The 70,016-nt window shown below is 49.3% G+C and overlaps 2 protein-coding genes across 6 annotated transcripts; both read left to right on the forward strand.

Moving 5' to 3' along the window:
- Positions 1–807: 807 nt before the first annotated feature.
- On the forward strand, positions 808–24,073 carry SCAMP5 (secretory carrier membrane protein 5). The gene is made up of 7 exons (XM_033109020.1): positions 808–954; positions 15,197–15,250; positions 16,033–16,161; positions 19,131–19,287; positions 20,374–20,475; positions 20,938–21,055; positions 21,321–24,073. The coding sequence occupies exons 2-7, from the start codon at positions 15,244–15,246 to the stop codon at positions 21,513–21,515; spliced, it is 708 nt and encodes a 235-aa protein (XP_032964911.1). The 5' UTR covers positions 808–954; positions 15,197–15,243; the 3' UTR covers positions 21,516–24,073.
- A 915-nt stretch (positions 24,074–24,988) lies between these two features.
- On the forward strand, positions 24,989–46,099 carry PPCDC (phosphopantothenoylcysteine decarboxylase). 5 transcript variants are annotated; one of them, XM_033109153.1, is made up of 6 exons: positions 24,991–25,090; positions 28,940–29,147; positions 40,575–40,670; positions 41,527–41,655; positions 44,951–45,119; positions 45,497–46,099. In XM_033109153.1, the coding sequence occupies exons 2-6, from the start codon at positions 29,013–29,015 to the stop codon at positions 45,580–45,582; spliced, it is 615 nt and encodes a 204-aa protein (XP_032965044.1). In that variant the 5' UTR covers positions 24,991–25,090; positions 28,940–29,012; the 3' UTR covers positions 45,583–46,099. The 5 variants fall into 5 exon arrangements, with proteins under 5 accessions (XP_032965047.1, XP_032965044.1, XP_032965045.1 ...); XM_033109157.1 differs by lacking the exon at positions 24,991–25,090 and adding an exon at positions 37,350–37,547 and having other exon boundaries at positions 29,020–29,147; XM_033109156.1 differs by lacking the exon at positions 28,940–29,147 and having other exon boundaries at positions 24,989–25,090.
- The last annotated feature ends 23,917 nt before the right edge of the window (positions 46,100–70,016 follow it).

Raw genomic sequence — 70,016 nt, forward strand, 5'->3', positions numbered from 1 at the left:
TCAACCATCATTAGTTCTGGGTTTTTAAACATTTCTCCTGGTTTCTATACTTTTTAGGTGTTCATCTCTGGATATCAATCTCTTCCATTCCTCTTTTTCTGTCTCTTTGTCTTTTTAAACCTCCTTCTATTCCTTTGTGTAGTATGCCTGCCCCTATTTCTTATTTCTTTCTCACTTCATCATGTTCTCTGTCCTCCCTCTCTTCCGTCTCTCTTTCCATGTCTTTTTTCTCTTCAAATCTTGATCTCTCCGTGTTTCTGTATCTCTGTCTCTCCATGTTTGTATGCCTGTATGTTCATGGCTCTCCTCTCTTGTCTTTCTATGTCTGTCTTTCCATGGATTGTTGTATGCATGCCTCTCTACATCTCATCTCTGTCCCTTCATGTCCCATCTGCGACCTTCCATCCTCCATCCCCTCTCTGTCACTTTGGGTCTGTGGATCTGAAGGACCTTCATCAGTCACCGTGCTCTCCTGCTCACAAAGTTCTTTCTCACTCCTTCTTCCTGGTAAATCCCAGAGGCCAATGGGCCCGGCATGGGAGGTTATTCTCCCCAGTTTACAGATCTGGAAGCTGAGGCTCTGGCTGCTGGTACAGGCTCCTTCCTCCACGTCCTCGCCATACTCTTGTCTTTGGGGTGCCGCCCTCCGCCACATCGGGCCGGGGCCGGAACTTAGCACCTCGGACAGCTCCTGCAAGGTGCGGAGGCGGCCAGGCCTTCCTTCTCGCGAGCGCAGGAGGAACGGCCCTAGAGGTGGCTCGGGAATCTCGCGAGAGCGGCTGGTGCTGGCAGGGGTGGCGCGGGAGAGCGAGGAGCCGGCCCTAGGCGCGAGCGCGCGCTCCCCGCCCCCAGCCCCCGAGTGGCTCGCGGCTCGCGGCCGGCTCCGCGCGCCGCATAGCCGGGTGCAGCGCAGCGCAGCGCCGCGGCCTTTCGGCAGCTGAGCGACAGCAGCGGGTGAGTCCTGGGACTAAAAGCTCGAGAAGGGCTTTGCAGGGAAGCTGGGCGCAGGGCGAGAGGCGGGTCACCCCCTCTCCAGCTTGGTACCCATTATGCTTCACTTTTGGATGCAGTGGTCAGGCGGAGCTGCTGGAGAGGTGGAGAGTCGAGGTGACCTTCCCTGTTTGGAGCGGGGAAAGAGCGCCCCGGGTGCCTTCAGGCCCCCCTATCCCACCCCACGCCCATCCGCACCTCCCTCAGAGGGAACCAGTGTCTTGGGTGACGTCAGACCCCTGGATTCCGAAGCCTGGGCCTTGGGCCCTCCATCCCCCCAGCCCCACCTGGCGTTCCCTGGTAATCGGCCTCCTCTTCCTAGGGGTGGCGCACGCCGCGGGAGATGGGGGCGATTGGACGCGGGGTGACTGGCCTCCTTTGGGTCCTTCTTAAGATGAGCCTGCGGGTGGACCCAGGTTGTTACTCTCCTCCCACGCCTCCCCTCTCCCTCCTCCCCGGGGCGGCCGAGCTTTGGACAGCGGGTCTGAGCCGCCTTAGGGTTTGGGGGATGGGTGCGCTGGCTTGAGCCTGGGGTCCACCCAGGCTTTGGGGTGGTGTGTTGGGGCGCCGGATGTAGCTAATTCCAACGCTGGCAGGAGTCGGTCACGAGGATGGAGTTGAGGTGTTTGGCATCCTGTCCCTGTCCCTAGCTCCTGGAGCTCCTGGTCTGGGGATTGGGGGAGCCCAGTAGAGACTAAGAATTCGCCATCTCAGAGGGTTCCAACCGGTAATGCCAGCTCCGATGGATGGGGAGTGTCGGAAGGCCCAGGCGGACTTCCCCGCGGACACAAGAAACCCAAGGAGAAAGGGAGGCGAGAGCCAGTGAAGCAGAGACTTTCTGGAGGAGGTGAAATTTGGATGGGAGGAGTGGTACGAGAATGCATTGCTGGGGAATGGTATGGCCAAAGGCATTGAGGTGGGGATTAAGCACAGCTGCTGGGGAGCCTGACCCATGAGTCCAGCCTGAGCCCATGGTGTGGAGGAGTCTGGAGAATTTTGCAGCCTATGTCCTACGGCTTCTGCCTCCAAGGGACAGGATTCTGAAAAGAGGGAGATGGTTCTTGCAGGGACAGGACTGGTGGAGAGATTTTGTTTGGGGCTACACAAGTCTTCCTAGTTGAGATTTGATCTGGGTTTGGTGAGCCTGAAGGCAAAGTCTGCAGAGCTGAGAGAGGACTGTCTCTGGTGAATGATAGGCCAGAGGGTCTTTTTAGGTTTCCCAAACCCATGGAGTCCTGGGAGGGGAGCTCTGGATAGGGCCTTGGGTTCTGTTGCTGTTTCTGTAATCCTTTCCCTGGCTGGCTGGCCACTTCTGAACATGTTCATTCCCTTTTCTGGGCATCTCTACACCAGCACCTTTCTCTAGGGATGAAATAATAGGATAAAGTACTGACCTCCCTTGAGGAAGCTGCTTGTTCCAGTTCAGAGTGTCCCTCCTAGTTCTTCTCCCAGTTCCTTTTCCTTTCCTCCTCACTCCCTCTGCCTCCTTGTCCCTGTCCCTGCCCCTCCCCACAGCATTTCCTCTACAGACTGGAGTCTCCGAAGGTTTCCTGGAGGAAGTATGGCACAGCAGGGTTGACAGAAGCTGTGGCTGAGTCCAATTGGAGGAGGGCATCAGCTACTCCTCTCCCACCTCTTGGAAGTGTATCCAAGTCCTAAGCCAGAGCATACATTGACCGTGCTCTGTGTCCTGCCCCGTGTTGGGTGCCTCCCGGAAGTCCCACCCATGAGAGAGTGAGAAAGAGATTGGATGAGAATGAGTGACTGCTTGGTGCCCAATAACTGGCTCAGAATTTAAACAGTGGGATGTACAGCAGGTATGTCTGGAAAGGCTTCCCATGAGAGTTGGGATGTGAGACGATAGTAGGACTTACAGGAGTTGACAGGGCTCTGGTTTAGGGGCACTAGAAGCAGAGGGGTGGCTAGACATGATCTCATACGTGAAGCTGGGTTGTGTGGAAAGCAGGTGCGCCTGTGGTAGAGAAGCAAAGGGTAGCTGACGGGAGGTTTCTAGCTGATTGACGCAAGACTCGACTGCTAGGCACTGGGTCAGGAGGGGCTACCAAAGGGTCATCATAGGACCGTGACAACAATGTCAAGAGAGTGCTGCTTTCTGAGCGTGTTCCATATCCCTGGGACTTCAGGTTTGGGGTGAGATATGGGGACCAGAGGTAGAGCAAGAGGGGTAAACTTCCATCTTAGATAGGCTCTGGGCAGGCAGGAAGAGAATGACCATTTCTATGCCATGGATGAGGGGCTCATGCTAGGGAGAAGGGAGCCCTGGAAGCAGCCCCAGGTCTCTGGCCTGATCCGAGGCCAGGTGGAGTCCCTTCTCTCTGCCAACGGCCTCGCTCTTTCCACTGTGGGAGCTTCTGTCCTTCCAGTAAGAAATGGAGTAAATTATAATCTGGTTTTTAAAAACAAAATACAGGTAGTATTTGCTATCTTATTGGTAACCAAGGACGTGCTCCCTTAGGTCTGCGCAGTTGAAGAGATATGTATCTCCCTCCAACCTCCACCACCAACGTTATGAAAGACTCTCAGATGAGCAAATTGCTACTTCTTCTATTTTGAAGTCAAGAAATTTGGTTTGCAGAGGCCAGTCCCCCCCCCCCCCCCCTCTCTCTCTCTCTCTCTCTCTCTCTCTCTCTCTCTCTCCCACACACACACCCACCCAAAGGCAAGCTCTGAAATAAGGGCAGAGGAGCCTGGAGTCTTCCATTCCTGGGATGGCAGCCTCCTGCAGCCCTCCCAAGCCTAACTTCTCTCTAGGCTAACCATGTACAAACGAAGCAGCCTTGCCCTGTGTTCTGGCCCTGAGCTCTGGCTTCTCCCACACTGAGTCATCTGTACTTTGCTACACTGACTTCTCTGTAACTCTGGGCACACCTTTTGGGGACAGCCAGGAACTAGGGTTAAAGGTCAGGTGGAGCCAGGATTAGCCACCTCTTTTGAAGCTCTTACAGTCCAGTTATTACCCACTTTCTCCCTGCCTCTCTTCCCTGTTTCCTTGGAGGACTTTAGTTCTGGATAACAGCGTCCCATTTCACATCTCGCTATCTCATGGAAGGTGATGTCTCCTTCAGCCACCCTTTCTACCAGCCACACTGGAGGCTGCTCATTGTTGGTGTGTGGCTGCCTCTGAAATCTTCAACTCCAGGATCCTCTGACGACAGTCCAACTTCTACTTTACCTGCTTGGGGACCTCACAGAGACCCTAGTTCTCTGACACCTTCATTTTCTCTGTACCATGAACACTACACCTTCTGTGTCCTTCCTGGATCCCATGGCCCAGGATTTTAACCATTCTCCGGCCCATGTCCTCAGCTACCCTGCAGCTTTGCCTGTGGGTCCCAGCCCAGCAGCAGAAGCCCCAATTCTGGATTCTGTGCTCAGAATGTAGAAAGCTTCTGGGGGTTCACCACATATTAGGACAGTCTGGTTCTGCTTCCATGTGGGGTCTCCAGCCTCTGTCCCTCGATCACTTTCTAGAAACCCTTTTCCTCTTCCCCTCAGCTTCTCATTCCATTCCATGGGAGGAGTATTCCAAACTGGACTAGTCTCCCAAAACCCTTTACTCACAGAAAGGGTGGTTGGCGGTTTGTGGGAGAAATGGAACCACACCCATGTCTCCCCACTTCTTGATCCCTGTAGAAGGAGGTCTCGTAGTCTAATGTGCCCACTCTGTGCTATGGATGCCAGCCCTTCTGGCTCCCGAGGTACCAATATCTATCAGCTGTTTCCCCTCCTACGGTACCAGCCCCTAAATGTGCCCAAGTCTCCTATCTGGAGAAACCTTTCTGGCTCCACTACTTGCTGCCATTTAAAACTGGTGGCTTTGTCTTACTACAAAAGTGATATATGACCATTGTAGAACTTTTAGAAAATAAAGGTAAAAAGGAAGAAAACAGATAATTTATAATCTCACTATCAAGAGATGACTACTGTTCATCCTTTGGTGTATGGGGTTTCAGTATTGTCACTGATACTGTGTGTGTGTTTGTGTGTGTGTGTGTATTAAAATCTCAGCCAAGTTTTTTAAAGACTAGTGTGCTAGAAGTGTTCCTTCTTCGTCTCCCTCGGGTTTCCTCCTTTCTTGGCAGCCTGGCCTCTACCCCACACTCCCTGACGCTGTGCCCTCCCAGTTGCCAAATCAGCCATGATCATGGACATGGTTGACCCTGTTGACCAATCATTACAAAGATTGAGATAACTGATATTCATCGACCTGAAAATTTTTCATGAGATATTGTTGAGTAGAAAAAAACCAGTTATAAAACAGCATGTATAAAATGATCTCTCATATCTGGGTGGCCGGTTAGTTCAGTTGGTTAGAGCGTGGTGCTGATAACATCAAGGTAGCCGGTTCCATCTTGTCAACTGGCAAAAATAACTCTCCAGATAAATCCACAAGAAAAAAATGGTTTATTGGGGGGGCGGAGGAAAAAGAAACAAAAACCACCACCGCAGTGCAGGAATGCACACCTCCAACACAGGGCTCCAACTGCCCCCCCCCCCCCGAAGGAAAATACTGCGGCTGGTCCAAGATGGCTATTCTATTTATTAGCATCCCTCCCCATGAAGTTACCACAAAGTTCAACAGGAGATAAGGGCTAGAGAGTCAACAGGGCCGGCTCCACCCCACAGTCCTTCCAGCTTCATGGTTAAGCATCCCAAGATGTCAGTTCTCTTTTATCAATCCCTACATGGGCCACTGTGAGCTGCACCCTCCTTAAAAAAACACACAACACAAACTTAAAAAAAAACAAACTCATCTTTGTCATATATGCATACATTTTAGAAAAACCCAAAACCAAAAACCTAAAGGTCAAACTGTTAAAGGGGTCCTCTGAGAAGCTGGATTTTCGAAGAACTTTTATTTTCTATTTTATGCAATTTGATTTTTTTTTTAACTTGCAGATATTCTTATACATAGCTGAAAAGCAACATATTTTCATTTTATTTAAAAAAACCACATTTGAAGCAGCTATATTTTTTAAAAGAAGAATAGAATATATCGGAGTAGAATAGAATATATTCTATTCTATTACCACTAACCACTGATTGTGGTTGGCTAGACTGAGGATGAGGTTCAAATCCTGCCCGTGGCCTCAAGGCCAGGATGGCCCAGCCCCTCCCACTGTCCGTCCCTCCTTCCAATTTGAGCTTCATCTTTGCTCTGCTGCTTTGACCATACTGTTGCTCTCCTCGACTTTCACACCTGCTTTCCTGATTCTTTTTCCCTAGCCAGCTCTTACTTATCCTTTAGGATTCACCTTGCTGAAGCCCTGCCTTATTCCTCCAGGACAGACCAGGGAAGTGTTCCCACAGGTTTTTGTACTTGATCTCCCAAGCACGTCTCAGGCTGAGTTGTAATTGCTTGTTGACTTGCTGGGTCCTCTACTCTTACTTCCTCCCTCTCAACTCCAACCTGTCTCCGATATCATGGAGAAAATTGAAGCAAATCCACAGGACTCTCACAGTCCTTTCTAAGACCCTAAGCCTGCCTGTACCTGCTTGCATCGTGTTCTCTCTCCCTGTTAGGATTAGGCTTGTCGCACCTCCTTGCGGGACCGGTGCTTCTCTCTTCAGGGCTTGCTCCATCAGTTACCCTCTACCTGTTGTAATTGGGTCCTGCACATCTCCAGCTTCTTTTCATGTTTGACAAACAGCCCTCAGCCATAGCCTCTCCTGGACCCACTGAGACCCACTACCCACTGAGGTAGTGCCCTGCCTCTGTTCTCTTCTACCAGTAGGCACAGGCAGGCTTCTTCAAAGAGCTGGCTACACGTGCTCTCAGCTCACCTGTTCTAGATCTAATTTGGCTGCTATTCCCACCCCACACCACCAAACTAACTCTCGCTGAGGTCACAGATGACTTGATGTTACTAAGTATAATGAATACTTTCAGCCCAGCCCTTTCATGCTGGGCTTCTCAGTGGCATCTGTCATAATGTCCACTGTCTGCTCCTGGCTTTGGAAATTCACTGTACTGGTTTTCTTCCTGCCTCACCGGCTGTTCCTCCTCGTTCTTTGCCAACTCATCCTCTTCTGCCTGACTTTTTTTCTTCATTTATTTTTTTTGAACAGGTTGAACAGGTTTTTTTTTAACATTTACATGGTTCATAATTTTAAAAAGTGTCCCAAATTTCATCAATTCTAAGATGAACATTTTGATTTTTCTGAAAACATTTTAATGTCTGTCTTAAAATTTGGGGCATCTTACAATTACAAGTTGGCAGTATTTTTGCTTTCTTTTGGCAAATAAAATAATGATCTATCTTAAAATTGATGGTGTCTTGGATTAGACGATATAAAGACACATAGTAACAATTCTCCCACCAATTCCACATCTATTGTTTCTCTGTCCCCCACGGCGCCACAATCATTTTTTTCTTGGTATCTTAGTAGAGCTTCTTTGTGTATATATTATCAAATACAAGTATATATATATGTATATTTTGCCCCAACTATTTATTTTGAAAAATTTCAAAGACTACAGCAAAGTTTAAAGGACGTTGCAGTGAACACCTGTACTTCACCTAGACTCACCGGTTCTTAATACTTTGTGACATTTGTATTATCTGTTTATCTGCCTATCTAATTTTTTTTGGCAGAACCACTTGAAAGTAAGTTGCAGACAAGACACTGTACCTCCAAATACTTCAATATGTATCTCCTAAGAAAAGATACTCTCCTACTTAACCACAACACCTAAGAAATTTCACCTTGAACAGTGATATCTACTATTCAGTCTATATTCAAATTTCTCCACTTGTCCTAAAAATGCCCTTTGTAGCTGTGATTTAAAAATCCAGGATTCACTAAAGTGTCACTCCCTGCAATTGGTTGCATGTGTGTTAAAGTCCCCTTTAATTTAGATGAGTCCCCCACCAATTTTTGTCTTACATTAACATTAACATTTGTTTTGGAGAAATGTCCCACCATCTGGATTTGTCAGATTGTTTTTTCATAATTATTTTAAAATGAAATATGTTGGCCACAATGCAACATAGATGATCTTGTGTCCTCTGTGTGCCACGTCAGGAGGTGTATAATGCCTTCCGTCCCATTGTCAGAGATGCCACGTTTGGTCCCTTGGTCTGCCAGGTATCTTATTATCAACGTACTTTTCCTCTGTTGTGATTAATAAGTAATCTGGGAGGTGGCACTCAGACTGTGAGTCTTCTCTTCTCCAGCCACCTTTCACCCATGGGTTAGCAGCCACTGACGATCCCTGCTTATACCAGTTCTTACATAGGGGTTGCAAATGGTGATTTAAAAAAATTCTGTCATTCTTTCTATTATTAGAACTTTCTCTTTTCCCTCTTCCTTTTCTTTGTGTATCATTGTGGACTTATGCATTCTTTTCATTCGGTGTGTAATGATCCATGACTGACATTATTCATATTTCAACTTCTTATTTTGAAAACTTTCACACTAAAATTTAAGGAATATTACAAGGTTCAGTCATACAGCTTCACCCAGATTTACCCATTGTTAACATTTGCCACATTTGCTTTGATTCTGTGTCTCTCTCTCCATCATTTCTTGCTTTACGAACAATTTGAAGCAAGTTTCAGATACCATGATACTTTAACCCCTAAGCACGGGAGTACATATTTCCTAAGAACTGGGATGTTCTCCTACATAATCTTGACACCATTATCACGCCCTAGAATATAACATTGACACAATAATATTATCTAGTTTAGAATCCATATTAAAGTGTCCTTTGTTATCCAGTGATGTTCTTTGCAGTGTTTCCCCCTTGAACCAGGGTCCAGTCAAGGTTTACACAAGGGTTTTTGTTGCCATGAATCTTTAGTCTCCATTAGTTTAGAGAATCTGTTATCTCTTTAACTTTTTTTTTTTTTTGTCTTTTGAACAATCCAGGCCAGTTTAGGTTTTAGAATGCTACAGAATTGGATTGTCTGATTGTTTCTCATGATTAGGCTGGGGTAAACCTTTGGGGGCAGGAATAGCACAAAGCTGATGATGTATGCCTCTCGATGCATCACATTGGGAGGCACTAACGTCCTTTTGTCTTCATTATTAAAGAGCTTAAACTTGATCATTTGGTTAAAGTGGCATCTGCTAGCTTTCTCCACAATAAAAGTTCCTGTTTCCTTCTGTAATGAAGTTATCTTTGGGCTGGTACTTGGACACTGTAACTCTCTTCCTCCCAACCATCTTTCACCCAGTGAAAGGTTTAGTATCTATTGATGATCCTTACCTGAATCAGGTATTTCCTTAGTGATTGAGAAATTGGGAGATTTTTCTAATTCTGTTACCTCTTCGTTTATAGCTAGCATTCTTCTGCAAAAAAGAGTTTTTTTTTTCTTTCTCCCTCTTTTTTTAAAAACAAGCGTGTCTGATGTCAGAGGAGAAGTAGATTGGGCGAAGGGGGTTATCACTTTGTGAGGGGTGTAAATGTCTAACTATTACATTGTTTTGTACACCTGAAACTAACAAAAAAGGAAAACAAAACAAAATAAAACAAAAAAACAACAAACAAAGAATGTCACTTTGGGCTCATGAATTATTTTTAAAAATTCAGTATATTATTTTATTGATATTATTACTTTTGATACTCTTAACTATTCTAAATTTGGCTGCTGGTGGTAGCCCGTTCAAACTGCTGTCCTTTTGACATGCCCCTGTTAGCTGAATACGTGCTTGGTTCTGGCATGACAAGATGTTCTAGGCTAACCTTGTATTTCTTTGTCTTGTCTTAGGACCAGCCATACATATAGAGGGTGCCAAAAAAATGCATACACATTTCAAGAAAGGAAAAACTATTAAAAGTGCACTACTCAATATATACTGATAACAAAAGATGAATACAAGTCACGTTTGACTTCTGCAATTACAAGAGGTGCTCAAAGTGGTTACCATCAGCGTCCAGACACTTCTGATTATGGTGAACTACTGCTTGAGCAATGTTGACCAAAGTGTCCACTTATATACAGTTTTTTGGCACCCCGGTATATATTTTTAAGTCATGAGTTCATACTGATACTTCCAATTCAAATCTAACATCACAGGGCTCCACATTCCATATTCTGTCTTCACACTCTAACAGGGAGAACCCAGGTTCTCAACAACATTAACACATTTACTCATACGAGGTGTGACAAGTAAGTTCGCGAACTCTCTACCATGCACTTACATTGGCAGCACTGTACAAACAGCTGGTAAGTTTTCATAACCTTGGTACATCAGTGTCTCACAGCTGTGTTCCTGTCAACGTGTGGCGGTGTCCTGCTGAGCGGTGTTCATTATTGTTGTTGCGTGTTGTTGTGTGCCGTCATGAGAATGTCAGAGCTTGAATGAGAGCAACGCACAAACATTAAATTTCTTGTTAAACTTGGCAAGAGTGGAAGTGAAATCAGGGACATGTTAGTCCAAGTTTATGGGGATAATGCCATGAAGAAAACGGCAGTGTGCAAATGGATTAAACGTTTTTCTGAGGAGAGAGAATGCATCACTGATGAAGAGAGGTCAGGGCAGCCAGTAACGAGTAGAACTGACGAAAACATTGCAAAAATTAATTGAATTGTGCGTGTCAAAATCGTCGGCTGACTGTGAGAAGCATAGCAGAGCAAGTAAACATCGATAGAGAAACAGGAAAATCTGAACTGAAAATCTTGGCATGAGAAAGGTGTGTGCAAAAATGGTCCCAAGGGGGTGGCTGGTTCATTTGGTTAGAGCGTGGTGCTAATAACAACCAAGGTTGCCGGTTCGATCCCCCCATGGACGACAGTGAGCTGTGCCCTCCTTAAAAAAAAAAAAAAAATCCTGAAGGAGTTCTTGTATCACGACAATTCACCAGCTCACACGGCACTGTCTGTGAGGGAGTATTTAGCCAGTAAACAAATTACTGTATTGGAACACCCTCCCTACTCACCTGATCTGGCCCCCAATGACTTCTTCCTTTACCCGAAGACAAAGGAAATATTGAAAGGAAGACATTTTGATGACATTCAGGACATCAAGGGTAATACGACGACAGCTCTGATGGCCATTCCAGAAAAAGAGTTCCAAAATTGCTTTGAAGGGTGGACTGGGCACTGGCGTCGGTGCATAGCTTTCCAAGGGGAGTACTTCGAAGGTGACTGCAGTGATATTCAGCAATGAGGCATGCAGCACTTTTTCTAGGATGAGTTTGTGAACTTCATTGTCAGGCCTCGTATGCTTTTCCCTTTAGTACACATGACGACATTCCAGCATCACCACATTAGTACCTATGGTGACAGTGAAACTGCTAATATATATTTTTCCAGTTATTTTTGTCCCTGAGATGTATCCCTCTAAGGGAACACAGGATGGTTACAAGTTACTTGGCCAGTTCTTCTTTCTGTGTGGTTGTGTTATCAATTTGCTCTGCAGTTAGCTTCATTTGTTTTTGTTTATTTCAATTTTAGGGTTTACTTTTCTTTCTGGTATAAGTTTTTGAATATGTAAGACATTATGTGTACAAAAGGATGGAAAAAACTTTACCCAGAGAAGTCTCACTACTCATCCTAGCCCTTCCACCATATGGGTGCCCATTTCATTCGATTTTAGTTTACTCTTCCTGTGTTTCTTTTGCAAAAATAAGCAAATTTACATACATGTTCTTATTTCCCCATTTTTCTTACATAAAAGGTAGCGTACTCTTTATACTTGTCTGTACTTTGTTGTTTTCACTGGACAGTGTGTCCTGGCAATCAGTCTGTAGCAGTTCAGAGGCATCATTCTCACTCTGTCTTATATCTATGGAGGGCTCCAGTGAATCACGCACCATAGTCCATTCAAACAGTTGCATTTAGGTGGCTTCCAGCATTTTGCTCTTGCAAAATAGTGTCATTTTGAATAACGTAGATTGGTTGTTTCTTGTTTGTGGGTAAACAAACAGAAGTAGGATTGTTGGGTCAAAAGGGAAATATGTTTTTATTCTCCGCCCCCCTGCTCCTTTTTTAAAATATGAAAGGTAACATATTATATAGACTGTTCTACATCTTGAATTTTTTCAGTGACTAGTAATTGTGGAGATCTTTCCATATCAGTATTTTTTTAAGTAGCTGCAGAGCAGTCTGTTGTATGACGGTATCATTTATTTAATCAGTCCCCTATCGATGGACATGTAGATTGTTTCTAATCATTAATCTTTTGGTGTTACAATTTTTATTTTATTATTATTATTAAAATTTTTTTTTATTGGGGAACAGTGTGTTTCTCCAGGGCCCATCAGCTCCAAGTCGTTGTTCTTCAATCTAGTTGTGGAGGGCGCGGCTCAGCTCCAAGTCCACTTGCCGTTTTCAGTCTTTAGTTGCAGGGGAGAAGCCCACCATCCCATGCGGGAATTGAACCGGCAACCTTGTTGTTCAGAGCCCGTGCTCTAACCAACTGAGCCATCCAGCTGCCCCTCCAGAAGCTCAGTGGCAGCTCATTGTCTTCAATCTAGTTGTGGAGGGCGCAGCTCACTGGCCCATGTGGGAATCCAGCCGCCAGCCCTGTTGTTCAGAGCTCATGCTCTAACCAACAGAACTATCCAGCTGCCCCAAACAATGCTACAATTAATGCAACTGTGTAAGGGCATCATTTCATGTGGGTCTCTATCATGCCTGCCTTTTTTCCTTTTGTGGCAGATGTTTTGGGTTTTTATCTCTGTATTTCATTTCATATCAGAAAGGGGCTGCAAAACATTGTAACTGCCCAAACTTTTAACTGGATTCAGAGGAATTTGACTGCAACTCTAGGAGGCTTTGTTTTTCTTTTTTTAAAGCAAACTTTTAATTGAAGTATAGCAAATAGGAAAGTGCATAAATTGGAATTGTATGCTTGATGACTTTTCAGAAAGCTACCACCTCTGTGTGACCAGCACCCAGATTCAAGAATAGACCACATCAGCTTGCCCTCCCTCAAGAGTAATACTATCCTGACTTCTAACACCATAGATTTCTTTTGACTATTTTTATTATTTTATTACTTTCAGGTGTACAAAACAACATAATGATTAGACATTTACACCCCTCACAGAGTGATAACCATTCCCATCTACTACCCCTCTGACACTGTACACAGCTGTTACAATACCATTGACTGTATTCCCTATGCTTTACACCCCGTGACTACACACACACACACACACACACACACACACACACACACACGAGTCTGATAATTAAGTGCGCGAACTCATCCTAGAAAAAGTGCTGCATACCTTATTGCTGAATATCACTACGGTCACCTTCAAAGTACTCCCCTTAGGAAGCTATGCACCGACGCCAGTACCTAGTCCACCCTTCAAAGCAATTTTGGAACACTTTCTGGAATGGCCATCAGAGCTGTCGTTGTATCACCATTGATGTCCTGAATGTCATCAAAATATCTTCCTTTCAATGTTTCCTTTATCTTCAGGTAAAGAAAGAAGTCATTGGGGGCCAGATCAGGTGAGTAGGGAGGGTGTTCCAATACAGTGATTTGTTTACTGGCTAAAAACTCCCTCACAGACAGTGCTGTGTGAGCTGGTGCGTTGTCGTGATGCCAGAGCCATGAATTGTTGGCGAAAAGTTCCGGTCTTCTAACTTTCATGCAGCCTTTTCAGCACTTCCAAAGAGTAAACTTGGTTAACTGTTTGTCCAGTTGGTACAAATTCATAATGAATAATCCCTCTGATATCAAAAAAGATTAACAAAATCATTGCAACAAGTTTGCGAACTTAATTGTCAGACCATATATATACAATTATGTATTTCATATATATACATATACATTCATGTTTAATTATAGTTGACATTCAATATTATTTTATTCGTTTCTGGCGTAGTGTAGTTTCACAGTGCAGTGGTTAGGCATTTATAGAATCTATGAAGGGATCCCCCATAAGTCTAGCACTCATTGACATCCTACATAATCTTTACAACATTATTGACTATATTCCCCATACTACACTTCACATTGTGACTATTTTGTAACTACCAATGTGTACTTCCTAATCCCTTCACCTTTCTCACCATCTCACTTCTAGCAACCATCAGTTTGTTCTCTGAATTGTTTTGCCTGTTTTTAAACTTAACAGAAATCTCCACCCAACTTTTGAATGTTGCCTTGCCCTAGTGCTTGGTTGGAGACCATTTCTGATTCTGACTGTTATCTAGTGTCGCCACCAGAGTTACTTTTCCAGTGAGATGATCACTCATTTGCTTCCTTGGCCTTCCCTCACTTACCATATGTCTCAGAGCAGGCCCCCTGCTGACCTCCCAGCCGGAATGTCCCCAGTGCCTGCCAGGCAGCCCTGGCTGGGGGTCTCGCAGCATTGGGGACTTGCATCTTCTTATCTTCCCAGGGACCTGTGCCTCTTCTCAATGTGCCTCCTGTAATGGGGAGCTCCATTCCCCGCGCCCCCCACCCCCCAGGTTTAAGCTGGCAGGGAGTCTCCTTGGCTGCCTCCCTCCCCCACTCCCCAAATCTACCTCAGGCCCCTTCAGATTTGCTCCTAAGGCCTCAGGCAGCCCTCCCTGCCCACCTCCCCTCTCCAGGTTCATTCCTGCTGCTTCCTTATTTGTACTTTGTGGCTTTCTTTCTCCTTAAAAGTGTGAGTTGCCTTCCTCATCAGGGTCTCTGTGAGCTTTCCTGTCTGCCCAGAAGGCCGCCCTACCCTGGGCAACTCCTCTGTGTTTTCCAGGTCTCCCTTACTGTTTACATTAAATTTCTGTGACTCCCCAGACCAGGTTAGATCACCTTGATCTATGCTGTATGTTTTCGTAGCAGCTGTCTTGGCTTTTACATTGTTTACTGCAGAGGTGTTGGCTCTTTAGTGCAGGGGGCAGGGACCACATCTCTTACTCATGCCGTCAGTTAGTGAACAAATGGCTAGAGACAAAGGCAGGAAGGAGGGGAGTCCAGCCTGTGATTGAGGCCGGGCTCTGCCTTGTTCAGGGTCAAGGACTCGAATTTCCTCTTGGAAGTCTTTGAGCCCTGCAGGCCTTCTCTGTCACTTGCCTTTTCCTGCATGGGGTCCCCCTTCTCTGGTTCCTTCCTTACCCCGATGGGATTTTCTGTGGATAGACGGTGGCTCTCTGAGGTGGGAGCTGCCTTCGTGGGGTTCATCTCATGGTGGGAACATGAGCAGGGTCTCCTGCAGGGAACCCCAGCCCAGCTGGGGCCTGGCTCGGCCCGACATGGTCCTCATCCTTCTCTGGCTTTTCTTTCCTTCCAGGTCAGGACAAAGAGGTGTGGGCAGGCTGCTGCCTGGCTGGTGCCATCATGGCAGGTAAGAAGAGGGCGGGCCATGTGGGTAGGACATGCAGGTGAGCACAGGGTGGGTGGCCCTTTCCCAGTCCCCTTACTCCCTCTAGTATTGGAGGGCAGGTTCTTTCTGTCCTCTTGTCCCCAGGTTTTCCCTGGTCCCCCACTGAGGCTTGTCTGTCTGACACCCTCAGCGTGACACCGTTTAGCCCTCTGGCAGATCTGAACCTGGAACCAGGGACCCAGCCTCCTGATGTGTTGGTCGTCCAGGCAGCCTGACTAATGTACGGCCTGGGTGGCTCAGTCCCCACCCCCCTTGTCACCACTGCCCTCACCATTGCTCTGAGACCTTCTGCTCCGATTCTGAGTTGTCTGGTTTCCGAAGGCTCAGGTACAGAATGCCAGAGCTGGAGGGACTTTCAGGGCCTATCTAGCTCTCTCCTCGTCCCACTGGATAAATGGAGGTCAGGAGAGGGGTGGTGACTTGCCCAAGAGCAGAATATTGGAGTGGAGGCTGGAACCCCATTTCCAGACCCTCTCATCCTGCTTCCTCTGCCTGGAGCTGGCTCCCTGCTGAGGAGGGTGCTATACCCCTGATGGGCAGCACTTACTGTTTTCTGAGAGACAGTGACACTGCCTCAGAGCCTGTGGTTACCTTGGGAACCTCACGCAGACTCAAGAACGCAGGCATGGCTCAGTGGGGATAGCAGGGGCCCACGAGGCAGCCCGGGCCAGGGAAAGAATGATACTGGATTGTGGGGGAGGGGAACATTCAAGATGATGCCATGCGATGTGCTTCACCCACAGAGAAAGTGAATAACTTCCCACCACTGCCCAAATTCATCCCGCTGAAGCCATGTTTCTACCAAGACTTTGAGGCAGACATCCCTCCCCAGCATCTCAGCATGACCAAGCGCCTCTACTACCTCTGGATGTGTGAGTGCTTTGGGATAGGGTGGGCCGGGCTGGGGTGTGGAGGATGGAGGCAGGCTGGTGGCTATGGGCACTAGGGAGAGTGCCTGCAGGCCAGCAGCCGTCAGCCCCACTTGCAGCAACTGCGTGGGCCACCTGACTCCCAGCTGGGCCTGTTTCCCTCAACCCCCCATCTAGGCCTCTCCTGCTCTCACCCCCTTCTCCCATTCACAGGGCATCTGGTAGGGGTCTCTGTCGGCAGCGTAATTCCACTTTTCTTGTTCTCCCTTACCTTCCTATTGGAGTAGTTTTCCAGGGAACCTCTCGTGGCTGCCAGGACCTCAGAATTCTGGACTTGGAGAGGAGTCCTTCCCTCAAAGCCTCATTTTTCTTGCTTTCTCTGGCAAAGGGCTCAAACAAAAGAGCATTCAGCTGGGAGTTGGCAGATAGGGGATCAAGCTGGGCTGGTTGCTCCACTTCCCAAGCAGTAGGCTCCTCATTTGTAGACAGAGGGTGTTGGCTTGGTGACCACTGTGGTTCCATATCGCTCTGTGTTGTGTGGCTGGTGATTCTAAGAGGCTAGAGTTCGAACATGCTAAGATTTTGAGGTCAAGAGTTTAAAGGTCCTCGTTTCTGATGGTCTGTGGCAAGTGGGTGGGGAAGGCATCATGTTAGGGGGATGGGACGTGGCTGTGCCCAGGCTGCTCCAACGTACCTTTCAGGCATGTGCAGGGAGGGTAGGCTGGTGGTCCTACGCTGGCTACCAGCCCATAGAACCCCAGACACCCGCAGGGTGACCACAGCCACGATGCCGCGTGTGACATTGCCTTGAGCTGGGCCTGCACTTGGCTGCTTTCCTGGGAGGTGATCGTTGGGCCAGGAAGGTGGTAAAGAATTCGCTTAGCAGCAGGTGTTATACGGAATTCTGAAAGAGTATGGGGACAGACAGACTCAGTTTCAAGTCCTGGCTTGGCCTTTGGACGACCAGGGGGCCATCTTTCCCGATATAAGATGAGAGAAGGAAGGCATGGAGCAGGTGTGGGTAGGTCTGTAGATGTTGGGAAGAGAATGAGTAGGTGGTCTCTGATGGCTTCCACTTTTTTCCCATCAAATATGTAGAAGTGGGGATGGGAGCTTGGAGGAGACTGGGATTCAGATGAGAGCACATTTGTGGACAGAAGGTGGGGACACTGTCCAAAGAAACACGAGCCCTGATCTTTCTGGGCCACGCTTAGGGTCCATTTGAGATTGGCTGCCATGCGTTTACAGTGCTACCGGGCTTCTCTGGGGGGTCAGGGCTCCTTTTCCCCAGCAACATCCAGCTCAGGTCCAGATGTGTTCATCCAGGGTGAATGTGACCAGAAGGCAGCACAGGGGAGGGAATAAGAAAATGGGGGTAGTGAAGTATGGAATCTAAGCTGGATAAAGAGAGAAGGAGGGATAGAAAAAAGTTGATGGTTAGAGAGAGAGTGGCAAGTCAATGTCTGTTCATTCCAAAGAGGCAGTAAAATAATTGCAGCAAAGGCACCAGACCAGCTGAGCCGGAGAGAGGTGGGAATGGGGAGATGCGAAACAGTATCAAAACAGGTTTCTGTCTGGTCTACGTAAAGAGCAAATAAAATCAGTCAGAACACCACCGTTCCAGGAAATATGGGGGCAGTAAACAGGGATGGAGGAAATGCAGCTGAAACACACAGGAAGAAATGCTCACCCTCTTTATGAGGGGCCTGGGATGGGTGTACCTGCACAGGTGACAGTGTTGTCAGGACAGACTTGGGGAGCACTCCCCCTGACGTGGGCTCCGGGAACGCGGTCCCTGAGAGGATCTCATTCAGGAGCCGGATTTAACAGCTATAAATATCTTTCTTTCTAAGTCCTCTTTAGGCACCTGCCAGATGCTTTGTTCCCAAAGAAATGTATGCAACCCTTGAGATGCTTAAAGGTTCTCTTCAGAAGCCAGGACCATAGATGCCTGGCTGTGTAAGGCTCAGATTGACCCCACCTTCCTCTGTTTATTCAGCAGGTCTCTGTGGAGCCTTAACGGGACTCAGCCTAATGTTCGAGGCAGGGCCCACCCTGATGTCAGAAGACTGGGTGTGTTAGTGCAGCACCAGCTGAGGAATCTCTGAGGTCCCTGCTGGCTGTACTCTAATACCATGATCCCAAGGCTCAGTTAGATTATGTGGACACAGAGGCGGGGGAGCCTGGGTCCTGCTCTTGGGGAGCTTCTGGTCTGATTGATGGGCTGGGATTTGGACTTGGGGAGCCATGAGAGCAGCCAAGGTCTGTAGGAGGTCAGAGGGTTGGGAGATGAATAAGGCTGCAGTAGTGAAGGAAGCCTTCTTGGAGGAGGTGGAATGATAGCTGTCTAAAAAATGCATTGGATAGAGACGGAGATCCCAGCCACTACTGCCTGCCCCATTTATGGTATGATGGCTTGAAGAGATGTTTCCCCGAGACCTTTTCCATTGTCCTGTTTGTACCCTTACCTGGCACGAGAAGGTGAAGGTGGCTGGTCCGTGCCTCGGCCTTGATGATTGCAGTGGGTCTGGGAGGGCCAGGCTCTGAGGCCGTTCTTACCAGGAGACGAGCATTTCTCCTCTCGTGAGGTTGTGGGGCCTTCAGCCCGGCTTGCTGGGCTGAGGCTCTGGCTTCCTGCTCTGGAGGCTGTTCGTTCTCTAGGTTTCTCAGGTCCCCTGGAATGGGTGTGGGGAGGCGGTTGGTCTGAGCTCCCAGCTTCCTTTCTTACAGTCTGTACTCCCTCTGTGTGCATGTGTGTGTGTGTTCGCTGATGTGGATTGAATGGGTATAAATGTGGTTTGCATATGTGTGTGTGTGTGTCTACATCTCTCTGTGCTTGCGTTGGTGGCATGTGTGTGATTGCGGGTCTGTGTGGAGTTATGGGTGTGTGTCTCCATGTCTCTGCGTGGGCCTGGTGTCTGTGTACGTGCTGCTGTCTGTCTGTGTGTGTGCATGTGCTCCTGGGTCTGCAGTGAACAGCGTCACGCTGGCCGTGAACCTCGTGGGCTGTCTCGCGTGGCTGATCGGAGGCGGGGGAGCCACCAACTTTGGCCTCGCCTTTCTCTGGCTCATCCTCTTCACACCCTGCTCCTACGTCTGCTGGTTTCGGCCCATTTACAAGGCCTTCAAGTAAGTGTTTGGTGCTGACGCTGGCTCTTAACCTGCCTCTGTGCTCATTCCCCCTGTTTCTCTATATATTTTCTCACCTTTTTTCCCCCCTGCCATCTCCCAAACACACTTCCCCTCATTCACCCTCAGCTCAGACGTCCAGGTAGGATGTGGGCTCCCTGGGAGTGCTACGCTGGGCTGAGAGGGCTGGGAGTAAGAGCCTTTCCTTTCAGTGCCTTCCTTCCTCACTCTACCCCCTTGGGTGGGGCAACAGGTCTGTTTTGGTTCTGTCTTCCCCAGGCAGCTGCACGTAAAATTTTGCCAGTGGGGCCCCGTGTCTTCGTGGAGCTGTCCTTGTACCCATGGGACTAGTTGATTTGTTGCCAAGTGGACCGTCTATCCATATGGAACCAGCTACCCATATACCACTGATACTATTTATGTGCTGATGAGGTCGGCCAATTCTGTGCCAAAGGGACTCCCATCCATGTGTCTTGGTGCCAATGGGTGTCTATTTTGTATCAAATGGAATTTTCAGTCTTTTGCCAGTCGGACTAGCATCCGTGTACCAACAAGGATATCTGTCTCAATGCCAGTGGAGTATCCAGAGTGCCTCAGATGTCTTTGCCAATCGGACCATCCACCTATGTGCCAATTAGGCTACTTTCTTGGTGCCAATAGCGTGTGCATTCTAGTGCCAATGGGACTTTCTATCTCTAAGCTTATGGGACCATCCACCATGTACCAGTGGACCTAGCTGTCTTGGTGCCGGTGGAATTGTTCACCCCCTTGACAGCGGGCTGTTTATTCCTGCCACAATGGGCCCGTCTGTTTGTGGGCCAGTGGGGCCCAAACACCCACGTGTCGGTGGGTAATCCACTCATGAGCAGATGTCTCCCTATGTAATGTTGCACATACACGCCTAACACCTGGTATCCTGCCAAGATCTATGGGTCAGTGCTGTCCCATTTTGGCCTCTCAGTTAAGGCCTTTGAATGCCTTCTGTCCTTTGTGTACTCACTTCACCTTGGAAGGGCGTGGGGGCCTCGAAGGCAGGGAATCACTGGCTCTTTGCCCTGGTAACAGGAGCCATCTCCTCTGTTGCAGGACTGACAGCTCCTTCAGCTTCATGGCATTCTTCTTCACCTTCATGGCCCAGCTGGTCATCAGCATTATCCAGGCCGTGGGTATCCCAGGCTGGGGCATCTGGTAAGAGACTGAGGTATCTGGGACTGACCCAGGGCTGGCATGGGTGGCATCTTGGGTGTGTCCTTTGCTTACCTCTGTGTGCTAAGCTGCCTAGCCTGTGGGGAAACCGTGAATTATTGGAAGTGTGAGAGGATTCAGACTAGTGTAGTAGACACAGCCATAGCATCAGAGGGGAAGGAGAACCTTGCAGTGGTTTTTGAGGGCTGAGGGGTGTCAGGCATTGTGGGACAACCCAAGGGAAGGAAACCTTATGTCTGAGGAGCTTGTCTCCTGAGCCATGGGGAGGGTTCTTCCTGAATCCCTGACACAGGCTCTTTGGGATTAGTAAGGTGGTCCCTTTGCATCTAGTGATATGGTCCCTCCCTGTGACAATGAGATGGTCCCTTGCTCTAGTGTCTAGTGGGTGGCTCCTAGGTAGCCCTCACCATGCTGGGCAGCCTCACAGTTGGCCTCTTCCTGCAGCGGCTGGATTGCCACCATCTCCTTCTTCGGGACGAACGTTGGCTCAGCAGTGGTAATGCTCATTCCTACCATCATGTTCACGGTCATGGCTGTCTTTTCCTTCATCGCCCTCAGCATGGTACGTGGTCACCTCAATGGTGAGAAGTTGGCTTTGGGAAGGGACTGTGGTCTGTGGCAAGCCCTCTTCCAAATGACAGGAGGACCCAGGAGTCTTCCCAGGGGCTCACTGTGGAATGGCTTGGTGGACTTTGTTCCTGATGCACTGAGCATGGGTGGGACGCAGGACTGGCTGTTACAGCGAGTTGTCTGTGGCTCCCATGTCTTTCCTGGATGGCCTGCCTCTTCCTTTTGATTAACCCTTTCTTGTGCTCCTCCTCCCACAGGTTCATAAATTCTACCGGGGCAGTGGGGGGAGTTTCAGCAAAGCTCAGGAGGAGTGGACCACGGGGGCGTGGAGGAACCCGCATGTGCAGCAAGCAGCCCAGAATGCAGCCATGGGGGCGGCCCAGGGGGCTGTGAATCAGCCGCAGACTCAGTATTCCGCCACCCCCAGCTATGCATACTCCAACGAGATGTGAGCCAGCCGAGCCTGCTGTGAGGCGGGGCTGCGGGCTGGTGGGACGGGGGCTCAAGCCACATCATCTGTTGTGGTGACCAAGCAGGGTTCCCCCTTCCCTTTTCTCTTCCTCCACTTTGTATAAAGAATCAGAGTTATATATATATATATATATATATATATATATATATATATGTATGTATGTATATGTCTACCCCCCACCCTCTTGGATTTTGCTCTGAGCATTTGGAAAGCTGCGGGCTACATGTGGAGCTGTCCCTTGCGGCGGTAGCTGTGTCCATGTCCCCTTGTGAAATAGTGTGACGTGGAGGTCTCTGTTGTCGTGGTGCTAGATGTCTGTTTAGAACTAAACCAGCCCCCACCCTCCCCCAGGCCACGCCCTCTGACTTTGCCCAAGGACCCTTCATGGGGCAGGAGGAGGCATAGCAGAGAGAGCCTGGCCCTCTCCCCAGGGTTATGAGCTGAAGCTGTTTCCGCTTTTGGTCTTACTGGGAAGCAACAGTATTTAGCACTTATGGGGGTGGTGGGTGGGAGGGTGAGAACAGGCAGGGGCCTTCTCTTCCTCCTTCTGATCTGGGATCCTCCCCCTCAACCTCTTCTTCCTCTCGTCCCTTCTTGCTGTCACATTCCCTGTGGTCTCTTCTCTTGCCCAAGGTCTCTCTCTTCCCCATATGGCTTTCTGTCTTCCCCAAGGCTGAATGAATTTGTATCTGCTCCTGAGACTGAGCCCTTTCCCAGATCAAGGAAGCAGACGGGAGCTGAGCTTTAGCCCTGATGTGGGAGGGCACACAGGTGCAGACCCCCCCACGGCACCTGACTCCTAAGGAATGGCAATGCAGGGTCATCTCCTGGACTCCCAGAGCTTGGCCTGTAGGGGCAGGCTCCTCTTTTCCCTGCTTCCCCTCCTTCTCTTCCTAGCACCCCCCTCAAGCCCCTCTGCCTGTGTCCCTCCCCAAACCCCCAGCTGCTATGGCCTGATTCTCTTGTCCTACCTCCATCACATGCCAGAGGCATCTTCCATCTACCAAGGCGGATTCCACTGCCTTCCCTGAAGAGCTGGGTGGTATCCAGGCAATTTCCATGCAAAGGCGCAGCTGGAGCAGAGGACGTGTAAATAATTATTGGTACCTGTGTGAGGTCTGGCTGGTTCAAGCCCCCTGGGAGGTATTGGGTGTCCCGGAGTGACCGACCATCGGATTCCTGGCAGCAGTAGCTGTTCTGTGTGGGTCTGGTAGAAGGGACAGGCTCAGAGTGCTGGGCCTGGAGGGAAGATCAGAGGAGAAGGCAGGCAGAACTCAGTGAGAGGGGAGCATGCCTCCCCCATGCCAGCTAGCTCTTCGTCACAGGGCAGTTCTGGGCACTTGAACTCAGGGCCCAAGAAGAGGCAGAGGCCCAATCCTATCTGCAGGCACAATGGCTGGAGTGGGCTTTCAGGTTAGGTGCGGTGGGAAGGAAGGCTCTCTGGCTTTTGTTTTTTAAAAAAATCAAAATAACTTGTTCCCTTTTGCTTATTGGCTTTAGTTCTCGGCCTTCTTCAGCCTGACCGAATCCCTTTCCCTTCCAGGACAGTGACTTCAGGCCAGTAGGTCTGTTCTGTTCCAAGCCTTGTGAGAATGTTGCTGGTAAAGCCCCAGCTCTTTGAGGTTGGGAGGGGAGTGTCGCACTCAAGGAACAGCTGCCCACTTCCTACCCTCCCTTCTCCTATCTGGGTGTTTGGCCTGAAAAACCAAACCCTGCTTGGCCATTGTGGGCTGGCTCCAGCTTGGAACCCAGCTTGGTCAAGCTCCAAATACTGTATTTTCCTATAAGGGGAGCCGGGGCCTCTGGGAAGTTCTCTTCCTAATGGTCCCGTTGGCTTGAGTCAGACTGATTGGCTCTCTCCTCTACCACTTTCTCTCTGGAAAGCATTTGTCATCGCCCCTAGTGCCTGAAAAGAGACCCTTGGTCTAGCCTCTTGCTCCCTTGTCCTCTCTCCCCTCCCTTCCTCCACTTCCCGTCCCCACTCCCCCCCCCCCCCCCCCCCCCCCCGCCAGACCTCTGACTCCTTTTCTCTTAGTCTCTGGTAGTTCCAGGCCTGTGGTCCAGCTGCTAGCCCAGGATCCATGACCTGTTGGTTGCCACCTCCAGTCGATTTCCTGCCCTACCTGCCTTTCTTCTTTCCTGGCTCAGACCTATATGGCTATGCCCTGACGCTGCCCTTGGGGAGGCCTGCTACTTGTGTGTGGCCCAGCTTGTCCAGGCCCTGAGATGCTGTCTCCAGGCAACCATACACTTTCCTGGGGAGGAAACCAATATGAGAAGTGGGGGCTGGGCACAGATTCATGTTTGCTGGATGGTCTTGGGTGGAGGGAAACCCAGGTCAGTTCTGGGAATCCTCAGGTCTGCAGCCAGCCAGTGAGCTGCGTTTGTACTCTGCTGGTGCCCACTGCTCCTCCACTGCTCCTCCTTGTTTCTAGGAGACAGACTATTCTCCATCTGGCAGTTGACCTGCCTGAGCCAGTGTGTCTGTCTATGGTAACTGAGTGAACCATAATAAAGGGGAACATTTGGCCATATGTATTCTGCAGTGTCATGTGTTTTCATACGGGTCTGTGTGGATGGAGCCTCACTGTGGGCTGTGGGACATGGAGGTAGGGTGGGTCTGTAGAACCACACAGGGGCCAGAAGTCGCCTCTGTGTGGTTCTTTCTCTAAGGCAGCCTTAGTAGGCCTTGAAATTGCCACAGCAGCCTTCTACCGGTTAGAAGGAGAGGTTCTGAGTTCTACGAGGAGGAAGCAGAAGGCTGAATTAGAGAGTGAGGGATGCTTTGGTCCAGATGGTCCCTGCAGACAAGGGCAGGGGCAGAGCAGAGGGCCCCACTCAGCTCTCTCAATGGAGACTGGCTGCTGACCGAGCAGCCTGAAATAACAGGGGGTTCCGGAGCCCACGGTGCTGGACGATGAAGAAGGTAGTGAAGTGTACCCAACCTGCTTCCCCCGGATGCATTCCTGTTGCCAATGCCCTGCCCTCCACTTGGACTGCTATTCTGGCACTCTATCTAAGCTCCTGCTCAGCCTTCGAGATTCACCCTGAGTGACTCCTTCTCTGAGAGGCCTTCCCTGCCTCTAGGTATTTAGGCCCCTCCACTTCCTCATGGAGGACCTTATTCTGTAATTTTCTGTGACCCTGCTTGTCCCTAGAGCAGAAACGCATCTGATTCTTCTCTGTAAACTGCACTTAAAACATAGAAGAGTCTCGCTAAATATTCAGTATTAAGTACCCCAACAATGAGCAGTGTGTATGTGTAGGATGGGGGTGTGGGGTGAGGAGGCGAAGCCCAGGTGAAAGCATCTGAAAAACCAAGAATAGGAGCCAGGGTTAGTGGCAGGATTCCCTCCAACGGACTACAACTACCGGAAGGCCTCCAACGGACTACAACTACCAGAAGGCAGAGAAATGGACTACAACTCCCAGAAGGCTGCGCGATCACGTAGTCTGCCAGATATTCTCGTGAGATTGCGTGCCAATCAGAATCAGCGCGAAAGGCAGGGGCCATCCGGGATATTTGGGGGCTGTGCCCAGACACGCCTGACTCGGGTGAGGAGTCAAAGGGGGCTCAGAGGCAGTCCTCGCGGCGGGCGGGTGGGAGGCCGGAGAAGCTTCGCTTGCGACTGTGGGCCTGCTGCTGTGCGTGTGTGTCCTCACTTTCGTGTGTGTGTGTGTGTGTGTGTGTGTGTGTGTGTGTGTGTCTGTGTGTGTGTGTGTGTAGGGGCTGTGGAGCTTGTGGGGCCTTCACTTTCCTGTCTGTGACCGTGGGGCTGGAACATTTAGGGACCCCTTCCCGGCTCGAGCCTGAGGTGGATTTGTATCTTGCATCCCTATCCGCGCTCTGTGCTGCTCGGCGATTGTCCATTGCTGTTTAATCTAGTTCAAAAGATGGCCCTGTCAGTTCCCCATACTTACCACTTGCCTTAAAAAATAAAAAAATCATGAGCCTGCTTCCAAAAAGGAAGAGGGACTGCCCAAAGTACAAACTATCTCTTAAAAGCTGGTGATATAGAAAAAGAAGAGCCCTGGGATGTTGCAATTATCCACTTAGATCAGCCTAAAAATGCTTACTGGCATTTAAAAATTAGAGTGCGGCCAAATTTTGTCAGAGAAAAACTTCATGCTGTTTTTTGAAATATTGGAGGCCGGCGCCAGATAAGGCGCAGGAGAGAGTCCCAAGTTGGGGAAATGGTGGTGTCTTTGGAGCTGGGTTGTCCACATCTTTGCCCGTGGCTGAGAGGTGGCAGTGCGCAGTCACTCGCTGGCTAGTAGCCGGCGTGTGTGAATGTGTCTCTCTGTCTGTATCTCTCCGCAACATGCGGCCTTGAGGAAGGGGACAGGTGACGCAGAGTCAAGTATGCTTGCCTCTGGTTTTAGAGAAGAGCGTCTTAGAATGCCAAGGCCTTGAGCTAGCCCCAAAGAGTTCCTTTCCTTTCCTTAGGGGAAGGGCTTTAAAGTACCCCTGTGGCCATGGGACTCCCGTTAATGACTTTGGGTTTGGGAGCAGGGTGACACTTTGGGGAGTGCAAGTGGGTCATTATTCCTGGGGCAGAGAGTTGAGTGTGTTGACTGGTGAGAGAGGAGCCGGAGTAGAAGCCTGGGCCCAGTAGGGAGGGGCTTGGACGTTAGGCTAAAGGAATGGAGCTCAGTGTACACGGGATCCCTGCCCACCCCCCCCCCCCACCCCGGAGCCTGGTTCTGCTTTTGTCCTACACCTCCGCGCCTCATCTTTCCTGTGTTGGGCTGCCTCACACCCCGTCTGGTCCTTTCTTAGCTCTGGTTCTGCCCTGGCCCCACATCCGCCCTCATTGTGACTGGCAGGAATCCCTGAAACCTTTACGTGATTCTGCCATAATTAAACGCATCAGACATTTACACACCACGAGGCTTTATACAAGCTGAGGCTCTTCACTCTGTCTGGCCTTGTCTTCCTAAAGGACGGAGAAGCTGCCATTTTTCCGTCTGTGGCTTACCTGGATGGCTGGCACCCTGGGAGTCTGAGGCTCAGTAATCACAGGCTTGAGCCCTGCGACCTCTCTGCCTGCCAACTCTTCCTGCTGCTCAGGAGTGCCTTATGTGTCCAGCAGAGGCCAGGGAAGCGAGGTGCTGTCCACAACTGCCTTGGCTGTGCAGGTAGATCGTTCTGACAGGGACTGGATAGAGTGCTTACTATTCAGGGATTTGATCTTTTTAAAGCATGAACATAAAGAACCGCCAGCTGTCACCTTCCATGGGATTGTCAGATTGAATCCATTTGACCTTGCTTTGAAATGTCAGTTAAGTTACCCACTCACTATTCCTCAAACAATCCCCACGCCTCCTATAAAGGCAGGTAGGCCTTGGTCCTTAGCAAAGATTGCCCAGTAGGCTAAGGAGTCAGTCTGGGGCTATGCCACCTACTGTGGGGCTTGGCTGAAGTCACCAGCGTGGATTTCTGCCCCAAGTTTTGCTGATTGCTTTCAGTGACCTGCTCCTGAGGATTGAGGTCAGCTTAATGTGGAAGAGTTTCAGGGGCTGGAAATGAAATTCAGCTTCTGGTTTTGCAGGAATCCCTTTGTCCTAGCACCAGTTGGCTGGGGTGGGACAAAGTCAAGGCTTGAGACCTGGCAGGTACATTTTCCTGGAGAGTCAGGAATGTGTTCCCATTACCTGTGAGTGCTAATCAGCCTGCTGGTTAGTTCTTGGAAGACACTGGACAATAAGCCCTCCAGAGGGCTCCCCAGGTCCCCGAGTAGACACAGTTCTGTTCTGGGCAAGCAGGGCCCTGGTACAGAGGTCCCTGGCAAATGGAACTTTGGGGGAGTCTTGCTGAAGGGAGCTGGCCAGTGCTTCACCCCTTCTGAGAAGGGTCTGGGCCTCTAGGAGACCCTTCTAGGTAGGAGTGGGATCATGGACCCAAACACAGTCCTCAGCTCCTGTGGGTCTTGAAGGCAAATACTGGGCAAAGAGGCCCTTGGGATCCCAGGGGCCTGTGGAGTGAAGAGGAGGCCCCCCTGTGGGTGTGCAGCCGTGGAGGCAGCCACAGGGTGACTCGGGCACGTCCCCCTGAGGGTCTGCCGTGGCGTCTCCTGTCCTGCTGGTTGTGCACATCTTCTGGGACCCTCCAGTGTGGAGAGCATTTAGCACTGCCGTCTCTGCATTGACACAGAAGGCTCTGCTGGTAGGAGCTTTAAAGATCACCTGGTTCTACCTCTGTATTTTTCAAATGAAGAGATAGGTCCGGGGACGGAAGTACCCTGGGCCAAGGTCGCACCCCAGGTCAGGAGCACATCCATGAGCAGGGCCCAGGGCTCCTGATTCCCAGGCTGGCTTCTGTCTTCTGCCCCACCCCGCTGCAGAGGGTACAATTTATTATTCACTCAGCAGATGTTCAGGACCCACCAGGTGCCTGGCGGTTGGCGAGTAGACCTGGTCACACATTCAGGGAGCTTGCTGGTGGTGGTGGCTGTGGTGGGGCAGTGGAGAGGGAGAGGCGAGGAAACATGAACGAATGGAATCAGTGATCAGAATGAGTCGGTTTTGCTGGCCCTGCCTGCAGAGTGTCCGTCAGCCAGATGATCACGGGCACTCACTTCCAGCAACAGCTGCCAGAGGAATAAACCAGCAGCGGGTCCCCCAGGGTGGCCAGCTTCCCCTTTATGCTTGTCTCTTCCTGGGCGTGGATTTGTGGAGTGGTGTCCAGTCTGATCTACAGGGACGGGGCAGAGGCAAACCTCTCCACTCCCTAAAGCACCCAGACGCCCTTGTTGCCTAGGGCTCCATCTCACAGGTATCCCTGGAACCCACCCCATCCTGCCACTCCCTTCCGTCGTCAGCCTGGCCCACTAGAGCAGCTTCTTACCCTGTCCCCTCCAATGTCACCACCATCAGGGCCCCCTCCACATGGTCACCAAAAACCATCTTGCCAAAATGAAAGTTCCCCGTGGCCCTCACCACCCTTGACGCTGCCCTTGACCTGACTTTGCAGCCTGACCCCCCGCCCCCCATCACACTTCAGCCGCACTACCAAGCTACTCTGTTTCCCAACCTGCTACCCTCCTTTAGCTTGTTCATCTTTGCAAGATTGCTCCTTCTTGCAAAGTTATTTCCTTCTTTCTCTGGAAAACTTACTCGTCTCTCAGGACTCAACCTGAATGTCATTTTTTTGGTCTCTGACGTCCTCAGACAGTCACTCCCGGGCGGCCACAGCCTCCGGTATGGGCCTTCCTCACAGCACTGGTCACGCTGCATTGTAACTGGGCTGTGTGTGCTGAGGCTGTCTGACCTTATCAAACTGTGCTCCCAGACCTGGGACTGCGGATCCGTCAGGAGCCCCAGCTAAGACCCAGGGTCTAACACTGGCTGCTCAATATATTTTGGTTGTGTGAATGAAGTGGGGGCCCCTTGTTCTGCTTTTAGACCCGCAATCCTGAAGAGCTTTGTGGAGCCTCGTTCTGGCAGGCTCCCAGGACTTGAAGCCACCAGCCCCCACATGGAACCAAAGGCCTCATGTCCAGCTGCTGCGCCCTTGCTAGAGAGACAGTTCCACGTTCTTGTGGGTGTCACTGGGAGTGTCGCAGCCCTGAAGGTGCCTCTTCTGGTGTCCAGGCTTTTGGACGTTCCTGGCGTGAGTATCCTTACTACACAAGCGTGGCAGCCTCTGACATTAGGCAGGTGCTGTTCCTGGGGCCAGCTCATTTTCGTTCAGTGCCTGGGGTTTTCCTTAACTGTGGTGTTTGGGGAAGTCTTCTGTGTGCATTGGTATGAGGGGGACACAGGACACACACCAGTGTCACAGTGTAACCAGGAGCTAGATTAGATATTGTGGACAGAGCTGGAGGGGAGGCTGGGAAAGGAGCTCTCCAGTGAATGCAGGGATTGAGCGTCCCTGTGTTGGCCCTGAGATTCCTGGAGGTGCTGGCGTGGGCGGGGGCTAGCCGGGGAAGTGCAGCCCAGTCTCAGTGCCCCCTTGCTGCCTCGGGCTCCCTGCCCCCGTGGTCACTCTGTCTTGACACTGTGGCTCTGTCCTCAGACACTGTGGCTGTCCTCTCAGGCCAGATGCACTGGAACCTCCGGGGCATTGCCAGCAGCTCTGCTCTTTCAAGTATTCAGACCTGCCCAGGAGCCAGCACGGTGTGTGGGGGTGGGGGGCTTCGCCCCCTGCCCTTGGCCAGACCACCTGAACTTTGATCAGTTTTCTCTGTTGGGCTTCTGGGGAAGATTCTTCTGCAGGAAAAGTTCAAGGCTTTAAACAATCAACAGCATCAGATGACAACCCCACTTCCTCCTCTGGGGTCCCTGTGCCTTCCTTGTTCTGTTGGCCTCCCACTGCCCCACCCGCCTCCCTGAGATGACCTTGGCTTTGGCCAGCCCCTGCCAGGCTGCACTGCCCTCTGCTTCTCTCTGCCTTTCCAAATTATGCACCCGGGGCCTGCCTCAGCCCATGTGGTTGTGCTCCCTTCCTTTTAAAACTCATTTGCTGTATTAAAGTGGTAAAAACAGATTTTATACAGAAAAACTGCCATAAAGGAAAAGAGACCTCAGTATAGAACTGGGCTTAATTCTGAATGCAGTGAGGAAAAGTGGGGATTTATAGCCAAGAAGCAGGTGGACGTCAGTGGATGGAAAACTACTAAGAAGAAACATTAACAGTCAGGGGTGGAGTGGCGGATTCTGGCTAACGCGTCCGACGGATGCCCGCTGAAGGCAGGCAGGGTGGTCAGACGTCCTTTGGGAGTGCTGGGGGATGAGGAGCCTGAGGGAACAGACACCCAGGCTGCTCACGCATGAGCGTAGGGGCTTCTGGAGAAACCAACTTAGCAGGATTCTTGCTGTTGAGGAGAAGGCTCAAGGATGGGCCTCGTCGCAAAAGTGACTCAGAGGAGCTTGACTAAGGTCTAGGAAAGGAAGGAGTCTTGACTAAGATGTGGAACCATCCGTTGCCTTTGACACTAACCGTGTTGTCGGACACTAGCTTCGTGGGATGGTGCTAAGTCCCTGGGCCCGCAGGCCTTTTTCCTTGTTGGTGTCTGCACAGCACCTAAAGCAGATGGCTTCCACGGGTGGAAGCACGCGGTGTGCCCAGCAGGGGGCACTGCTCACACGCAGATGGCCATGTGGGGAGTCTAGGCAGGGGCTGGGAAGGCTCGCTTTTTTTTTTTTTTTTTTTTTTTACTTTCCACAAACTTTTACCCAGAAGTCAGCCCCTCACCTCACCTCCCAGGCTGGGACAAGCAGTGAAGCAGGCAGCCAGGATGCCAGCCAGGCCAGAGGGGGTGGGAGGGAAGAGCGTTCCGTTGCTCTGAGCCTGGGAACTGGTGCTGCTGGGGCAGTGCCACCTGGGGCCTGCCACCCTTGCTGTGCCCAGAACTGTTGGCAGGAGACAGCTGGAGCTGCGAGGGTGGGAGCCTGGAAGGGGCTGCAGCGGCGGCAGCCTCTGCCCATGCCTCCTGGTGAGGCAGGGAGCCATGTAGTTCCCTTTTCCCATAGCCCCAGAGCAAGTGAATTTCCGGCCTGGGGGTGGGTAGGAGCAGGGAGTCCTATCCCAGGAAACAGATGGGCAGCTTCAGAGCTGAGGGAAACGGCAGCTCCACGCTTCCTGCCATCCCGTGCAGACAGCATTTATATCTTTAGGGGCGTGAGGAAAGGGTGGCCTGGAGCAGGGAGGCTCTCTAGCCCACCCCAGTCCTTGTAGCCTAGTCCGCTGAGGGTCAGGCGGTGCCAGACTCAGCTCTTCCTCTCTGGCTGGAGTTGAAGTCGAAAGTCAGGCAGCCAGAGGGCACTGACCAGGGAGGAAGGATGTCCTGACTTAGCCTCTTGGAACATGTCTTTCTTGGTTTAAAATAAGGATAACGACTGCCACCCATCCCCTCAGGCTCTTGTCAAGGCTGAGGGAGGGGGACACAGATGAAACAGTTTGCCATCTTGTGCAACAACTCGGCTCAGCTCCCGGCACGTGGAAGCGCGTAACACTGTTTCCTGTGCTTTCCCCTCTTCCCCTGGTGTCATGTCCTTTGGGCCAGCTGTGTGGTGTGGGGTGTTGGGATGGTGAGAGAGTCCCTGTGGGAAGAGCTGCGGGACTCACCGTCCACCTGCCCCAGTGGAGGGCCCACATCCGTCTCACCTCTCGGCCCCCTCCTCCTGCAGGTAGACAGCTCCCCAAAGAGCTTGACTCGCTCGGTGGGGTCCTTGTGAGGCATGGTAGCCAGGGGGATCCCTGGCTGCCTTTTGGCCCCAAGGCAGTGGCCTGTGCCCCAGCACTTCCCCACCTCCCTGATGGTGCTGAGCTCGCCTTTTCTGCGTCACCCCCAGGAGCAGCCTTTGTTCCTTCTCAGCTCTTCTCCCGTCATGAGGTTACATGCCAAGGCTCCCTGAGGCATACCTAGATTTTGACTAGCAAACGAGCAGCTGGGGTGTGGGCTGCAGCCAGCTGGATGGTTCTGCAGACCTGGCTCCTAACTCCTGATTCACCAGTGTGTCCATGCATCCCAGGACAGCCACTGCGTAGAGCCAGACCGGGGAGACTGTAAGGGGCGATGGAGAGGGGTTGATTTGGCTTCAAGCATCACATACCAGTAGCTGGGGAGATGGACCACCAGGAAAGAAGCCTTGGAGCCTTTATGTGAAGTGGAGGGAGTTGGATCGGCCCTGCCTCAAGACAGGCAGCTGAGCGGAGGATGTCTCACCCGGGACCCTTTGCAAGTCCGTTCTTCTTTATGGCCTTAGTTTTCTTTTCTGTGCAATGAAGTGGGGGGCAGGTCCTCAAATGATCCATCTCCAAGACCCCAGCCACACCCTCCCAGGAACTAGGTTCTGGCACCGTCGTAGAGGATTTTAGATGTGAGGGCACAAAGGAGTACGACGCACAGGCAGCCTGAGAGAATGTCCCGGGCTGAAGGGCTTCAGGGTGTTTTGAAGTTCCATAATTATCCTGTAATTAGGTGGCACTTATGTCTGAACTGTCAGCTCAATCGGTTTCTGCCCTTTGGTTGACATCTTTCTCACTTGGGAGGAGAAGACAGGCACTTCCTTCGCTTCGCCAGGGCAGGCGTCAGCAGGACTGCAAGCCAGAAGGGGATATCTAAAGGTGGGAAAATCTCCCACCCAGGGAGCTGGCGGGCTGTGGGCTTCGAGAAGGATAAATGTGCAGAATGTCCATCGGAACCTTCAGAGCTGTCAAGGGTGAGGGAAAGAGGGCTGCACTCATATGCAGTGTGAAATAAATTTCGCTTTCTAGGGGACTATTTGGTAAATGTCTAGAGAAATCACACTTGTGCACAGGCCTTGACTCACACATAGGCCTGAACCCCGTGGGGTATATTTATAAAAGTTGATCATATGTGTAAGGATTTTCATTATGGCATTGTTTATCATTTCAAAACAAAAACAAAACTGGAAACAAAGGAAACGTCCAGTAATAGAGAGGTGTGGAGCAGTCATGGTACTGCATGCCCAGGGATTCCGAGGCAGTGGTTTAGAAGGATGAGTGGGTCTCTGTGCCGACGTGGGACAACCCGTGAGATGCCAGTGCACGAGCCAGGTGCAGGTGTCAGCAAGTGTGGCCCGTAGGCCAGAGCCGCCGTGAGCTCTGTGTTACGGCCTGTGAGCTAAGAATGGTTTGTACATTTTTAAATGGTTAAAAAATCAAAAGAAGACTATCTCGTGCCACATAAAGGTATATGAAATTCCAATTTCAGCGTCCATCACATTTTATTGGAATACAGTCGTATTCACTCATTTATGTGTTGCCGGTGGCTGCAATCTTGCTACTAGGAGTTGAGCAGTTGTGACAAAACCGAAAATAGTACCTGGCCCTTTATAGCACAAGCTTGCCACCCGTGGTATACAGTAGGATTCTTTTTGTTAGACCTGAGTTAGTGCCTGAAATTTTCCCCATGGAGGTGGTTACCCTGGTGGAGAGATGGGACAGGAAGGGAGCCTCGCATTTTTCATTTTATATTGTTCTGTTCAATTTTAATTTTCTACCCTCTGTGTATATTTCTTGTATTTATAAAGTCAGTGGAGCTTTCAGTGGGGATATTATGGAACATTCTTTGTGACTTTATGTTCTCCCCTCCCCCCGGCCCCCAGTGCTCACGGAGGAAAGGCAAGCACGAAAAACAAGGCCTGGTTTGAGGTTTTTGTTTCTTCCGGGCGGGACCACCTGCCTGCTCTGTGGTCCTGCTGTGGCAACTGGGCTGGTTAGCTGTACAGGCCCGAGACAGCTACCCAGGCCTCTGCTGGCTTGGCTGGCCCCTTCCTCCTGGGCCTGCTCTCCCCGGGCGTGAGTTTTGCAGGCTGCTGGCCAAAGGCAGCCAGCACAGGCCGAGGGGTCCTATACCCCAGGCTTCTTCCCTGGTACCCCCAAACAACATTCCCATGGAGCGCCTCTGCAGTCTGCCTCTGAGGTTTCTCTGGTTGGGGAAGGACACAGAGGGATTGGCAGCTCAGTCCTCCTTGAATGGCAGGAAGGGCTGGTGCAACCAGAATACCAGCTCCCCCAGGAGGCCCGTTTGGAGGCAGAGCCTCATGGGAAAGGACAAGGGTCACAAGAGGGCTGGGATGGCAGTGTGGGCTGGACGAGCTCCTGGAGGCCATGTAGTCCGAGTGGCTCCTGGCTCACAGGGAAAAGCAGGGCCAGAGAGGAAGGGGGATTTGCTTGAGATCCCCCAGCCAGTGATTTGGCAGAACTGAGGCTTGAGGCTGGGTTTCCGGACTCCTGTCAATGAGTGAACTCGAGGAACTCAGACCTGGAGAGCGCGCATTTTGTGCTGTAGCTAAGTGGGGCTGCGGAGGAGAAGCCCCAGGCACTGTGGACTCTCACCTGGCCTGCCTTGCTGTCTGTCCAGGGATTGCATATGACCACCCACCTGTTAGACTGAGCTCTACTGAGGACAGAGCTCTGTCTGACCAGCTCTGGCCTCCGTGTGCATAGTAGGCTCAGTAAATGTTTGCTAGTTGAGACATTATGAGCCATTTTGAGCCATCGGGACATGCGCTCAACCAACCAGACACCTTCGGGCGATTTGGGGATTTGTTAACAAGGCTTCACACCCGTGTGCTGGTTCCTTGGGCACCAGGACTTCTTTTTCCTAGCGTACACCTGCTACCTCCATGCTCATGCTCGGTCCGCTCCCTCTCGGGCTCCCAGGCCCTGGGCACTGCCAGTCAGCACTGGCCGGCCCTGTGTCGGGGGCCTTTGCTGCGCTGCCAGCCAGGGGCCCGAGCTGCCGAAGCTCAGGCTTCCTTGCCTCATGGCAGCTTAAGTCATGCACTGCTGGTGCTTCCTCTCTAGAATCCTCATCAGTAGCCTGTGGAGCCATCGGCACATACCCTCCTAGAAACACCTGCTGTTTTCCAGCCATTCAGCTGGGGCTTCCGGCTGGGGCTCTTCTTCACTTGCACAGACCAAAGCAGTGCTATGGAGTGCGGTAGCCACTAGCCGTATTCAAGTTTAAATTTAAATTATTAAAATTAAATGAAATAAAAATTTCAGGTCTGCAGTCACACCAGCCATATCTCAAGTACTCAATAGCCACGTGTGGCTGTCATACTGGGTAGCACAGATGTGGCATGTTTCTGTGACTGCAGAGTTCTGTTGTATAATTCTGTAGAGTAGGTTATTTTCCCTCCCAGGGGACATTTCTGGTTGTCATAACTTGGGGAGGGGGTGCTACTAGCTCATGGTTATAGTGGGTGGAGGCCAGAAATGGGATTGGAGGTGGACATTCCAGTCACAGGATTTGTCTCCTGTGGCTGTGAAAGTGCTTCTCCACAGGTCTCCTTGGTAACCTGCCCAGAAGCAGCCTGGGACAGACGAGGGGCCCAAAAGTAGAAGAGGAGGTATCACCCCAAATTCTGTTTGTGTTTCCCCTCACTGACTTCAGGAACCCCAGATGGGATTGCTGATGTCTCTTCAGCAGAGAGGAGTAGCCCAGACTTGCCATCTGGTGTCAGGAGGGAATCTCCAAATGCTAGGCAAAATGTAGGCAGGTCATTTAATAGGGTCTCGGGCCAACCTTGGACACATCACAGAGGTTCAGGATTAAAACAGTAGATAGAAAAACTGTTGGCAGTGGTCTCACCAGGGGACCAAGCACAGAGCTGCCTTTCGGGAAGTCTGTAGTGTGTGGGAGATTGTTTTAATGCCCAATCCTGCTTCTGCCAGGACGCAGGAGGGTGTAAGAAAAAGCCCAGGAGGATCCCTACCCTCAGGAGCCCTTTGCCCTGCCAGGGCTCCTTGGCACCCACTGGGGGAAGGTCAGGGTGGATAGTCTGAGTTATTCAGTATCTCAGAAGGTAACACAACTTGTTGGTTTTTAATGTGTACAAATCCAGGGCTGGGCCCTTGGCTCTCAGGACCTTTTGGCAGAGTGAATGAAAATGAAAAGGAAAGAACAAAGCAGACAGGGCTGATGAATCAGATCAAGGGACATCTCTCTTAAACCAGAAAAACTGGTCTGGGCCTGCTGGACAGCACTGGGGTCAGGGTCACTGCCAGGGAGAGGTGGCTGCTTCCTGAGTCTGGGGAGGAGCATCAGGAAAGATGGGCCCATCACATACTCTTCACATTGCTCTTTGGGTAAAGACAGTGACCCGAACAATGCTCCCGAACAATGACTGTGTCCCCTGGGAGGGTAGTCAGAGAGGAAGCAACGGAGAGACGAGGAGGAGCTGAGAGGGAAGATTTCAAGCAGGGGCTTATGCCCAGGGTGGGAGGCCTACTGGACCCTTGGTTGGAACTCTCCAGGGGCCAGGGAGAGGCCATAGTAAGGCTCGGAGACCCTGAGGGGGTCATCCGTAGAGGGACGGCAGAGCTGAAGGAGAAGGGTGCCCCTAAACAGGCCAGTTACCAAACTGGGAATGTTTCTGAAGGCTGGCCCCAGACAGTCTTTACTTGGAGACCCAGCAGGCAGTTTGGGAATTGAGGAGAGTAGGAAAACTAGATCTTCAGGAAGCAGCTTCCCAAATTTTAGAATAGAGAGAGGATGAACTGGGAAATTGTTCAGGATGCTTGGGAAGCTCTTAGAAATGAAAAAGTGGTCCCCATGAGGAAAAGTAGGCCATGACCAGAAACAGCTATGGCTACCTGTTGGAAAGCAGTTGGAGAGAAGGAGGACATGTAACAAAGATGAAAGTAGAATATGGTCCAGAGTGAGCTGAAGCTTGCAGTGAAACCCAGGGCAACCAAGAGGGCTGTTACATGTATTTGGAAAAAGAACAACAAAACTGCCTGGTGCTGGAGGCCAATGGCATAACCTTAGGATAGACAGAAAGGGATGGGAGGGACTCCTGAGCTCTATTTTGTTTCCATCTTTTCTTTTTTGAGCTTGAAAAAGTAGGACAAATGGAGGTAGGGGGGACATGAACCCAAGTGGGTGATTCATCTCCTGACCTGGGCAAGTTCTGTCTTGGGGTGCTGAGGTTGTGGTTGGTGGCCTACAGGATGTGGGGGAGACAGTAGAAGGGCTGGGGGCTGGAGGTGACAAGTCTGTTTATCACGAAGACAAGGGAGGTGGCCCTCACAGATTGTGAGCAGTTAGAAAAGCACTGAGGAAATGGCTGGGGCTTGGTTGGGCTCCCTGGGAATAAGGCATAGCAATTTTAGTTTATTTTTGTGAATATTAGGTGAAGTATTTTTAGGTTTAGGTGAGGCCTTGGATGTAATCTTAGAGTATCGCCTGACTATCTGGTGATGTCAGCACATTTACAACCAGTGAAAGATCCTACTTGGGAAGGGTTCTTTCCCAGCCCTACCCCCAGCCTGCGGACCTTGTGGAGGGGCTGTGTTCTTGACCTTGTTCTGTTATGATTTGGATTTGTATCTCAGGGGCTACTGGTGATAGTGCTGGCTGAGAACATCCCCGAGGAACAGGACTGAGATCTCAGGAGTTCTCCATAGATCTAGCAAACAGTGGGCTGACTCTGGAAAGGCGGCCTTTACCAGAGAAATGTGAGACACTGCTTTTGGGACCCGAGAAGTAACTGTGCAGGCACAGCCTGGGACTGTGGCTTAGTAGCAACACAGGTGAGAAGAACTCTTCTGAATTTTTGCTGGTTGCAAACTCCCTATAGAACAGCAGGAGGATGTGGCTTCCAGAAGAGCTGATGTGTGTGCAGTCATTGCAGTGGTTCCAGGGACCTCCTTCTCCAGGTTCCCTGGGCCTAATGATGGGACACCTTCTCAAACCCCTACAGGCAGAAGAGATGGCTCCTACCTCTGAGTTCTTCGGTTCTGGGAAACTTTACTTCATTTCTTTTGTAATTTTCTCCCCTCTATTCTTCTGTCCTCTCTTTCTGGGAATCATTATTGTCAGATTTTGGACCTCTGGGGTTGATCTGATTTTCTCTTTTTTTTTTCTCCTGCTGTTATCCATCTCTTTTTCTTTCTATTCTACTTTAGGGATGATTTCTTCTAAACTTACATTGAGTTTTTTATTTCACTATAATTTTAGTTTCCAAGAGTTCTTTTTTGTTCCCTGAATGTTCATTTAAAAAAAAAAAAAGCATCTGATTTCTTCTAATCTGATCTCATTTGATCTGTTAATACCTCCTTCCACTTCCGTCTTCCAAAAATGTGTTTACATATCATAACTGCTGGGTTTTTTGTTTGTTTATTTTGCTTTGTTTGATTTGGTTTCGTCCTCTTCTCTTTGTTCTTGGTGGTTCATACCTTGTACAAAATCCCTTTTATTTCACTGGGCTTTTGAGAGGGAGCAGAGTTTAATCCACCTTATTGAACTGAAAGTTTATTCTTTCATTTAACCTTTGCATATCCTTTTGTTTTAAATGTGTCTATTTCGACACATTTTGATGTGATTAATGGATTTAAAAACATCCAATACGAGAGTCTGAATTTTGATCAGGAAGTCTAACCCATCATATATTTACTATAATTACTATTTTATTAGGACTTCTGCCACCTTATTTAATGCTTTCTCCTCATGTGTTCTCTCTGCTTCTTTTTTCCCTTTCCTGTCCTTTATTGTGTAGATTAAATTTTTCTGCACATTTGAAAGTTACTCTTCTTACGGTTCTCTCTAACTCCCCACGCGTGCCCCACACCTTACTTTATCATTGTCTGTACCTTAGAATCTCAGCACCATCCCGCCTCCCTTGCTCTCCCCACTTGTGCTGGTCCTGAGGCATCTCCAGGGCTGCTTCAATGGAGGGATGGCAGCCCCGTTCCTAGGCCATTTTGCTCAGAACTAGACAAGGCTTGTTCAGGGCTGTCCTAGAGGGGACTCCAGTGCTCAGTGGGCGTTTGGTTTAAACGACCTTTAAAAGGCTCCCTGAGGTTTTTTATAAGTTCTGAGTATGGTAGATTCTCCAGGGAAATGAGAGGGAGAACGGGTAAGCCAGAGAGCTCTCCAGTCCAGCTGGGAACACCAGGCTTCTGAAGTTCTTCTGCAGGCTTCCTCTCTGACACTTCTCCTCCCTGCTCCCAACTTTGCTCTTCAGTGCATGCAGAACACTGCCCCATAGAAGGCAGGAAACGAATGAGCAGTGGGGGCCTCAGTGAGACGATGGGGAGGGCTGGGCACTAGGTCGAGTTGGCACAGGCACACCCCATCCAGAGGTAGCTGTTAGTACCATCGAGGCATCAATAGGAATGTGGGCCCAGCACAGAACTTTCAGGTTTTCAAGAGAAACCAGGAATGAAATCTTACCATCTGCAATAACTTGGATGGACCTAGAGGGTATTATGCCAAGTGAGACAAGTCAGACAGAAAGACAAATACCATATGATCTCACTTATATGTGGAATCTAAAGAATAGAATAAATGAACAAACTAATCAGAAATAGACGCAGAGATACAGAGAACAAACTGATGGGTGCCAGATGGGAGGGGTTTGAGGGACTGGGTGATAAAAGTGAAGGGATTAGGAAGTACAAATTGGTAGTTACAAAATAGTCATGGGGATGTGCAATACAGTATGGGGAGTACAGTCAATAACATTGTAAATACTGTGTATAGTGTCAGATGGGTACTAGACTTATCGGGGATCACGTTGTAAATTATATAAATGCCTAATCACTATGCTGTACACCCGAAACTATGATAAAATAATGTTGAATGTCAAATATAATTTTAAAAATATACAGTCAGGGGATGTAAAGTACAGACTAGGGAATATAATCAATGGTATTGTAATAACTATGTATGGTGTCAGGTGGGTAGTAGACGGGGGGGTGTAATCACTTTGTGAGGGGTGTGAATGTCTGATCCCTATGTTGTTTTGTACACCTGAAACTAATAATAATAATAATAATAGAGAAGGCAGATTTTCTATTTTTTGATTTGCATACATTGGCTCAAAAGTGTTTATTATGACCCCATGCAGGCCGAACAGCATGTCTGCAGGCTGGGTCTGGCCCGGACACTGCCACCCACGACCCTTGCTCTGCTGGGTCGATGAGTCCGCCCTTGTTGCGCTTGACTGTCCTCTCTCCTGGATACCTGTCCCCCAACCATGTGATTTCCGACATCCGTCCCGTCAGCTTTCCTGTGCACCTTCCCTGGTCGGCTCAGCTTCACGCGGCCTGTGCTGCTTCTCAGCCCCGCGTCTGGTAGCCTCCGGAACCACCCCCTGTTTGTATTATGAACTCATCTGGTAAATGAGTAGTGGGAAGGTAAACGTTGTTCTGGCCCCGTGAGTGGAGGCCACCTGGGTTCGGTTTTCCTGCAGCCTGTCTGTAGCCTGTGAGTCCTTGTCTCTGGAAGTTCAAGAAGGGCCTCTGCCTTCTTCCTGACCAGCCCTGCCTCTCCTCTCTCCTCACGCCTCGAGTGGCAGTAGCCTGCAGCTTTATATACACTGGGTAGTTGGTGACCCATTCGTCAGTAGTCCCTCAGATAGGGAAGTGAAACAGCCGCACCTGTGGGGCCTGACCTTTGGGTGACTGAGGAAGTAGCTATGCAAACTGCCAGGGAGGGACAAGTCCTCTCTGTAGCCAGGCTGTGAGGAAAGCTTTCCTGGCCTGGCCTCATGTGGCCTCCAGGGGTGGCTCTGGTAACAGTTTCTTCCCCCCCCCCCCACTTTGTCTTGGTGACAGCTGGAAGTAGCGGTGGTCACAACTGAAAGAGCCAAACATTTCTACAGCCCCCAGGACATCCCCGTCACCCTCTACAGCGACACCGATGAATGGGAGGTCAGTGCGGCCAGGGCTGAGTCCACGTATTCTGCCAGCAGGACAGGACGGGACGGGAGTGTCTCCTGCAGCCCATGGTCCTGGTGGCCACAGCGACAGGCCAGGCTCCAGTCAGCGCCAGGGCCCTCGGGGCAGAGGCAATGAGGAAAACATGTGTGTCGCTTCTGGCCCGCAGCCTCCCCTGCTCCAGGCCGAGCTCAGCTCTGGCCTCGTGCCTGAGGTCCAGTGTCCTTGTACTTATCTGGGCTGATGAAGCCACAGAGCAGCTCTGTTCCCACCAGGCTTGTCCACGTGGCTCCCGTGTCAGGGCCGTGAAGAGGGCCTCACTTCCCACGGCTGCCGGGCCCTGCAGCTGCTCTCCCACGGAGGGCTGGGCACTGGCCGGTTCACAGGCGTCGAGGGTGGGCCTCACAGGGGGCCCTGCCAGGCAGTTTTAAACATTCTCAGCCTAGACGGTTCTGGCTGGTCCGTCTTCCCCACCCCACCCCCTCCGTCTCTCGCTGCCCCAGAGCCCTTCCACCGGCTTGGACAACCCAAGCATCTGCCTCAAGCAGACAGGCCAGGAGTTCCCTGCCAGATGTCAGTTCTCTTGAAAACCAAACCATAAAGGGAATAGCTCAGAGAGACAAGGGGCGTTTGTTTCCTCAGGCCTGGTTTCTGTCAGGCTGTTGGCTCCGCAGCCCATGCTCCCAGCGTAGCTGCCAGAGGGACGGTAGTGGACTTGGGCAGGGGTCGTGCAGGTGGTCTCCCGGGTTCCCGACGTGCTGTCGTTGGCTGTGTGGACTCCTCTCCCCCTTCCTCTCCCCACACCGAGAGACTGGCTGGCCCAGTGACCCCATTTCTTTCCCTCTGCCAGATGTGGAAGTGCCGGTCCGACCCCGTTCTCCACATTCACCTGCGGAGGTGGGCAGACCTCATGCTGGTGGCTCCACTTGATGCCAACACTCTCGGGAAGGTGGCCAGTGGCATCTGCGACAACTTGCTTGTGAGTGACTCCCTCTGCCCTCCGCCCTCCTGGGCCTCACTCCCAGCTTGCCGAGCTGCAGACTGTCTTTGGACGAGGTTGCCGCCTTGGAGTCCTGCACATGGGCTGCTTTGCTCAGAACAGTCCCCTGCCCCTCCCCCGCAACCTGCGCTCTGGCAAGTGGGCAGAAGACTGGTCCTGACGTGCGGGTGCTCTCTGAGCCTGTCCACCTCTCACCTGCCCCTTGACGCTCCGCCCTTCTCCCTTTGTCCTTCATCATGAGCTGCCCTTCTGTCGGCCTCCCTGCCAAGCACCATTGTCTGCCCCCCTCAGCTCTGTTTCTCCCCAGGATCTGGATATCCACGTGGGCAACCGATAAGCCTGTTTACTTCCTCATGGTCTCTCACGCACACTTATCTCTCCTGTGGCTTTAGCCACAGGTGGAGATGCGGTTTTCCTGTATGTTGTGGAAAACTAGAACAGAAGAGAGGAGAACGACAGGGTGAGAGTGGGAGCTGATGGGTAGTGCAGGACAGGGACAGACGTCCAGCTGTACAAAGTGGGGCTTGTTCAGGGCCTAAGGGACTTCCAGGGAGCTACTGTCCTTAAAGGGCCTTTGTTTATTTGATCATCCAGGAAGAGTCAGGCGTGCTCTCTCTCCTCCCTCCCTCTGCCTCCTGACCCCGTTCCTCATGCACTGAGCTTTTACCTCCCGTGCGTGGGGCTCCATGCTGAGGGACACAGACACAGGGAGCTCACAGGCTGCGAGGAGAAGGTTTGGTTACTCATACCGGCCGGCGAGAATGGCGTCTGCTCTGGTGTGTGGTCCAGTCTTAAATGAACCCAGTCAGCGCTTTGACAGCAGAGTCCGCCTTGCACAGTGCTGGGCATATAGTAGGCGCTCACTAGATACTTACTGTATGTAGAAGTTAGTTAGTAATTTTACTTTGGCAAACAGCCAGGTGTTTCTCAGAGTTTAATATGATGAAGAAGTGAATAACGAAGCTGGGTCAACATTGTTTGGGGTCAGATAGAAAGTTAGTCTCCTCCTATGCTTGTTGATGGTATGAAAGGCACTTCTCAGAGAATCTGCTCAGATTCTCTGGACAAGAACATAGGGTGTCCAGAGGTGGAGCCATGCAGACTATGTGGCCAGGAGTGGGGTGGGGGCACGCAGAGGTGGGCGAGCCTAGGGGCAGTGTGACCGGGAAGCTTCTCAGTGGGGCCGGTACCAAGACTGACAGGGCGGTGGAGCCCGGGAAGCGAAGTGGGTCCCAGCCGTGTATGACCAGCAGCCTGTCACCAAACCTCCAGGCTCCCCACTGCTGGGCAGCAACCCGCAGATGTGGGTGAAGCCCCAACTCCTAGGGGTTCAGCCCTGGCCTGGCCCATCGCCGATGGCTCCCGCCACCTCCCTCCTTCAGATGTCCTCCTGTGCAGGGCCTAGCCCTTGGGGTGCTGTTAGAACAGCATTAGGAGTATGAATCTGTGCGCTGGCCTCCGGCCTTTGGCATCGCCACCGGCCTCTGGCCGTCTCAGGCCTCGGCCCCTTCTTTGTGCTAACTGGCCGAGCAGACCCAGAGAGAGGAGGTGACTTCCCGGGTCACCAGTCTAGCTGAGAGCTGGCCTCCTGACCAGGTCCCAGGCCGTCTCTCTGCCAAGCGGATTCCCAGGGGCAGGGCCTGAGGTGCCGAGCACAGCGCTGGCCAAACAGACGTGACCGTGAGAACAGATGCCGCCTCGTGCCTCTTGCTGCTGGAAGCTTTGGAGGAGCTGTGGTTAGTCCAGGAAGTGCTGAGCTGGAGAGGCACTGGGCAGAGCTGGAGAGGTGGCACAGCGAGGGCATGGTGTTCTGCTCTGGTCAGTGTGCTGTGTTTTGGGACCCGCAGAAAACCCAGCCCACCCCCACCCCACCCCACATGAAGTTGGGGGGCTCTTCTAGGTATGCCCATGACTTACGCAGAAGCAGCAGATGGCACAGGGCCAAGAGGAAGTGTGTATGAACCTGTCTACTCTGAGCCGAATCGAGAGGTCTTGGTGGGAAACACATGCTGGTGTCTGGGGCTACCGAGTAGCTGGATCCTGCGTGCACTGTCCTGCTTCCTTCCTGTCCCCAGGAGAAGGCAGAGGCACCAGGGAGGCCAGCGAGGCATTGGCTCTGGCCTGCTCATTTCATTGTTCTCTGGACTCCTCCCTCTTCAGGCTCCATTTCAGGAAAGGGGAGTGCCAGCTTGTCTCCCCAAGGGGCCCAGGGCACTGGAGGAGGAGCTGCCTGGGGAGTCAGAGCGGGAGCCACTCCTCTGGGCCAAGCTCATGTCTTCCCCAGGCAGCCTTCTGCCCCAGGAGCCTGTGCCTGTGCTCACAACAGGAGTTGCTATTTCTGTAGCCTACACTTTGCCAGGCCCTGTGCAAAGGGCTTTAAGCATTTCCACCCTCAGTCCTCACAACCAGCCTGGGAAGGGGCTTTGCAGAGAGGAAACTGAGACCCTGGCATTAAATACTTGTCCAGGTTCTCGCGGCTGCTAATAGGGGATAGCACAGCCAGAATTTGAATCTAGCTGTCTGCAACTTCAAAGCCCACAGTGCTAAGACTGTGAGCTGGTTGGTCCCCTTCACAGCTGCTCTGATCTGTGACCTGATGAGATGGCCTGGAAACTGGGTGGGAGTGAGGCTGCGAGGTATGGTGGAGGTTGTGCAAAGCCTCACGCCCCGGCTCATTTTCTGGGTGTGTGACCTGGAGCAATGACCCCCTTCCAGGGGGTACAGCTTCTCCATCAGCGAAATGGACAGCACCTTCGTGCAGGGCTGCAGTGGGGGCTCATGAGAGAGTATATGTGAGAGAGGTGTTGTTTTCTTTGACAGCTCTACCTGGCCTTGAAGTAGAGACAGTGTCGGGGTGGATGCGCCCCACCTGCTGAGCAGATTGGTCCTGAGCTTTAGGGTAACTGCAGAGTAGGCCGTGGGATCCCAGGGTTGCTTCTGCCTGCGAGGTGTGGCTGCCTGTGGAGAAGCCTTGTGTCTGAGCACAGGGACACCTTTCTGCACAGGAGAGGAAGTCAGCTTTGAGGTGGCTGCTGGAGTACGCTGGTGTGTGGGGCCCTGCTCCCGAGCCTGTGGGCAGGTGGGTGGGGCGAGGACACAGGGCCCCACCCCAGAATGACAGGAGGGAGCTCTCTGCAAACCAAAGCTCCCAGTCTTCCCAACGCTGAGGCTGCAGTGGCCCAGAGGCTGGTGTGTAGGATTGGGGCGGGCGGGCCGGGGGCAGTGGCAGGCTGAGCAGCCGGCACCCTCCCCCCACCCGGGGCCTTCTTCACAGACCTGTGTCATCCGGGCCTGGGACCTCAGGAAGCCCTTGCTCTTCTGCCCGGCGATGAACACCGCCATGTGGGAACACCCCATCACCTCGCAGCAGGTGGGCCAGCTCAAGGCCTTCGGCTACGTGGAGATCCCCTGTGTGGCCAAGAAGCTGGTGTGTGGCGACCAAGGTGGGCATTTAGTCAGGCTCACAGTCTTCGGCCCAGGGTCACCTCTGGGTTCAGGCTAGCCTTTGGTGACCTCACCAAAACCATTCTCCTCCGAGCTCAGCTTCTCATTTGGGAGATAGACGTCCCCGTTTCTCCACTCAGAGTTGTTAGGATGAAGTGAAATGTTTATGGAAGGTGCTAGGGTCATTCCTGGTATGTGTGCAGGCATGCTTCATGACGGCTGTGGGGACTGTTCCTAGGACATGTCCTGGGGGTCTCTGGCTCGGGCAGGAGGTCCCACCTTCTCAGGCACAGGGTTGTGGGGCCCTGGGCGGGGTGGGAGTGGGTGCGGTGCCCTGCCTCAGTCTGCAGGGTCCCAGCAGAGCTTTGCTCCTTAGGTTTGGGCGCCATGGCAGAGGTGGACACCATTGTGGACAAAGTGATGGAAGTTCTCTCCCGGCACGCTGGCTTGCAGCAGAATTGAACCCAGGATCTCGGTCCCATGTGTCCTTCTGCACCCAGTGTTTTTCCAGGCCGCGTCGGTGGAGGTGGACAGCAGCACAGTGTGCTGGACGGAGGCCTTCGCTGAATCTCCAAGGCCTGCCCTGCTCTGCATTAACTGCCAAGGCCCAGGTCTCAGCTTCTTTCAACCAGGAGACGCCCGCTTTCTGGAGCCCCTCCCTCCCTTTTCCTGGGATAGGCCCAGCAAGCCAGAGGAGCAAGCTGCCATATTGTGCCTGTGTCCCTGGAAGGGGATTCAAGGAGAGACTGACCCACCCTGAGTCTACACCATGTCCAGGAACTGTTTTTAGAAACAGCCTCAACTGGAGATCCCCAGTGTGATGGGCCCCTGGCCAGGCCCTTGGAGCTTCAGCTCCCTGGTGGGTGCCCAGGTACCACGCAGAGTCGGGAAAGCCTGTGAGGTGGCAAGACCCTGAGAATTCCCACAGACTATACTGTGAGATGGGGATACTGGGAAATAAAGTGACCTTTGAGAGACACTGTTTTCCTTTCCAGACTGTCTGTGGTCTCAGAGACCAGGGGCATTGCTCGGTATGGGTGGGGAAGGGTCTGTGCCAACCACTGCCTGCGGCTCTTTGGGCCCCATGTCATATGGAGGGTAATGGCAAAGGGCTCTGAGGCCAGACAGCCCCTAGTTCAAATCCCAGCTTTACCCTGTGCTGGCAGTGGGACTGGGCTCAGGCGTCGACCTTTCTGACCGTCACTTTCCTGATCTATGTTATCCGAGCCTCACACAGTTGTTGAGAGGATGAACTGAGATGATCTGTGCAGAACAACCACCCCATTGGCTGGCTCCTACATAGTAAATGCCAAATAAGTGGGACTTAAAGCTAGATATTTAAACATACCAGTGAGCATTCCCAACATTTGCTGAACTAGATTGTCTCATTTGGGGAAAAATAAAACCCTGACCCTAAGTGGACGTGGCCCTTTATGCAGTGACAGGTACATAGCTAGCAGGGCTGGACCCGCTCTGGGACCAGGCCCTGTGCTTCCTGCTGTCCTCATCAGCTTTGCTGCGCTGCGACGGGCCTGAGGGTCTGCACCGCCCACCCCCGCAACAGCCCCCATGGAGGCAGGGCCTGGGGGGCGCTGACTCCAGAGACACAGGCCCGGCCCTAGAAACCCTCTGTGCCTGGCCTTTGACCTCACTGCTCCTTGGTGGCTGCAGTGGGGAGGGGCTGCTTTGCCTATTTGGAGCTGAGGTTGGGGCTGGCTTCCTGCCCTCCTGCCTTCCAGGTGGGACCCCACACATGCATACAGGTGCCTTTGAGGGGGTACCAGGAAGCCTGCTGGCTGGAATCAAGGCCTCCAGCAGCCTCCAAGAGCTTTTATCTTTACAACGCTGGACTTAATCAAGTGACCCATCGGGATAAAATTGCCTTAGGGCACTAAAGAAAATATCACTAAAATGGCAGCATCAAGAACCAGCCTCTTGGTTTCCCGGCCCCGGACGTCTAACGTTTTGCGTGAGTTGTACTGGGCAGCACCAAGGCGGCCAGCAAGAATAAGCGCCTTACAAAAGGCGGCAAGAAGGGAGCCAAGAAACAGTAGTTGATCCATTTTCTAAGAAAGATTGGTATGATGTGAAGGCACCAGCTGTGTTCAATATAAGAAATTTTGGGAAAACACTAGTCACGAGAACTCAAGGAATCAAAAGTGCATCGGATGGTCTCCAGGGTCGTGTTTTTGAAGTGAGCCTAGATAATCTGCAGAATGATGAAGCTGCATATAGAAAACTCAAGTTAATCACTGAGGATGTTCAGGGCGAAAACTGCCTGCCTCACGTCCGTGGCCTGGAGCTTACCTGTGAGAAAATGTGCTCCACGGTCAGAAAATGGCCGAGCATGACTGAAGCTCATGTCGATGTCAAGACTATGGATGGTTATTTGCTTCGTTGATGCTGTGTTGGTTTTACTAAAAAACACAGAAATCAGATTTGGAAGACCTCTTATGCTCGGCATCAACAGGTCCACCAAATCTGGAAGAAGATGATGGAAATCATGACCTTAGAGGTGCAGACAAATGACTTGAAAGAAATGGTCAAGTGCTATCTGGACATTGATTCCAGACAACATTGGAAAAGACATAGAAAGTCCTGCCAGCCTTTTTATCCGCTCCACGACGTCCTTGTTAGAAAAGCCAAAATGCTGCAGAAGCCCAAGTCTGAACAGGGAGAACTCATGGAGCTTCGTGGTGAAGGCGGCAGTTCTGGGAAAGCTCCTGGGCACCAGACAGGTGCTGATGTTGAACGAGCTGATGGATATGAGTCCCTGTCCGAGAATCTGTTTAAAATTCAGACTTTTCACGGTGACAAATAAAACCCGTTGGTGATGTTAAAAAAATAAAAATAAAAAGAACCAGGCTCTTTGGGGAGGGCCTGGGGAGCTGAAATCCAGAGACAACCCCAAAGTTCCACTTAAATGGTTTCCAGCTTCCCTGCTGTCTGCATTGCCCTTCCATTCCCTCAGCAACCTGCTAACACATGGTGAGGCTTTCCAATTTTAACAGGAACTGCTACCATTTACTTATATGTGCTGACTGTGGGCCAGGCTCTGTGTTGGACGCTTCAGGAAGACAGTTGCCCAGGAGTCCTGCTACAAAATGCCTGTTGTAAAAGGTCACAGGGGCACAGAAGTTCATAGGCCTTTGCCTGATAGCTCTGAAAACAGCTGTGGCTACTCAGTAGGACTGACCCATTGGCTGGAAGGAACAAGATGTTCCCTTGGATGTGGGCCAGCTGGGGACCCCATCCCTGCGGCCAGCACTCCACCCTGGCAGTCGGGCACCCCTCCTGCCCATTTTGAATGGGTGTCTGGGTGAACTGGCTAGGGCTGAAGAGCTCCATTGTTCCCTGAGCTATGCTTAGTGCCCAAACTGCGTTAACCTGGCCCCTCCTGCTGGAGGGGCCGAGGTGGGGGTGATAAGCACTGTCGTGTCTTCCCCACTAAGAGGTAAAGTTCTTGAAGTTGTCATCATCTTGGGGAGAAATATTTCTCAGAGAAGATGCTCGCTTCCCTGATGATTTTATAGCATTCTGGAAGTCTGACAGAATAGAACATTTGGGTCTGAAGCGTGCACGCTTGTTTGGCAGCCTGGAGCCCCAGTAGGCTGCCTTGGCTGCTGCTAGGTGAGGCGGCAGCCTGTGAGGCAGGGCCCAGCCTTCACCCCGGCTGCCTTCACCCTACGTGGCTGATGTGTCCCTCTGCTGCTGCCCCATTGCTTCAGCATAAGGCCCGACTCCTAGGCCATACGTGCTTGGCCCTCTGGGCCCTGCCTGCCTTCCTAGCTCCACCCCTTAGCACACACTGCCAGCCCTGCAGGGCTCCCTGTCCTCTTGCCAGACTGGACAACCTTGACCGGGCCCTGCTGCTTCTTGCCTTTGCACGTGCTGCCGCTTTTACTGGAAGGCCATTCTTTACCTAGCTGACTCCTCGTTATGCCTCCATTGTGCCCGGGGGGCCTTCTTTGGAAAGCCTTCCCTGGCCAGCTCGGGCTGTTTCCCATGTGCCTCCTCTTATTTATTACAACACAGAATTGCAACGGTGAGTTCGCTTTGTGTTCCCCTAAACTCGGGATCTCCTGGAGGGTACGAGTTGCCCTCACAAAACCTGGTAAGTCGTTCCAAGCTTCTTATACTGACAAAATAAAACAGATGTGTGTGGGGAGGCTGAGGGTGGGTGGTCCTGCCCCCTTCTGAGCAAAGCACGCATCACCTAGGAGTCATACAAACAAAGACTGGTCAGTTTGACTAGAGAAAAATAATGCCACCTAGCAATAGCCCAAAGGCAAGGTCAAAAGACAAACAAACTGGGGAAATTATCTGCAGCTCGTATAGCAAAGGGCTGCTTCCCCTAATATGTTATATAAAGAGCTCCTATACATTGATTAGAAAAAGACCAGGAACACAAATGTAGGCAGAGGATAAAAACAGAGTACAAACACACACACATGCTTTTAAATGTAAAAAGCTCAACCACAAATCCAATGACACTGACATGAAAGTTTTCACCTATTAGGTTGGCGAGGGTGTGGGGGAGGGGCACCCTCACCTTGTTGGGAGGAGTGTAAATGGGTACAGCCTCTTTGGAGAGCACTCTAGAAATATCTTTAAAAATCACATATGTACCTCCCCTCTGACCCAGCAATTCCACTAGGGATTTGTCCCTCAGACACGTTCACGTATATGACATTGTGTCTCCACCTGGCTGTTCATTGCAGCACTGCTAATGGTAGCAAAAGACAGAAAAACCCTCACTGTCTCACAATGGGAGATGGTGTAAATAAATTCGGATCATTCCTGCACTGGAAGTCTACATGGCCACAAGACGAAATGTGGGCAGGTGCAGCAGGTGCTGGTATGGGATGACGTCGCCACACAGCTAACCGGAACATGTAAGACGTAGAACCATGCATGCTAGCTTGTGTATACAAAAGTGAGAGGAGAAGGGAGCATGTGTTCATCGTGGCTTGTGTATGCCTCAAATACCCACTGAAAAATAAAGGAGAAACCACCACTGTTTGCCTCTCGGCAGGGGAACTGGGTGGTCGAGGAACAAACGTGGGAGTTGGACTTCATTTGAAGTTTTGAGCCAGATGCATAAATTATCTACCATAAAAGCAATAAATACATACATTTATATAAGGGTTCCTTCTGCCCTTTATCTGGAAGTTCTTAAAAATGACTTGGCAGGCAGTTAATGCAGAAGACTTGGCAGGGGCACCTGGAGATTTCCATCAAGGCCTTTGCAGTCAACACGGGTCTGTTTTTCTTGTCATGAGCTAATAGAGGAAGACGGTTTTTGAGGACCCGTGGGTGCTTTTTATAAAGCCTTGAGGTCCCTGATCTCAAAGAGCTTACGGTCTTATGGGAAGAAGACTCAAGGCTTTAAAACAACCAAGTGACAGCCAAAATCACGTGAGGCTGTGCAGTGCGGACTCTAAGTCCTGTGTTCAGAACTGAGAGGTAGTCAGAGCCGGCTTCTGGAGGGAGGGAGAACTCAGGAGGGAGCTTACTGCAGGACCCACGCAGGTAAAGCGGGTAGGAAGGGTGCGGACATGCTGCCACGTGTGCGATGTGGGTACCTGGACACAAATTTGGCTGTCATGTGCTGGGTGTGTGTGGCTGCGGAGTGCGATAAAGGTCAGCTGGGAGGTTTGTGGGACAGGTTGGAGAACTGAGAAGCTGGGTCAGCAGGAAGCAGATGCTAAGCCAAGCCGGAGAGCCAACCTGTGCTGAGGCCTGGACCACACTCATGGGTCTGGAAAGGGAGGGGGTGAAAAAGTGAAGGAAAATCAGCATGACGAGAAAGTGTAAACAGCAGTCCCTGTGGCTACTTGGGGGAGAGGGGGCTTCGTGATAATTGTGTGCGGGTCTCCAGGGCCACCCTGCAAAAAGAACGGTGCTATGCCTACCTCAGTTTTTCTCTTGGGATTGTGTGGTGTGTCCTCGTGGTTCCTGGGCATTCTGTCATGTGCAATGAGAAAAACCAGACTGAGGTACAGAATTCAGAAGACTGGAAGAAAGAGGAAGGAATCTTACTTTGGGGGTTGGTCCCAGGGTCTCCTTTGTTGTGACAAATGCAGGTAATGGGTAGAGGGGAAGTGAAAAAAGCAAGGAACAGTGACCCAATTAACTCAGAGCTGAGAGGGGCCCGATGGGGGGGTGGCAGCAGAGCCAGGGAGGCTGGCCAGCAGTTGGGGTACAGTTCGGGGTGGGCTTGTATTCTTGGAGCTGCAAAGGGTACAAGAAGATGGAGGTGGGGAATAAAAGGATTTGTGAGGAATACTGCTGAGGATTGTGAGTTGGACACACTTTAATGTTCTTCAAGAGACCCAAGTAAAGACTGGGTTCCTTTGAAGTTCCTTTGCCAGTGTGTGCTCCTCTGAGTGTGATCTGTGCAGGACTGCGCCACATGGAGCCTCAGATTACATCTGGGTTATGTATCTGTGTTATGTGTTCCCTGTAGGTCAAAGACTTGCCTTGACCTCATTTCACCCTCCTAACCCACAGCGTCATCATTGAGTTCCATTTTATGGATGGGAAAGTCAGGGTCACCCAGCCGCTTTCGCTTTCTACCCTACACGCACCAAACAGGCTGCTGCTGCCCCAGAACCAGAGCTCCCACCTCAAGCATTTAGCTCCGTGGGATCTGTTGAAACACCTGTCCTCTCCAGCACACACCACACACCACCAAACACTGAGCACACTGCCGCCGTGGCTGGTGGCAGATACCAGTGTTTTCGTCCCAATTTAGTAGCTGCTTCATTGCCTTTTCCTTCTCGTAGCTTCCTTCATACATATATTGTGGTTTCTAGAGCAGCACAAAAAGCCAAAATGTCACGCAACTGCCTCTGAACAAAGAGCCCTGGAGTCAGATCCTAGTGACTGATAGGTTGTTTACACTGAGAACTTCCTGGTGGAACCGAATATTCTATGATACTCAAGGCAGGTTTGGTACCACCTGCGGCAAGGCAACAGGAAGGATCTGGCTAGAAGAACTGCCAGTTGCCTAATAGCAAAGGAATGTCAGGAGTGAGTAGGTGTGAGGGCAAGAGGCGTATGGGAGATTTGAGCTTAAGGGCCTTTGGAGGACGTGCCGATAATCCAGGTGTCATCTGGGAGCATGTCATCATCCCCTTGCTGCAATGTCCTGGTCTCATGGTGGCTTTATCTGCTGAGATTACATGGTTACCCTTTGCCTGCTGGCCCAGATAGCAGGTCCCTGGGGACTGGAGGCCCAGCAGACTCCTTTTTAGGCCTTTGGATTCCTGTAAGGGTGGGGGAGAGTTCAAAGGTAACTTCCATCTATGTGGGCAAGATAGGTGAAGGCAAAGGGTTCACAGCTAGAGCGATGAGCTTAGAAACAGCCAACATGCGCAGAAACACATGGGTGCATGCGGAAAGGAGAGGCTGGGACACCCCTCAGAGACTGCAGTGAATCTTCGGGGTAGGGGTGAAGATAAGTTCGTATTGTCGGCAGAGATCATGACTTGGGAGCACATGTGTCACCTGGAACTTCTAAAAGTTGTACTCTTGGTAGGGTGGAAGCTGAGCTCAGGAGCCCCATTTTTTGGGGGGAAAATTGTCACAATGGGAACATGTAATGAACTCATGTTTATCTGGCACCTGGCCTGTGCCAGACGTATGCTTTACATACCTTATTTCGTTTAATTCTCCTAACAATCCATCAAGACAGGCATTGCTATCCCCATTAAAAAAATAAGAACCTAAGGCTTAGAGAGAAGGGTATAAAAATTCTCCTAACTACAAACCAAGGCATAGAGGAGAGAGTAGAAATGGATAGTGCTGCTCACACAGGCTGGACCTGAGTTGGGAATTGAAAGAAGTACAGGTAGGCTGACCATGTATTTTGTTGTCCAAAGTAGGCACTTCTGGGAGTGAAAAGGGGGGGCAATAACACTGCAGGACAATAGGCGTCAACTGGGTCTTTCCTGGGCAAACCAGGATATGTGGTCACCATCCATACAGAGCACCAGAGGGAAGCACTGCTCAGAAACCATGCCCTGTGGAATAACAGCCACCATTTATAATGTCATCCCCATAGAAACCCCTAAGGTGGATATTATTATTCCCATTTGACAGATGAGCAAACTGAGGCTTAACTTTCTGAAAGTCCCAAGTGAGGAAAGCTCTGCTGTCTCTAAGCCCTTGCTCTTTCTGTGGGTCATGCTGCCTCCCAGGCTCACAGCCTTTGGAGAAGACCAGACAAAAAGACCAGATGGACAAACACCAAGAAGGCTTTGGTCTTGGAGTGCGACAGGCCAATACCAGGCTGTCCCTGCAGTCTCCGAGAGGCCTCTCCCAGGACTGGCATGTGGGCAGTGGCTGGGGAAGGTGTATGAGTGTGTGGTGGGGACCTAGGGCAGGGTGGAGGCCCCAAAGGCTTCTGCAGGGGTCTCTGATCTTCCGGGACCTCCAGGAGAGTGGTGGCCAAGGCAAGGGATTTATTTCTAGGAAAACCAAGTCATTCTTGAGTTGCCCCATTTCTATGATTGATGAGCAGGAACACTGAGAAACTGAATGGTAGGTATCCTGAGCCAGGACTGTTCTGTCTGGTCCACAGATTGTGCCAACACTCCAGCTCAGACCCTCTGGGGCTCCTGGAGAGACTGGTGGTCTGGGATGCAGGAATAGTCTAGATTAGGGGCAGAAAGTCTGCAAGATCATACACAAGTAGAGGGTGCACCAGTCAGCCAGTCAGCCTGCCTTTGCAGGCGCATCAGTGGCCACAGCACAGGTAATGGAGGGCCTCACCCAAAGCTCAGTTGGCCTTCACAGGCCCTTTGATTTACTGCATGCCAGGTGGATGGGCAGGGAACTGGCCGCCGGTCATGCAGCCAGGCAGACCACACCACCTGCCTGCACCCAGCCCTGAGCAGGTTGCAGGCTGGCAGGGCTGACAGGAGAAGGGAAGTCCCTGCCTCCAGGGATGCCAGTCTGCCTGGGTACCTCACACAAGTGCAACCGCCCAAGGCCTCTGCAAGCCAGTGTTGCATCATCAAGGGCTGATCATGTTTCTTTCCTCTTTCATTCATTGTAAAAACATGTTTTTAATTAATAGACTTTCGTTTTTTTAGCAGTTTTTGGTTAACAGCAAAACTGAGCAGAAAGTAAAGAGTTCCCGTGTACTCCCTTTGCCACACAGGCCCAACCTCCCCAGATTCATTCATTTTTCAAACTCTGTGTTCCAGACACTGTCCTGGACCAAAGCCCAGGCTGTCCTCAGGGCACTTCCAGGTCAGTGAAGTAGACAAAAGGGCAGATGGACCAGCCCAGGGAGGGTAAGGAAGCCGAGGGTGCCCAGGGAGCCCTGCAGGACAACCCACTGGCCTGCAGAGGAGGTCGGAGGAATGAGGAGGGGACACCAGGGAGGTTCCGCCTGGGCTGCCTTCGAAAGGAGGTGTGGGCGTTAGCAAAGAAGATGGACGGGGAGGGCAAGAGTGGGGCGTAGTGTCAGAAGACAGCACTTCTGACCCAGGTTCTGGGTCTGGCTTTGAGCTTGGATATGGTGGGTGGAGGCAGGAGGGGCCCCATCCTACAGAGCCCAAAGGGAAAGGTTTAGGTTGAGGAGGAAGGGTCCCGTTGGGCCAGAGCAGGCAGAGGGCCTCACCAGCGTGGGCAGGGTCTGCATTGGCCCTTGAAAGAGTTTGGGAAAGCTCGGATCCTGGATTGTGCACTTGGTGGCTTTAAATGCATCCTGAAGATGCTTCAGGGATTTTCACTGATGCCTCCAGTGCTAGCCCCTTGAGGACCCAAGGGACTGGCACCCCCACTGCTTCTGCTCAGATACTACTGCCTACGCCAGCCGCTCACAAAGCAGCAGATAAGGTCCACCTGGAGCAAGTCTGTGCCTGGAAGCGCTTCTTGATCGTGTCAGGCTTTCTCCATTTATTCATCCCAGCGGTGGTTCCAGGAGAGACTGGTGGGAGAAAAAGGAGCCCCTTTCTAATCGAGCGAGCTGACCAAGGCACAGGGAGAGCAAGGACTTGGACGCCTCTCCCCAGCAAGCAGGAGGCAGAGCCAGAGTCCCCTTGTGAGGGCAGCACAGCAGCAGGCCTGGGGTAAGCGAGAGCACCCCAGCCCTCACGGCTCAGAGCCTCTGCTTGCTTAGTCAGAAAGTGGAGACAGTGCAGTGTGCTCTTTCCCTGTGCCTCTGAGGCCACTGAGGACAAAGATAGTCCTGCACTGGCTTCCAGAATTCCAGAGCAATCGACACGTGAGAGACAAACCTCTTCGCCGGCTGCGCGGCTCTGGGCCTGCAGCACAGGAGCCCCGCCCTGTGTAAGAGGCCCTGGCGGTGACCTCGCCCCTCTCACCAGCATCCTGGAAGGAGACTCACATGCTCTGAGCAATGTGTGCCAGGACCTTGGCATACGTGACCGCATTTCATCCGTCACCATCCCCATTTTACTGGTGAGTAAACAGGCTCGGGAGGTGAAGTGCCTCACCAGAGGCAGAAGGTGGTAAGTGGCAGTGCTGGGACAGGTCTACCTGTCTCTAAGGCCCACACTCTTTACATCTCTTGCGTCCTCTTGTTCCATCTGGGCAGGAAGGAGGGGAGTGGCATTGGTAGGGCTTTGCCCAGTCAGATAAAATGATGGGACGCCTCATTTATCTGTTCATTCCTTTGATCCATGTTTATTGTACATCTGCCCCATGCCAGGCACTGAGCTCAGTGTTGGGGACAGAGCAGTGAGCAGAAGCAGATGTGCTCCCTGCGCTCAGGGACCCACCGTCTAGTGAGTGTGTGGGGACAGAGTCCCAGAGAGCAGTTTCCAGGCTCTCGGCCTCACGTGGCGAGGTGCTGCCTTGGTTATTAGATAGCCCTCGGCTGTAATCAGATGGCCATCCTGTGGCTGGGTGGCCATCCTGTGGCTGGGTGTTACCGGTTAACCATTAGCTACTAATATAACTGCCGTGGCTCTGCCAGCAGGTTGGTTGGTTGGTTGACAGAGAAGTGGACTGCGGATTGCGGCTAGCAAGTGGGGTTAGCAAGCGCGGACGGCAAATTGCGGATCACGTGGATCCTACTTCCTGTGTCTTGCCCGGCTGCCAGCGATACTGGGGTGCAGGAAGACCCCTCGTTGGGGTACTGGTGGATTTTTGCTTTTGTGTCACGACCAGCCGCCATCAAGAATATAGTGGTATGACTCCTGTCAGGCAGGGTGGCATGCGGGGTCTCTGGTCCCGCTCCCCACATAAGAACGCAGGATATGGTGGGGCCAAAAAGGAGCACCCACAGAGCCACAGATAGGGGAGTCATACCACTATAGTCCCACTGGCAACATCCGCCTCTCTGCAATCCGCGCTTGCAGGCTCAGCCACCGTCTTCCTGCTAGCCCCCATTTTCTGCTAGCGTAGCCACGGCAGTTATATTAGTGGCTAATGGCTCACTGGTTACAGCTGATGGCCAACTAGCCACAGCTGATGGCCATGTAATCACAGTTGATGGCCATTTACTACCTGAGCCAGCACCTTTCTATGTGAGGCCGAGAGCCTGGAAACTGCACTCCTGGCTTTGTCCCCACACTCCCCTATCTATGGCTCTGTTGTTGTTCCTTTTTGGCCTCACCATATCCTGCATTCTTGTGCGGGGAGCGGGACCAGAGTCCCTGCATTACAGAGTGAGACAGTAAGAAGAGACACTCTGATAGGTGCCACAGAAGACAAGTACAGGGTGCTGTGAGAAGGTAACCATGGGACCTAATTTAGTGAAGGGGAAAGGGGGCTATCAGGGAGGACTTCCTGGAGGAAGTGAGCAGAAGAAAGATGAATGAGCAGGAGTTAGGGAAAGATGGGCCAGAACATTCTAGCCCAAGGCTACTCTATGTGCAAAGGTGGGAAGGAGAGGGCTAGCTGGGGCAACTGAAGGGAGGGCCATGAATAGGGCAGAGGGTAGTGGGTGAAGGGGGCTAGGGTGGGCAGAGGCTCAATGGGGCAGGGCCTGGGGGCCACAGCAAGTGACTGTGGGAAACCAAGGCAGGTGCTGTGAAATGAGAGCTTCCTCTCATTCCCATGAGCTAAATGAGCACACACTACAATGCCCTGCAGCTTCCCCAAAAGCTTGGACTGCATTAACAGTGGCTTAGCTTGCAGTTCAAAAGAGGTGATTGTTTTTTTCTGGCTCAGACTGAACCTGAGGGATGTGATCCTTTCTGGGCCCCCACTGCCCAACATTTGTAGGAGGAGAGCCAGTACACTGAACAGGTGTACAAAAAACAGGTTGGATGAGCAGGGAAGGGCAGCCTCAGGGGACAAGAGTGTGTCCTGGACCTCTGAGGAATGGCTCTATAGAGGGAAAAACATCCTGGCACTTAGGGCTTATGGAAAATGGAGGGAACTAGTGTGAGGCAGTGAGCCTCTCTCTGGGGATGTCCGAGCAGACCCGGGGGGAGGACCAGAGATGTGGGGAGGGCCCCTGCTGAACTTAATGGCTGGTCTAGGTTCAGTCCTCAGCATTGATTGAGCACACACTGTCTGCCCCATTCTTCCACTTCTGAACTGGAGACTCATCACACATGTCCCCAAAACACAGAGTCTTGGGCCACACACGGTGGGGTTGACCCTGGCTAACCTGGGGCGGGCTCTGGTTTGTTCTGCTCAGACGGCTGTGGGGAAAGCAGGCATCGGGAATGGTGGTAGTCTCAGGCCCATGGGCTGGTCACCATCTGAGGTTATTACCCAAGGAGTTCCTTTTAGAATCCGGAGTGTTTTCTGGTACCGTGGGCTTTCCAGCTGTCTATCATGCAGTCACCATCCAATCAGAACCTAGAAGCCAACAAATTCCATCCCTACTTCCTCATCAACTGAGTGAATACCAAGACTTCCCAGAATTCCTTGATTTCCCTAAAGAGAGGGCTGCCCAGCTCTTGCACCCCAGAACTCTCATTCTTGATCCCCTCTGTCTGATGTTGTGTTAGTCCCTAGGCCTTTGGCTTCTTTCTTGATAACAGCTCCAACCATGCCCTCAGCTCCTTTCCACTGCCACCTGCAGGCCTCCAGACCTGTGCTCCCCAATTGTCCTATATCTGTGTTCTGCTCCCCCCTTGGCCTGTCTGCTCTGTTGAATTCTAGGGCTGGTGCCCGGTACAATTTTTTAATTGAATATATACATACACACACACACACACACACACACACACACACACACACACAATGGCATGCCCCGGGCACTGGCCAGGTTTCCATCCTGAGCCTGAGAGCCCTAGCTTGAGCACACACATGGCAGGTTCAGAGAGCTGAAGGAACAGAGCTAGGCCCGCTCAGTCAGATGTCAGGTGCAGAATGCTCTGAGGGAGGTCAGAATGCAGATTCTCACTTGAAGGCCAAGACTTCCTCCACTGGCTTCCCCTGCCTGGGAGAGCTGTTCTTTCCCTCCCCTTGGTTCATAAGCCTGCCTTGGAGATGGTACCCCTGAAGGAATTGAGTCTTGGCTTTGGCTTGAGCAGCAAGATGGGGGCAGCAGGAAGGAGGTGGAGGCAGGGCAGTGTGGGTGTGCAGTACATGAAGTCCGGCAGCTGTCCTGGAGGACTGTGTTTCCAGGCTATTGGAAGACTTAAAGGTGGTCCTTTTGCTCTAAGACACAACCCTCTGAGGAGCAGACAGGGACTTCTTTTGGGGATCCAGATGCCAGTTGTCACTGAGGGTCTTTATGTTGTGTGGGATCTGAGTCCCTCAGACTATATTTGTTGCTGTCTCTGCTTGTCTCTTTGACTATAGTAAGTAGGGGTCTCACACAAGGCTCGGGGTCACTGGGTCAGTCTTGCCTTTTACATTATAGCTGTTATTTCAGGGCTCAGTGCAGGGCTTGGATCCCAGGACCACCTGACACCGAAGTATGTCTTGTTAACCACTCTGCTGATGGTAGTATGATGGAAAAGTCTTATTGTCAGGATGGCCTTCCATTCATGATTGGTAGAGGTGTAACCATGGGCACATAAGGTCAAATAGGAAAAGAAAGAGTGGAGACATCAGTGGCCAATGTAGATGACAAGGATTGACTGAGGTACCTTACCTCAACTTCTGAATAGGGAAGGCTGGGATGTTAACACTTCCTGAGTGTCTATTCTGTGCCAAGCACGTACCCATGTGTGATCTGCAAGGCTGTATTGTTATCTTTATTTTACTAAGAGGGAAACTAATGCTCAGGGGATTTATCCTATCAGAGTCTAAAAGCGGAAGGTGTGGAGCTGGGTTTTGAACCAGGTGTGTCCAACTCCAAGTCTGGCTTGCTTTCTGCTTCGTGGAATGTCCTCCCCAGGTGCCATGAGAATGTCTACAAGATGGAATGTCTAGCCCCAAAATAAAGAGCCAATCCCCAGACATTTAAGGGAAGCCTCCAACATGTAAGAGAGGTCAAAACAATAGGAAAAAGGAGCTCAGAAATAAAGATCTCAGAAATAAAGATGCTACAAAGAGCAGAAGAAAACTTCAAAGAAATTATCATTGATAATCTCAGAGAGAATGGAAGAGATATGGCATTCTGAAACATGAACAAGATGCTACATAAAGGGGAACAATCAGAGAACTAGAAACTTTAAATGTGATAACAAAGTGGTAGAAAGATAAAGTCAATCAAGGAAAACTTTCAAATGTTAAACAGGAAGAGACAGAGATGGATAATAGATTAAAAGAGACAACAAAATTAGATCAACCTGAGATTCAACATCTGACTGATTCAATTTCCTGAAAGAGGACAGAGACAACAATGGGGAAAGATATAAATATAAAAACCACAATATACATGAAGCCACTGTAAGATGGAGTCGGAGCTGCCATCCCAGAGGAACCGCCTTGCTCGTCATGTGCCTCAAACCTTTGGAAGGTTAAAATATGACAAAATAACCTTTGGGCTGGGTCTAGGGTGTCATTGTGTGCCAAAGAACTATTTGCAAAGATAAGAAAGCAGTTACTGTGACTACTGGTCTGATGACTCCTGGGCTGAAATTTAAAACATTCTTTAAAATTAGCGTCACTATGTTAGCTTATCTGCACCTATAGAAATTCCTTCCTTCTACTGATATAATTGCTCCCCTTCCTTTTCTCATAAATACCCTTTGCCTTTGCCTCCTAATCAGAGTACCATTTAGGTTTCTGCCTGAATTCATGCTTCCAGAATCGTTATTCTTTAGGATCTCAAATAAATGGTTGTTGCCTCTCATGCTGACCTTTTATTTTTTAGGTTAACATATATAATTCGCAATAAACATTTTTAGACAAGATGAAGATGTTTAATTAAGAGTCCAGTGAGTACCCAGCACAGTAAATGAATACAAAACAAAGTAAAACCTCTCACCAAGTCTCATTATTTCGAAATCTTAGAACACCAGGATTGAAGAGAACATCTTAGGGAGATGATTTCTCGAATGATGACATGAGAAGCTCTGCAGGTCCTCTCCCCCAGTAAAACCATAACTGATGAAATTTAATTACAAAAAAACCCCACAAAAAAACATACACACAGAAAAAACCTTTTGAATTCTCTGGAAATTGTCCCAAGGGCATACAGTAAATAAGGAAACATTTATTCAAGAAAACCTATGAAATCTTGGTAAAAAGAGTGAGAGTGAGGCTGTGTCATTTAACCTAATGATAGGGTAGGTAAATGATAGATAGAAATGGGCAGGAGAAGGATAAATTTAGTCCCAGTTAGAAAGTCCCTTGCTGCAGTTCCTATTTGGGTCAAGACCCCTTGCAGCTGCCCAGTAGGATTCCAGGCTTACACATATCTCTAAAGGATGTGTTTACAAAATGCCCCTAAATCAAAGAAATGCATTAGAAGAAAGGAAGACATCTGCTTATCAGAACTCTGAATATTATAAGGGCTTGTTAGAGTGTATAAGAAACGATGTGCGGGGCCAGCCCGGTGGCTCAGGCGGTTGGAGCTCCGTGCTCCTAACTCCGAAGGCTGCCGGTTCGATTCCCACATGGGCCAGTGGGCTCTCAACCACAAGGTTGCCAGTTCAATTCCTCGAGTCCCACAAGGGATGGTGGGCTCTGCCCCCTGCAACTAAGATTGAACACGGCACCTTGAGCTGAGCTGCGCCCTCCACAACTAAGATTGAAAGGACAACAACTTGACTTGGAAAAAAGTCCTGGAAGTACACACTGTTCCCCAATAAAGCCCTGTTCCCCTTCCCCAATAAAATCTTAAAAACAAAACAAAACAAACAAAAAAACGATGTGCGTAGAAAATGGCATGTAAAATGGGCAAACCGTTTCATCTTCCATCATGACAATGCTCTGTGTCACACATCACTTCTGGTACAGCAATTTCTGACAAATAAAAACATTATGGTGTCTCCTCATCCACCTTATTCACTGAATCTGGCACCGTGCAACTTCTGGCTCTTTCCCAAAGTCATTTTGAATGACCATGAAAGGTAAACGTTTTGAATAAATTTAGGCCACGACAGTGCAACTAAAGACACTCATGAAAGAGGACTTCCAGAACTGCTTCAGAAGGTGGCAAGAATCAAAGCAAGGGGAAGTATTTTGAAGGGGATTAATGGCAATATGTCTTTTACTGTAATAAAAATTTTTAAATTTAAACATTCACTGTTTTGATCACACCTCATACAGTTGCAAAAACTAATAATTGAAGGGATAAATAGACAATTCAGCAGTAATAGAAACTTCAACATCCCACTCTAAATAATGGGTAGTACAAGTAGGTAGAAGATCAACAAGGTAATAGAAAAGTTGAACAACACTATTAATCAAATAGGCCTAATAGACATTTAAAGAATTCCCCATCCAAACAGCAGAATATATATTATTCTCAAATGCACATGGAACATTCTCTGATATAAACCATATGTTAGGCCATAAAACATGCCTCAATAAATATAATAGGATTGAAATTATAGAAAGTATTTTCTCTTACCACAGTGGAGTACAATTAGATATCAATAACAGAAAAAAAGTGGAGAATTTCACAAATATATGGAAAATAAGAACATACTCCTAAGAAAACAATGAACCAAAAAAGAAACCACAAGGGCAATTAGAAAATACTTTGAAGTGACTAAACATAAAGACATAATATATCAAAACTGATGGGATGCAGCTAAGACAGTGCTTCAAGGGAAATTTATAGCTTTAAATGCCTATATTAAAAAAAGAAAGATCACAAATCCATAACCCCACTTTCCACCTTAGGACACTAGAGAAAGGGGGCAAAACTAAACTTTAAGCAAGCAGAGGGAAGAAAATAAATATTAGAATAGAAATTAATGAAATAAAGGATAGAAAGACAAAGAGAAAAATCAATGAAACAAAAAGTCAATTCTTTGAAAAGATCAACAAAATTGAACCAACTTTTACCTAGACTGGCCAAGAAAAAAGAGAGAAAAGACTCAAAATACTAAAATCAAAAATAAAAGAGAAAACATCATTACTGACCTTAGAGACGTAAGGATTATAAATGAATATTATGAACATCTGTGTGCCAATAAATTAGATAACTTAGATGAAACGGACAAATTTGTAAGAAGATGAAAACTATTAAAATTGAGTCAAGAAGAAATAGAAAATATCAATAGACCTACAACAATAAAGAGATTGAATTAGTAATTTTAAAACTTCCTGCAAAAAGAACCCAGGCCCAGATTTCACTGGTGTAGTCTACCAAACATTTGAAGAAGAATTAATACAATTCTTCACAAACTCTTCCAAAAAATAGAAGAAAAACTTCCCATCTCATTCTATTAGGCCAGTATAACCTGAACCCCAAACAAAACAAAGACATCACAAGAAAATAAAAATTATAAACCAATATCTCATGAATATAGATGCAAAAAATCATCATCAGTATATTAGGAAACTAAATCCTGCAATATGAAAAGGATTTCACACCCTGACCAAGTAGAATTTTCCCTAGGAATGCAAGATTGGCTCAACATACAAAAAAATCAGTCAATGTAATACACCATATTAATAGAATAAAAGGACAAAAACCACACAATAATTTCAATAGTTGCAGAAAAACATTTGACAAAATCTAACACCCTTTCACAATAAAAATACTCAGTAAAATAGGCAAAGAAGAAACTGGTAAAGGGCATCTATGATAAACTGACTACTAACATCATACTTAATCAGTGAAAGACTGGAAAATTCCCCTTATGATCAGGAACACAACAAGGATGTGCACTCTTACCACTCTCTCATTCAACATGGTACTGCATGTTTTAGCCAGGGAAACTAGCCATGGAAAAGAAATAAAAGACATCAAAATTGGAAAAGAATTTCTATTTTCATAGGACATGATCTTGCATACAGAAAATCCCAATGAATCTACTAAAAAACTACTAGAACTAATAAACAAGTTCGGCAAGTTTGCAGAGTACAATGTCATTATGCAAAAATCAACTCTATTTTTATACATTAGGAATGAACCATATAAAAATGAAAACAAGAAAACAATTCCATTTGCAATAGCATCAAACAGAATAAACTACTTAAGAATAAATTTTTAAAAAGAATTGTAAAACTTATACTCTGAAAACTCAAACATTGTTGAAAAACATTGAAGATGACCTAAATAAATGGAATGACATCTTGTGTTTACAAATTGAAAGACATAATATTAAGACAACAATATTCCCCAAACAGATTTACAGATTTAATACAGTCTTTATCAAAACCTCAGCTGGCTTCTTTGCAGAAATTGACAAACAGATTATAAAATTCATATGGAAATTCAAGGAGTCCAGAATAGCAAAACAATTTTGCAAAAGAAGAGCAAAGTTGGAGGATTCACATTCCTGATTTCAAAACTTAACACAAATCAGTGGTAATCAAGGCAATGTGGGCGTAGGGAATAGAGTCAGTGGAATTGTAACAGCTATATATGATATCAGAGGGGTAGTACATTGGGGTGGGGGGTTATTTTGTGAGGGGTATAAATGTCTATTACATTGTTTTCTACACCTGAAACTAATAATAATTTTTAAAAAGACAATGTGATACTGACACAGGAATAGACATATAGATTAATGGAATAGAATTGACAGTCTAGAAATAAACCCATACATTTATGGTCAACTGATTTTCAGCAAGGATGCCAAGACCATACAATGGGGGAGAATAATCTATTCAACAAATTGTTCTCGGTCAACCTGTGAAGGACAAAGTTGAATCCTTACCTCACACCATATGCAAAAATTAATTCAAAATCAAAGACCTAAAAGTAAGAAATAAAACTAAAAATCACTTAGAAGAAACTATAGGGTAAACCTTCATGACTGGAATTTGGTAAAGGATTTTTGGCTGTGACACTAAAAGCATGAACAACAAAAGAAAAAAAATAGATATGTTAGAGTTCATCAAAATTACAAACACTTTTGCTTCAAAGGGCACTATGTTAATTCCTTAGGGCTGCTATGACAAACCACCACAAACTCAGTAGCTTAAAACAACAGAAATTTATTTTCTCACAGTTCTGGAGCTTGAAGTCCAAAATCACGATGTTGACAGAACCATGCTCCCTCTGAAATGTATAGGCCACTTCCTAGTTTCTGGTGGTAGCTGTCAATTCTTGGAGTTCTTGGGCTTGCAGTGGCATAATTTCAATCTCTGCCTCTGGCAACACATGGTGTTCTCCATGTGTGTCTGCACATTATCTTATGAGGACACAAGTCATATTGGATTAGGCCCCTCTACTCCAGTTGATCTGAGCTTAACTAATTACATCTGCACTGGTTCTTTCCCAATAAGGTCACATTCTGAGGTACTGGGAGATTAGGACTTCAATTTATCTTCTTTTTTAAATGATTGCTTGATTAAACTTTTTTTTCAATTATAGTTGACATCCAATATTATGTTAGTTTCAGGTATAGAATTGTGGTTAGATATTTATATAACTTACAAAGTGATTACCCTGATAAGTCTTGCACCCACCTCACAGCATATGTAGTTATTACAATATATTGACTATATTCCCTAAGCTGTACTTTGCATTGCCATGATGATTTTGTAACTGCTAATTTGTACTTTTTAATCCCATCCACTTTTTCACCCATTTCCCAAGTCCCCTCCCATCTGGCAATCACAGTTTGTTCTCAGTATCAATGAGTTTGTATCTGTTTTGTTTGCTCATTTATGTTTGTTTCTAAGTATTAGGTAGATCTGTTTTGTCTCCCAGTCTTGGCAGAGCAGCCTTATGTAGAAGGTGTCCTGTGGGGCCCAGTGACACAATCTCCCTGTTCACCTAAACCGGGTGCTCTAAGGGTATCCCTTGGGTGGGTTGTGTGTGCTCTTCTGTTGTAGTTGAGCCTTGATTGCAGTTGGCACATCAATGAGCGGGATTGACACTCAGGCTGACTGGCTCTGAGGATTGGCTGTGACTTCAGCGGATAAGCTATTGGCAGGGTTTGACCCCATGGAGTGGGATTCACTTTAGTGGGGCTCTGGTGCCTGCTGAGTACACCCTTAGGGTATGAGGCCTGACAAGTTCGGGAACTCATTCTAGAACAAGTACTACATACCTCATTGCTGAATATCACTACGGTCACCTTAGAAGTACTCCCCTTGGGAAGCTATGCACCGACGCCAGTGCCTAGTCCACCCTTCAAAGCAATTTTGGAATTCTTTTTCTGGAATGGCCAGCAGAGCTGTCATATTACCTTGATGTCCTGAATGTCAACAAAATGTCTTCATTTCAATATTGCTTTTGTCTTCAGGTAAAGAAAGAAGTCATTGGGGGCCAGATCAGGTGAGTAGGGAGGGTGTTCCAATATAGTTATTTGTTTATTGGCTAAAAACTCCCTCACAGACAGTGCAATGTGAGCTGGTACATTGTCATGATGCAAGAGCTCCTTCAGGATCATTTTTGCACACATCTTTCTCATGCCAAGATTTTCAGTTAAGATTTTCCTGTTTCTCTATCGATGTTTACTTGGTCTGCTGTGCTTGTCACAGTCTGCTGATAATTTTGACGCACAATTCGATGAATTTTTGCAATGTTTTCCTCAGTTCTGCTCATTACTGGCTGCCCTGACCTCTCTTCATTGGTGATGCATTCTCTCCCCTCAGAAAAATGTTTAATCCATTTGTACCCCACCATTTTCTTCATGGCATTATCCCCATAAACTTGGACTAACATGTCCCTTCACTTCCACTCTTGCCAAGTTTAACAAGAAATTTAATGTTTGTGCGTTGCTCTAATTCAAGCTCAGACATTCTCGTGATAGCACATAAAAACATGCAACAATAGTAATGAATGCCACTCAGCAAGACATTGCCATATGTCAACATGAACACAGTTGTGAGACACTGATGTACCAAGGGTATGAAACCTCACTGAGCTGTTTGTACAGTGCTGCTAATATAAGCGCACGGTGTGGGCTGCAACCCCTCCCTCCTCAGAAGGGACCTCTGCAGTGGAGACACCCTCCCAATTCTTAACCACCACACGTGGGGGTGGGAACCAGTCCATTTTGTGTCTCCGCCCCATCTACCAGTCTTGATGTGGCTTCTTCTTTATACCCTTAGTTATAGGAGTTCCACTAGGCTACTCTTCAGGTGGTTCTCAAGGGAAGTTCTTCTATAATTTAGTTGTAATTTTGGATGTGGTCATGGGAGGAGGCAAGCACAGCATTTACCTATTTCGCCATTTTCATCAGCTTATCTTTGGAGGAACATAATTCAACACATAACAGACATTATTAAGAAAGTGAAAAGACAACACATAGAATGGGAAAATGTGCTTACAAATTATGTAAGGGACTTATATCTGGAATATATAAAGAACTCTTACAACCTAATAATACAGAGGCAAATTTTAACCCAATTTAAAAATGGGCAAAGAAGATGAATAGACATTTTTCCAGAGAAGATATACAAATGTCCAATAAGTACATGAAAATATGCTCAACATCATTAACCAATTTAGGAAAATGCAAATCAAAACCAAAATGAGATACCAGTTCACATCCAAAGTGATAAGAAAGACAGATAATAACAAGTGTTGACAAGGATGTGGAGAAACTGAAGCCCTCATACGTTGTTAGTAGGAATATAAAATGGTACACTTGCTTTGGAAAACAGTCTGGCTCTTCCTACAAAGGTTAAACATAGAGTTACCATATAGGCCAGCAACTCCACTCCTAGGTTTACACCCAAGAGAAATGAAAACATGTCCACACAAAAACTTGTATAGGAATGTTCATAGCAGAACTATTCATAATAGCCAAAATGTAGAAAAGCCTAAATGTCTATCAGCAGGCAGATGGGTAAAAAAAATGTTGTATATTTACACAATGCAATATTATTCAGCCATAAAAAATGGAATAAAATACTAATATCATATGCAACATAAATGAAGCTTGAAAACATTGTTCTAAGTGAAAGTAGCCCAGTCACAAAAGACCATATGTTGTCTGATTTCATTTATACGAATGTCCAAAATAGGCAAATCTATATATAAAGAAAGTAGATTAGTGGTTGCCTGGGACTGAGTTGAGGGGAGGTGGAGAGTGACTGGTAATGGATGAAGGGTTTCATTTAGGAGTGATGAAAATATCCTAAAAATTAACTGTGGTGATAGTTGTACAACTCTATGAATACATTAAAAACCACTGAAGTATACAATTTAAATGGTGAATTGTATGGTATGTGAATTATATCTCAATAAAGCTGTTCTTTAAAATTGAGGAATATCCTAGAAGATTCCAGAGAGTGATATTAGATCTGATACAAAAGGTCAGGAATCAGATCAGCAACAGATCAGCAATAGTAATATTAAAAGCTAGAAGTCCATGAAGCAATGCCTAAAGATGTTGAGGGAAAATTATTTTCAACTGAGAATTCTATACCCAGCCAAAGTATCAATCCAGTGTGAAAATACAATGTAGATATTTTCAGATTCAAGGTTTAAAAAAGTTTATCTCTCATGCAAACTTCCTTAGGAAGATATTGGAGGATGTGTTCCATGCATGGAAGGGCGTAAACCAAGAAAGAAGAAATGGAATCCAGCAAAACCGGAGATCCATAAATGAAAGAGAAGAAAAGAAGTTTCAGGATGTTGGTTAAGAGAAATCCTGGAATGACAGCTGTGTAGCTGATCTAGACAGCTATCAGTTCAAATGGAGGCAGGAGAACCAAGGGCTTCAGGAAGGAGCCCTTTAAATGTTTTTTTTTTTTTTTTTTTAGTTTTAAAGGAACTTGAACTTATAGTGAAAATGTGTATTGAGAATAAGTTTATAGGCATTTGTAGGATGTGAAAAGATTTAAGTATAGGTCAAAGAAAATAAGCAAACAAAAAAATGAGTCAATGATTAATTCTGAGAGTGAAAAGAAGTTTACAAAGGAAAATGTAGTCATACCGTATTAGTTGGTTCAGCATAAACACTATTTACTGATTGAGAATGTAATGAAGAAATGTGTGGATATTGAAAGGAGAGGAGAAAGGGTATAAGTGAACCTCATCTATCATGATACGAAGGCGAAGAGATATTATCTAAATTGGATCTCTGGAGGTAGCAATAATAGCAACAATTGCTTTATTTAGGAGATAAAAAGCTGAAGAAACAACTATGTGAGAACTGGTTGCTCCTGGGGACAGGATGGAGAGGGTAGAAAAGTGTTATTTTTTGTTATAACCCTTTAAGTATGGGTGAATATTTTGCATGTGTTACTTTGGGAAAATAAAATTAATTTGAAAGACATATGAGGAGAAACTATGGCAACAATAAGGGTCTTCCCTTTTGAGATTTTACCGTTTTGAAGCAATCCCCCTTTTAAAACTGAGCAAACAACACTCTCCATTTTTTCAATTGTCTCAAATGCATTTTCAGCCTTGTAAGTAGTCCTGGGAGGCAGATATTGATAGTGTTCTTGTGAAGGTCAAAATAAACAGTGCTTTGAAAAATATGAAATTGAAAGTTGTTTAGATGGTCGTTATCAGGTAGGACAGAAGTAAATTTCCCCATTTTACACCCAAGAAAATAAACCCCCAAAAGGGAAGTAACTTCTTAAATCACACAGCCAAGTAGTGGCAGAGCTGGATTCCCTGTCCCGTTTTCACTTAGCGGGAGCCAGGCCCAGCTACCTCTTAGCACTCATGCTTCCTTATCTCCCCTCTCCCCCAGCTGACCACCTTGCCTTCAGACATTTTCTGCAATCTCTCCTGCTCTGAGTCCCCTCTGGAGGGTGATCCTTAATGGGGACCTTAATGAGGGCCCTTGAGTCATCAGAGACTGAGCTCTCATCCTGGTCACACGCTGAGCCCTGATCCCGGTCATAGACTGAGCCCTGATACTGGTTGCAGCCTGAGCCCCCACCCCTTGCCACTAACTCCCTTAATAATGTGTGCAACGGAACATGAATTGGGCCTGGCCCAGAGCACTTGGATGGCTGGGTGCCTTCCCTCTCCAGTGCTGTCACAGGGGCAGAAGTGGTAGAGATGCAGCCTGGCTAAACCCTCTGACGCGCTTTCCCTCCATCCTGGACTAGACTCAAAGCCACAGCCTGTGCCCAGTCCATTTCTGTTACCTCCCACTACTCCTCCTTGTGCCGTGGGGTACTGTGGGCCCCATGGTACACTTTGAGCAGAGATTGTTTGTGATGAATCATCTTTTCTCAGAACAAAGGAGTCTGGCATGTGCAGCACTTGTTCTGGCTTTTCTGCTGTAAGGGAGTAACCTCACCAATCCAAACATTCAAACACAATCTTGAACTGGCTGGACTCTTACTCTCATCACTCACCAGGTCAGCATTTCTCCAACATGACTTCCAGGAGTTTCCAGAACACTGGCTGCCTTGTTCTTTAGTGACCAGCACCTCCTCTAGGGTCAGTTAGGAGATGAGGCTGACTTCTAACCACGCTCCTTTCTTATCAGCCCCAAGAGAGGTGGAAGATCAGAGGAGGG

Source organism: Rhinolophus ferrumequinum, chromosome 6 (assembly GCF_004115265.2).
Source record: "Rhinolophus ferrumequinum isolate MPI-CBG mRhiFer1 chromosome 6, mRhiFer1_v1.p, whole genome shotgun sequence".
NCBI classification, from domain to species: domain Eukaryota; kingdom Metazoa; phylum Chordata; class Mammalia; order Chiroptera; family Rhinolophidae; genus Rhinolophus; species Rhinolophus ferrumequinum.

What these genes read in the sequence shown, in the direction of transcription:
- SCAMP5 (XM_033109020.1), top strand. An exon ending in ATCCCAGGCTGGGGCATCTG is followed by an intron (nt 20,476 to 20,937) that starts GTAAGAGACTGA and finishes CTCTTCCTGCAG; the next exon opens with CGGCTGGATTGCCACCATCT. An exon ending in CCTTCATCGCCCTCAGCATG is followed by an intron (nt 21,056 to 21,320) that starts GTACGTGGTCAC and finishes CTCCTCCCACAG; the next exon opens with GTTCATAAATTCTACCGGGG.
- PPCDC (XM_033109153.1), top strand. Translation starts at nt 29,013, where the DNA reads ATGGAACCAAAGGCCTCATGTCCAGCTGCTGCGCCCTTGCTAGAGAGA. An exon ending in GCGACACCGATGAATGGGAG is followed by an intron (nt 40,671 to 41,526) that starts GTCAGTGCGGCC and finishes TCCCTCTGCCAG; the next exon opens with ATGTGGAAGTGCCGGTCCGA. An exon ending in GCTGGTGTGTGGCGACCAAG is followed by an intron (nt 45,120 to 45,496) that starts GTGGGCATTTAG and finishes TTTGCTCCTTAG; the next exon opens with GTTTGGGCGCCATGGCAGAG.